General features: G+C 44.0%; 1 protein-coding gene across 1 annotated transcript; it reads left to right on the top strand.

Annotated features, from left to right (window-relative positions):
* Window positions 1–8335: 8335 nt before the first annotated feature.
* On the top strand, window positions 8336–47631 carry LOC119651949 (lysoplasmalogenase-like protein TMEM86A). The gene is made up of 5 exons (XM_038055803.1): window positions 8336–9457; window positions 36346–36515; window positions 36600–36790; window positions 46534–46763; window positions 47303–47631. Exons 1-5 carry the CDS (start codon window positions 9437–9439, stop codon window positions 47465–47467), a joined length of 777 nt encoding a protein of 258 aa, XP_037911731.1. The 5' UTR covers window positions 8336–9436; the 3' UTR covers window positions 47468–47631.
* The last annotated feature ends 21275 nt before the right edge of the window (window positions 47632–68906 follow it).

Raw genomic sequence — 68906 nt, 5'->3', positions numbered from 1 at the left:
GGCATTATTATCGCTTTTGTTAGAAGTACGCGTTAGAGACTCCCCTTCGGATACCACCTTGTCGTGAAGGGGGAATTTGTGGTTGTGGCCGAGGCACAAATTTTGGAGGTCTCACCTAATTCATGTTCCCCCACGGAGAAATCTGTGGAAGACAGGCTCTGCACTTCAGTGGGAAACCTAGACCCGGTATCTCCAGCGCGGTCAGCCAAAAAGGATAGTACAACAACTCCCTTAATGAGAGGAACTGGAAATCTGACTAGGGCCGGCCGGTCGGTGACTCTTGTTGCCTAACTATTCTCAAATACGGGTGAGGGAGGCTCGACAAAAGGAAACTTTAGCCGCAAAGGAGAAGGTACTACAGGTTTGCCTGTCAGAATCTTCTCCTTCGCCTGTACCCGGAAAAATGGAAGAAGCGGAAGCTGATAATATGGACGCAACTGGTCCAACGCCGGTATATCAGAACAGATCCATGCAGCTAGGATTCCGTGAACCTGGAAGGGCTTCTAGCTGACGACAAAGGAAGGCACTGCGAAAGAAGGTGAAATTCTTTGGGAATGAGAACATGGAGGTTGCTACACCAACAAGTGTGGCGATATCCAGAGAATTCGGACGCAAGAAAGCGGAACTTTCGGCGGACAAGCTGGTGACCCCCGGTGAGAACCACACTGAACGCAGGAGACTTTTCAGTTAACGGCGGTTTTCACATGAGACTGCACGTATGCAGCATGCCAAAGCTTCTTCTTATTTACTGGCGACAAATCTAGCAAAGTTGCAGGACTGTCCTTATGTATTTCTGGTCAACTTGCCATAGAAAGCAGAAACGTCACAGTTGCCTACTTACCCTTTTTCTTACCCTCGCCGCCGCTAAAGAACTTCAGGCAAATCAACCTAACATCATTTTCGCTGAAATGTCTGGGGAGGCTGGTTGAGCGTCACGTTCGCGAGAACGCGCTAAAGTCGCACATCCTAAATGAAAACCAACATGCTTACCAGCGTGGAAAGTCTGCTCTTTATTCTTTGGTTTCAAAGGTAGAGGATGCAACTCTAAAGGGTGAGTATGCGATGGGGATATTCGTGGACATTGACCGGGCTTTTGACTGTGCGCCCTCCCAAAAGCTCTGTGATGCCGTCAGAGGGCATGGTGTTGACGAAACTCTAATAAAGTGGATCTACGCTATGCTAACGCAGAGATTGGTGTGTGCTGAAATGCGTGTTGATTGCTACTTAGCAACGGAAGCGATGAAAGGATGCCCTCAAGGAGGTGGAGTATCCTGATCAATTCACTACTATGCGAACTGCAAAAGCTGTCAATACACGTTCAAGCTTATGCGGATGACGTGGCTGTGCTGACTGTTGGTCCAGATCTCGGAATGGTATGTAGAAATACACAACGCGCCGTTGAGTTGATTGACAGTTGGTGTCTCAGGCATGGACTTTCAGTAAATCCAAATAAAACCACAATGGTATTATTTACAAAAAGGAGAAAACTGAATGGCCTTCGCCTTCCAGGGATGAAGGGTACAACCCTTCAACTCTCCGAAGAAGTGAAATTTCTGGGAGTTATTCTAGACAAGAAGAACAAACATGTAGAGGTAAAGATGAAACGAGCTCTCACAGTTTATGGGCCGTATAGGCGGACCTTTGCCTCGACATGGGGACTTAGGCCTCAGGTAGTAATGTGGATATATGTTGCTATCATTAGGCCGATGTGCCGATGTGTGTATCCGTAGTGTGGTGGGCTAAGGTTAAACAGAAGAGTTTTCGCTGTAAATTAGCCACAGCAAACTGTGTGTCTGGGTATCACCGGGATCTAGTTTTCTCAACTCCTTCCGATTCTCAGATCCCCATACATCTGCTTGGTAGAAGATATGATGATAATATCTTGAAACGGAGAGAAAACTGGAACGAACCAGAAGAATGCGTGTCAGGATATACTGATGTCCTCTACACCGATGGCTGAAAGACAGAAAATAGGCCTGGAGCCGGAGTCTACTTACTTAAAAACGAGAAGTGGGCTTTTTCTTTGGGTTTAAAATCACCGAAAATTTCAAAAATTGATATTCACAATAAAAGTAAGAAAAGGAACTTTCAGGAAGCTCGGATGGGAAGTACCTTACATCATGGAACCTCGAAGCTCCGTATTACTAAAGATTTCTGGAAGGGAATCGCTTGCGGAACCTAAGCAACAAGGCAAACACAAGAATAACTTCTGTTTAGCGTACTATGAAGTAAGAGTTACATGTTGCGGCTCTAACTTTAGAACCAATTTGCTATTAACATGACCCGATTTCAGCTATCCGGTCTAGGCCTGCCTTAATAAGGAACTTCAGACATACCGGCTTTGCGCCGAGGTCCATCAATTCAATATACTTAAAAGCTGTCTGGCGTCTTGGCCTACACCATCGTTCCATATCAGACAGGGTCTGCCTCGTCTTCTTTTTCTACCGTAGATATTGCCCATATAGACTTTCTGGCTGGATCATCCTCATCCATACGGATTAAGTGACCCGCCCACCGCAACCTGTTGAATAAGTTGCAGATTAACTTTTAGTCGAAATGTACTCCTAAATATTTGACTGTTTGTGCCAGCTGGATTTCCGCCCCTATTAAGGTGGACAGCATATGGCTGCCCCACCTGACGTTTCTAGTGAACATACTAGTCCAGTCTTCCTTGCGTTCACCGTGAGTCCATTGTGGAGACACCAACTGTGGATTTCATGCAGAGTTGCATTCAAGCGGCCACATGCTGTGTTCGCAAACTTGCCGGTAATTATTACGGCTAGGTCGTCCGCAAATGACTTTTTTGTCCGCCAGGAGTCACAGCAGAGTATTCATTACCAAGAGCCATAACAGCGGAGAGAGAACCCAACCCAACTCGCCCACGAACAGAGTAGTCCGCGCACTGAATAGCAGAAGTAAGTTGCTTCTCAAATATATGCAGCCCGCTATCAAGTGGATGGTGGGCTCAGGATAATTCATCCCAAACAAAAATTTTCATTTTACTATTTCTACGTTTCAGATGAAGATGCCGAGGACTGAACGTCCCCGTCACTGGTTTTAGGAGCCGACACTTGTAACCTGACGGTCCCTAGCCCGTAGTAGAGCCGGCAGCCCGATTTTTCTCGAACCTTTTTAACATCGGATTCGGGAACGCCTAGATTGAGAAAAGTTCCCGGCCTATCGGCTCATTTTCCTGTTTTGCTGCCTAGCAGCATCCAGGTGGAAGTGTTGAGGTTATTTTGCACACCAAGTTGTTCCAGATTCCCAACATCATTCCGCTCTTCTTCTGGAAGCCAGAGTAAGCACTTTTTTAAGGAATGCAGCCCAGGGACTAATTTCAGGGTTAGTCGTGCACCCTCCCACACATCTTTGAGGGAGCAGCGGTATTGCCTGAGCCACTCGTTCGCGTTTTCGTCGGCAAAGTTAGTTGCATTCTACCGTATGTACCTACTGACTCAAAGCAAAGCTTAATGCCTTGCGATGATGCAGTCCTTACAGCTAGGAAGAGTTTCTTCCTAAGTTGTTCGCACTGCGCAGTATCATTATCGGATGGATTAGAGTCGTTATACAAGACCTATCCAACGGCTTCGATAACCTTGGCTACAAATGAAGGCTTAGCCGTTGTCGGCCGAGCCTTCTTTGTGGTCTTTTGTGTCAAAGAGTTCGGATCGCCCGAGGACCGCTGCCGCTATGGTTTTCCCTTAACCGCAAGTGTTCCGAACGATCCTTTCCCCTCAAACTGCTGCTTTGGCTCGTCCGTTAAGAACTGGGTCCCAATTAGATTGGTTCCCACCTGAGTAAGTGGAGAATCTGAGTCTAGACTCAAGTTTTCCAGCAATGAGTTTAGGGTTGCCCCTTCATTCAGAGTTGGATCGTCACGGTCCAGGTTTAATTGTATTTGTTTAAAAGGTTTTTGTTTTTGTTTTTTTTCTTCTCATAATTGGCTGCCATGGCCTCAGTTTTATCGGGGAAAGTAGGTCGATCTCAGCAGAGCCCCTTTTTGCCGAGACAAGGCTAGTTGAAACTGGGCGTCGCCTGGTATCCAGAGTTCACCGTTTACCTTTGATTATGGCTTGGCTTCAGGTGTCACCTCCCGTTTCCTGGAGGATCTTCCTTACTGAGCTCCATCACCACGACAAAGTAGGTAATCGTCGAGGGAGTGTTACTATTGCAGTATATATTCAAAGTAGTATCTTTGGGCTGCAAACCCATTTTTTTCTTGCTGCTACTACTGAGGCGACCATGTATTAGTGAAATCCCGCTCGAATGTAGTTAACCCTAATTCCAAACCCTAGAAAGGAGCAAATGTGGCGAAGTATGAAGTTAACGAAAATTGAAGAACTCACGTGCACAACAAAGGGCTTTTCCAAGAATTCCGAACGAGAAATTATTATTATTCTGTTAAGAGAAAGTCGCACCGCGTCCTTGAAGAACTATTGTGCCCCTTTTACTGGTTATAGTGTACCTGTTGATCATAGTATCTCAAGCAGGCCTGTAACCGTTAGGAACTTTAGTATGTTCCCTACTTCCAGATCTTTCAGCTTTGCATCTGGTATTAAGTGTTCTCCCAGATGTATCGACCTACTTTGCACAAGTGCCGGACACTGTCCCAGGACGTGTATAGAGGTTTCGTCCTCCTCCTCACAGAACCTGCAGGCAGTGTCCGTAGATATCCCTAGCTTCCCTAGGTGATAGTTCAGCCGACAATGACCAGTGAGAATTCCCACTATGATTCGGAGATTCTTTTTGGTGAGGTTCAAGCAATCCTTTATACGCATGGGTTCGTATCCCCCAATAAGCACCCAGCACCGCTCCATCCCTGGTAGGCCCGCCCAATATAGTTCCCTCAACCGTTTCTCTTCGTTTCTTAGATTCATAGCCATGAAATCGTTTCCGATTCCACAGAAGGGTTCTGGCCTGTGTAAAGGCATCCCTGCGCCCTTCTTGGCTAGTTCATCCGCTGCCTCATTGCCTTCCAACCCAGCATGGCCTGGGACCCAAAGTATCCAGACCTTGTTGGACGAGCCGAGTGTATTCAGTCTCTCAAGACATTCCCATACCAGTTTAGAGTTCACCTGGTTGGACCTAAGTGTCTTGATCGCTGCTTGGCTATCGGTGAGAATAGCTATGTTCTGCCCCCTGTAGTTCCTTTGCAGATTAAAGGAGGCACATTTGTCTATGGCGTAGATTTCCGCCTGAAATATGCTAGTGTACCTACCCATTGGCTCAAAGTACATTTTCCTTGGACCAATGACACCGGCACCCGCTCCCTGTGCTGTGAGGGATCCGTCAGTGTACCAAGTAATTAGTTGCTGGTTTAAGCCGTATGTCGCAGCCACGCTCTCCCAGTTTGCCTTGTTACTCCAACGCGTTTCAAACTTCTTATCGAAGTGAAACCTCGTTGTCATATTGTCCCTTGGTATCAGTAATTCGGGATACCGCCTAGAAAGGATATCAATCTTCCTTCGATTTAGGCAGCTCCCCGCCTCACTCATACTACCGGCCATCCTGAATATTGATCTCCTTGCCTGCATCTGTATGTGCAGATGGAGAGGGGTTAATCCCAGAAGGACCTCCAGGGATGCCGTTGGGCATGTCCTCATTGTCCCACTGATACACATGCAAGCCAGCCTTTGGAGCTTATGTAATTCCCTGGGTTGTGTGCTGAGTTGGGTTCTTTCTGCCCAGATTACCGCTCCATAGGTCATCATTGGCCTCACTATTGCAGTATATATCCAAAGTAGTATCTTCGGGCTGCAACCCCATTTTTTTGCTGCTATGGATCTGCAAGTCATCAGAGCCCTCGTGGCTTTCCGACAAGTGTTTCCGACGTGTGTCTTCCAGAGTAATTTTTGGTCTAGCGTGATTCTCAAATATTTAACCTCTGTTTCTCGTTTCACCTCCATATCATGTAATGTTATGGCTTTCAGGTGATCCAGCTTACGCCTCCTAGTGAATGGTACTATGGTGGTTTTGGTTGGGTTGATCCGCAGTCCTACCTTCCTGCACCAGGCACTAGTAACCCCTAATCCAGTTTGGATTCAATCACATAGGGTATCTTCATATTTGCCCCTACAGATTAGAACAATGTCGTCCGCGTAGTCCTGGACTTGTATTCCAGTATTAGTTAACACGTCCAGGAATTCATCCACTACTATACTCCACATCAGCGGCGATAGTACTCCACCCTGTGGACAGCCTTGAGTGGTGTTCATGATAATAGAATTTGTACCTGTTTGTACCTCTATTTGTCTGCTTTCTAGCATTTTGCCCATCCAGAGTGCCAGGGTGTTACCCACTTCTTGCGGCTCAGGGCATCCTGTATCTCTGTGTGCGATGTGTTGTCGAATGCTCCTTCGATATCCTAAAACGCGCACAGTGCAATTTCTTTTGTTTCTATGTCGTCCCGTAGTACCCCTGTCAGCTGATACAGAGCAGTTTCAGTTGACCGTCCCGCCCGGTAAGCGTGTTGACAGTGATGTAGGGGATTACGTTAGTTCTAATATAGTTGTCTATGACCTTCTCCACCGTTTTGAGTACGAACGATGTTAGGCAGATTGGTCTGAAAGATTTAGGGTGAAAAGGATCCTTTTTACCCGCTTTCGGAATAAAGACCACTTTTGCCCGTCTCCATGCCCTTGGTATGTAACCCAGTGCTATGCTCCCCCTTACCACCCTGTACAGAAGAGACTCTAAGATAATTCCTAGGCCTCTCTGGATAAGTGCTGGGAAAATGCCATCTACTCCGGGAGATTTCATTGGTTTGAAAGTTCCCACTGCCCATCTTAGCCTAGCTTCTGGGCGTACTTCTTTTGCTAGTTTCCAGCTCTCTTTCCTTCCCCTTTTATTCGTTGTTGGGGTGTCAGGCAGATTGTTGTCGCCTGCCGCTGAGGAGTAGGACCCCGGGAAATGAGTTCTGAGAAGCAGGTGTACCCTGTCGTCCTCATTCTCGGTGAATGTCCCATCTTCCTTTTTCAAGCAGACAGAGGATATTCCCCCGTCTTTGGCTACAGCTTTGTACAACCTGGTTGCTTCTGTGATCTGTTCAATCCCTTCACAGAATTCCCTAAAGCTGTTCCGTTTCGCTTCCCTGATCGCGTTGCTATACGCAGTCAGTGCATTTTTATACCTCTGCCAGTCCCCGGTTTGTTAAGCCCGGTTAAAGAGTTTTCGTACCTCTGTTCTCATTCTGGCTACGTTCTTGTTCCGCCATGGTACATCCCTTGATGACTTGACTGTCTTGGCCGGACAGCTGGCCTCATATGCTTCAATGACGATTGTGTTGAGGTTTTCCACCACCGTTTCTAATTCCAGTTCGCTCCTGATGTCACCGCCCCCTTGAATGTAGGCAATGTTGTTGCTCAGGTGCGTTGTGTAGGATTCCCAATCCGTTCTCTTGGGATTCCTTATTATTCTTTTTATTTCGGAGTTACCCTCAATGTCGAATCTGATTATCCCGTGATCAGACATTGAGGGTTCATTCGACACCCTCCAATTCCTGACCATCCCGTTCATTAGGGTATTTCCTAGAGTTATATCTAGTACCTCTTGTCAAGAAATACTTTTTCTTATAAAGCTGCTCGCTTGTGGAAGTTAAGTTTCAGGACAACTATAAAAATACCAGCCCCTAATGGTATCCTAAGGAGATTGAGGCAGGAAACTCTACTTTTCAAGGTGTGATCACAATGAGCCAACAAAAAAAAACACTTACTTAATGTGGAAAAAGCAGAGAAGAAGCTTGAGATATAGATGGTAGATAGAGATATAGATGTCAACTTTACCCGGTAAACTAAAAAAGAAAGTTTGAAGCCGGAATGGCTACTTTCAAGATTTAACAAATACAGCATCCCACGTTGGGCGCCGTTTGTAATAACTTAGTTGGGGATGTTTTTATTAATTAAATTTGGTACTTTTCCTCATTTTGAACATCCCAAATCAACTGAGATATTCCATTTTACATTAAATAAGTCTATTTTTTAGTAAAAGATACATTTAAAAGCTATAACATTACGAGCTTGCGATTTTAGCACCACAAAACGGCTGATGCTGTATTGGGGTTCGTTTTGGTTTTTTAGTAGGAGGATCATGACAACCGAAATATTTTTATCAAAAAGAATAAAATGTATCTATGTATCTATGATCCGAAAGATGAGGCAATCTAAACGTAACGAAAAATAACGAACATTTAGTGCTGAAACAAAAGCTCGCACCAAGCACTATCTTCTAATTCACTGAACTCTATCTGCAAACTAAGCGCATGCTTGCTATTTAGATAAGAAAATCTTTTCTAAAACTTATGAATTCGCTAGTGTCCGCGGCTTGCTTAGAGTAGTATTGGCTAGAATCGCTAGCGAATTGCCCCAAGCTGAATCCGCTGTTCTGTTCGCTTCTCCAGCATGTAAAGCAGCAAAATTCAGATGCGATATCGCGAGCCGCTGTCGGTATCGCGAAAAATTTCGCTGTGTCTGCCGTAAGCAAGCGGGAAAAGTGTTGACTGGGAAGCGCTTCATCGCTGCTCGTTAGCATTTGATTTATCGGTTCCATCGACAGTGACTCTTGTTCCTTCCATTGTTGATACCATGTAGTCGCCTTTTCACGCCGAACTGCGCATTTCTCATGGTTCTTACGTCCATCGGCATTTCCAATAAGCTCCAACTCGTTCTCGCTTTGTTTACCAACAAAATCGCTGACTCGCGAGGCGAGAACAATGACGACGACCTCGACCGGGTGTAAGGCCGCGGCCCTGGCCGGGGGAGTGGGTGCCTAGCGAGAACGTGCGGAACACGGGAACGTGGGTCGGACTCATATGAGTACGTCGTGCTCCACAGCGTCTCCAACGTGCAAAAAGCTTCCTTGCTCTCGTCGCTGTCGACACTTTGTCCAAAGATCAATCACCTCGTCTTGGCCTGGGGGGCCTGTGGAGCATTTCGCGCTGGCTCGTGGTCTGCTGTTTGTGCTTCGTTGATTTGGACTTGTTCTGTGCCCGCGTGATCTTCCCAGCCGCCTCTTAGGACTTATCGTGTCCCCAAGTTCTGGTACTTGGGCTCTGGGGGTGGTTGAGGTGGTTGGCGCTGTAACCCATTGGAGCAGGGACGTTTGCGAACTGGCTGAAGAGTTCGGAGCACTCTTGCCGTCCTCACTAATCTTCGCAGATTGCGAGGTAAGACTCGTGGAGTGGAGACGGGGTGGTCGGCGTATTGACCAAGTGAAGATATCGTGCAGCACTGCTGCTGCTTTCGTTATCAGGTGAAGTCGTGGCGGACGGTGCGCGGTCCATTCTTAATTCTGATCTGCACGCGAATCGCAAGCGATGAGTGAGTATGAGCTCGGGCCTGGACTGGAGCAGTTCCGATATTAATAGCAATTAAACGGTTGCCTAGTGAGTGAAAAGTTTTCTCAATTGTCGCTAATCGAATCCCCCACAAGGTCGAGAAGAATGGGGAGCTTTATCGTGCTGGTGAGTAGAGGGACGAAGATTTTAGTGGTGGCATTAGGCGACTCATTTCACTTATTTTCTCTCCACTTTCCTCCTGAACTCGTTACTAATGAAAACAAAGATGACCTTGACATTAATTCAGCATCTCCAGGACAAGAGTGAGGATAGTTGTGAATGAGTGTGTGTCGTGTGCGAATGTGGTGGTTCTTTTTTCTTCCTCCGGTGATTTTCTTCTGCCATATATCCGTTCTGCATGTGCCCCCACAACCCGCCATCACCTGGCGGGCTCTGGTGCGCGTCCATTGTCTTTAGCTCGACAGCAACAAAGGAAGAACCCAAGCTGCATAACTTTGCTCTAGACGTGTTCTGTGTTGCTTGCAAGTCCGGCGGGATACTTCTATCTTTTTGGATTAAAACTCATTAAAACGCGGAAAGGTGAATTTATTAATTGTCTGCTTAATGGAATGCAAAAGAAAAGATTTCTGACTATGAGAGACTTATTCTTAGACTAGACTCAGGAAAACTGAAAATGCAAGTTCAAAGCCTGAAAATTATCTGCGGAAGGGATATATCTTCTGTGTTGAATTTAGATAAAAAATGATGAACTGCCTCAACGTATATGTCGGTGATAACTTCTTTGAATGATTGTGGGAACTGGCTCGTATGTACAAAAGTGGTTATCAACTTGACTCGGCACTTCTCGTTGGCTCTTTACGGAGCCCATTTGTAAACCCTGGAAAATTACTATGCACAACTGCAGCATTGTTTCTTGGTTAGCTAAGTATTTACGAGTGCTCTAGTTTCAAGTTGAATCGATATCGGTTTTCCTCTATTAGCATCTGTCCACGTACATGCAGTGCTCTAGATAGTATTATATGTAATAATCTCATTAGTTGCAAAGGTGAACTTATATCTGAAACACTTATCGGTAGGGTAATTTGCACTAGTATGAATGTACATATGTATTTTTGTTGTATTCAAATTACTTGCGATTTTCCAGCTAGGTTGAGCTCAGAACAGAGATGGATCTAATTACAAACCCCCAAGAAGGGCAATTTTTGAGTTTTAAAATTATTTGCTTTATTTATTTCAAACGAATGACTGACGGTTTCGTCCAGCGCAGAGACAACTCATCAGACGCTGCCTCACCTCTGTCCTGGGAGCAGCGTGACCGAAATTGGCTACGGGTGGCAATCGGTCCGTTATATACAACCGCAAACACGAACTGAGTGCGAGTTATATCCAAGTGAAATCCGCCCTTATATTCAGACCCAAAGTAGGCTGAAGCGAAATTATTTTGTTTGAAGATTGAGGGAGTCCTAAATCCGCATCCAATTGATATCGGGCCGGACCAAGGAGCGATTGCAACCTGTAGCAACTTTCGGTCACGTTGCTTCCAGGGCAGAGGTGAGGCAGCGTCTGGTGAGTTGCCTCTGATCTGGACGAAACTGTTTGTCATTCTTGCGAAAATTTGGCCATTTGGCTCAAAAAGAGATGTCCGGGGATAACAATTGCGGAAGAACGTTTCTTCCCAATTGGTCTAGTCTGACATAAACTGGATGCGGACTTAGGACTCCCTCAATACTCAGACAAAATAATTTCACTTCTTTGTTTGTTTTTTTTTTCAATTTTTGGTTTGCTTAAGTTAGGAGGGTAGATTGTTACTCTCCCTAATCTATAGGCAGGGTATATTTCATACTTCTTTAGCCTTTTACCCGTTAGCGCGGAATTGACTCATCCAATTCGAAGATAGATTTTTTCTCGGTCATAGAATTGTCCGACTAGAGTCGGGAAACTATCAAATGAATATCTAGCTATTTTCAATGGACTTCGATGTCCAGAACAGATAGTCAGTTCTCCCAATTTTTCCACGATTTCTGCAGCTATTCATATCGATCGCGGGTGTCTGCATTTTGTATATGATTATAGTGTGTTGCGAGACTGGTTCAACGCATCATCATCGTCTCCATTACTACGAGGCGGTGTTCGTTGTCTTCGGTAGTTGGCGAGTATTCAGAACTATAGAGGATGCTGAAGATTCTGGATCTGAGGCATCCGTTGATGCGTGGATCATAAAGAGCACCATCACTTTATCCAAGATGCGCTGATGCATGAAGCAATTTGGTGTCGGCTTTCTGCTACTCGATATATTGAGATCGAGATCGCACTCCCCATGCCGTATGTCCAGTCCAGACGCTCGAATAATAGTTATAGCTTTCTTTGCTTTCAGTCTTTTATCGACGAGAAACTTACGGTAGAGGCGTTTCTTCTCAGAAATCTTCATCAGTTGATGAATTACTTACTATACCTGCTTGATAACCTCAAGGGTTGCGTAGGCTGCTTTGTACGCCGTGTTTTAGTTGATTTTGCGTTTCTTGGTAGTCGCGTAAGTGAGATGGTCTATCCTTTTCTCTCAAAAATGCCATTATTTAATTCGACTTGCACACACGTTCTTTTAATGGTGGCTTGATTTCCGGAACAGTAGACAACGGCCGATGATGAGGTATGATGAACAGCTTTGTTGTCAGTGAGGATTAAATAATGGCGTTTTCGTTTTCGAGAATATTTCGTATTTATGATTTATTGTTTTCACAATAACATATAGGAACATGAGATAACCGTTCAATAAACCATGTATTGACTAGTACAAGTTCGTGAACGTCGACTGCTCCCAGCTAATTGCGTGTTCCGGAGCTTCATTACGATATCAGTATAGTGAATGGCAGCTACGTTACAGGTCTTTGTGTCAAGCAGTTGCCAGAAAGCATCTTTTTGGGCATCTGGTTGACCTGTCTATGGTGCATAAGTGATAAAAAAATGCACCAATTAACTGTGTTTTGGAGGGGGGGGGGGGGGGGGTCAGGGAAGTTAAATGTACAAAGTGCCCGACTCCACTCTCAGACAGACTATCGTGGATTCAGGGAGCCTCAGCTACCCTGCATCTCTTCTATCCATCTCCCTTTTTTTCACCTTAAGAATGCCTTGATTGTTAATTGCAACTCGGCTCCACGTGTCTTCACTCTGCTGAATGGCCTCAGTTATGGTGTTCGGGATCCTAAGAGATCCTTCCATCAAAATGTGATTCCGATGGCGCTCGCACTTTCTGCAAAAGAAAAAGGTGTGGCAGGCAAAATCCGTTACATCTTGCAATAAATGAAGTTAGGCTACCTTGATTTATTAAGCGTCTCAAATCGTAGGCTATCGTATAAGGCGTCCAAAGGCCTGGACCAAGGATAGACCCCTGAGTCGCTCCAGATGTTACGTTTATTGTGCGCTGTATTTCTAGGGTCTCGTAGAGTAGGGGGCACGGTCCTTTAAATAGTCCTTCAGCATGGGCAGTAGGTAGCCTGGAGTATGGAAATGGAATATTTGGTATTCGGTCTAGACCGGCCTTAATAAGGAACACCAGACACCCCTGTTTTGCCCCGAGATCCACCAATTCGATATCCCCAAAAGCTGCCTGGCGTCCTGACTTACGCCATTGCTCCATCTCAGGCGGGGTCTACCTCGTCTTCTTTTTCTATCATAGATATTGCCCTTATATACTTTCCGGGTTGAATCATCTTCATCCATACGGATTAAGTGACCTGCCCACCGCGACCTGTTGGGGAAGGTTTTATCCACAACCAGATGGTCTGGTATCGCTCATGTAGTGGGCCAAAAATTCTTCAGATGATTCTTCTCTCGAACGCGCCCAAGAGTTCGCAGTTTTTTGCTAAGAACCTAGGTTTTCGAGGAATACATGAGGAATGCTAAAATGATTGTGTTGTTCAGTAAGAGCTTGGACCCTATGGTGCGACGTTTCGAGCAGAACAGTCTTTGTAAGCTGAAATAGGCTCTGTTGGCTGCCAACAACGGTGCGCGGATTTCATCGTCATAGCTGTTATCGGTTGTAATTTTCTACCCTAGATAGGAGAAATTTCCAACTGTCTCAAAGCTGTAGTCTCCTATCTTTATTGTTTTCGTTTGAATAGTGCGATTCGATGTTGTTCGTTCTTTTTGTTTTGGTGCTGACGTTGCCACCATATACTTCGTCTTGCCTTCATTAATGCGCAGCCAAAGATCTCGCACCGCCTGCTCGATCTAGATGAAGGTAGACTGTACATCTCAGGTTGTTCTTCCCATGATGTCGATATCGTCAGCATAGGCCAGTATTTGGGTGGACTTGAAAAGGATGGTGCCTCTCGCATTTACATCGGCATCACGAATCGCTTTCTCCAAGGCCAGGTTAAAGAGGACGCATAATAAGGCATCTCCTTGTTTTAGACCATTGTTGAACTAAACTGTGTGAGAGTCCCAGGATATCAAGGGACGCCGTGAGGGATTTAGGTACAATACCTGTAGTTGACAATATTATGGGAACTACAACCACCCCCTCAAGAGCTAGTGGCTCATACTTTACTCTCTTCTACACGTATTTCCGTTCAATGTTGCTATTATGGGGAATAGCAACATCAAGAATATACGCGGAGCAATCTATCCTGTCAACTAACAAGACGTCAGGCTTGTTGTGTGATATAGGCCGATCAGTTAGAACTTGCCGGTCCCAATACACGCTGCATCAAAATTATCAAGTACCTATCCCGTGATCAGCCCATGCTTCTATACAAGGTTTTGATGTATGCCTGATGGTGTATTGCACAAGCTCCAGTGCAGCCACAAATGAGATGGTCCAATGTCTCTAACGCTCAGCCATTCATTCTGCACTGGCCGTTCTCCACCCGCTCTTTCATGATAAGCTTTTTATAAGCTCGGGTGGCGACCATGCCGTCCTGAATAAATCCCTCCCTCCGAATCCAGTCTGCCTTACAGACAGCCGCATGCAAGGGACTCGTCTGCTCTTTGCTGTAAAAATAAGCGCGCAGTGAGTCGACTTGACGGTGATGTTGTGCTGCCACGCTAACCACTCCCCTACCTCCGATATCATGAGGCATGTTCATTCAATTCATGGCTGAGTTTGGATGATGCATGTGACATAATATTCCGTATCCGCTGCTGGACGCTTTCCAGATCGGTCTTCGTCCACGGCAATATTCCGAATCCATAAGCCAGTGAAGGAATAGCAAATATATTCAATGCGCTTATCTTATTCTTCCCCGAGAAATGCGATTTCAGCACCAGCTTCACAAGTCGCAGCAATCCGGACAACAGAGCATCCTTCAGATCACCAACTTGTAAAAATGTAAAAATCTGTCTCGGTCATAGCTTCGATGTGTCCTCAATACTATGTCTGGCATGCGGCTCGTGATCACCTTTGCGGACGGCTTGGATTCGACACTTGTCTAAACCAAACTCCATCCGAATATCACGGTTGAACATGTCTACTATTCGTAACAGACTTCTAAGGTGGTCGTCAGTATCAGCATACAACTTGATGTCATCTAAGTAGGCGCGTAGGCCATACTTTATTGCAAAACCATGCCCTCTAGCATCATTCAGTAGCCATGAAAGGGGATTCAGTGCCATGAAAAACCAAGGGGGCCTTAAAGAATCCCCGTGGAAGATGCCTTTCCGTATATGGATAGCTTTTGAGGTATTAGCATCCTCAGATGAAGGCACAGATATGGTGGTGTGAAGCCTTCCATGACTGTCGCCAAAAATTTCATTTGTTGCGTATCAATGCGATACAGACATTGGCCATCGATTAGCCAGGTATGGGGTCTAAAGCCTTGACATAATCGATATAGCAACTAAAGAGCTTTCTTTGGCCTCTAGTTGCTTGTTCTACAACTACCGAGTCAATATTGCGTTGCTCTTTGTGACCGGTTGAACCGACTTGGCAGCCCTTTTGTTCCTCGGAATGTTGTTAGCCCCGTTGTGCGTATTAACTCTCCCACTAATGATGGACGTTATAAATTTGTAGAGGGTTGGTAAGCAAGTAATCAGTCTTGTGGCTGCGAGTCTTGCACCGTGTCCTTTTTATGGATAAGGTAGGTAATTGCCGCAATGAGGGAGGGTGGAAATTCCTCCGGCCGACTCTTAACTAGATTTACGCAACCGAAAATGTATACTGGAGAGCTTTTTGTGCCGGAAGTTTTGCAGCCGATTCAGATCTGGACCCCTCCAGTTCTTCGAGTTGTTTATAGCTCGTCGAAGTTCCTCTTCGATAAGATCCGCAAAATTCATGCCAAGTGTATTGGCATGGCGGGTGCCTTTGGCGAAGATTCACTCAGCATGGTCAGCATGCTGGGCGGGTAACCCCCAAAGTCCACTCCAATACTGTTTCGCTTTCGTAACCGAAAACTGTACTGTCTGGACGCTCTGTTGGGATTCGTTGAGAGATCTGAAAAAGCTCCACTGGTTCCTCACGTATGTTGCATTCTGGACACGACTGGAATAACTTTCGCCATACCGTCGACAGATATGACAGAAACTATCTGGTTTAGTGTGGGCGGACCATGACGGTCAATTTTGTCATCTTTTTAGGTTCGTGGCATAGTTCTCCCCTCTTGGTCGCCTCCAGCCACTCAACATGCTCTTTTGACCATCGATAATCTCATTATGTCAGTTTTACCAGTTACCGCGTGATTTCCCTAATAGACATGTTAGGAAAGATGCTAGAATGGGTCATTTATAATAGACTTTTCGCAATCAAAAAATACAGAGATTGCCTATCGGAGCGAGATTTTCCTTTTCGTGATTAGATAGACGTGATTTAAAAACTGGCATGCAATGTCCTCTAGTAAACGCGGCAACGTGGTGACGTTGGACATGAGAAATTCGCTTAATTCAAGCGGAATGGATTAAAGTTTCATTGGTTAAAACGAGTGACCTGTGCTACTATTCCTCCAAAAGGATACTTTGGTACCACACGCATGTGGGATTTAAGCAGGAGTACAACAGGGTCCCACTTTGAGTCTTCTCTTGGAGGACGTGATGTACAATGGGTTCCTTATTCTACCCGTGTCGAAGGAGGCTACCCTAATCAGTTTTGCCGATGATATAGCTGTGGTTGTTCTGGCAAAACAGCCCGAAGATCTTAAAGTGTATGTATATGAAAACATTGCCATAAGCAATGGCTGGAGATGATTTTGGTTGATCTAGCGGAACCAAAGACGGAGGCGCTATTCACCATCAACCGTAAAAAACAGGAATACGATTAGTGTTCGGGTTAGTGGCTACATTATCATTCCAAAACCGATTACCAAATACCTGGGGATGATGATCGACGCGAAAATCACTTTCAAGAGACATCTGGACTATACTTGTGAGAAAGCGGTAAATATCAGCGTATCAATGGCACGGATCGTGCCTAATAATGGAAAACCGAAATGGAGTGTTGAGAATGGATCGTCTATTATACGTCGTACCGGCCTGGGAGGAAGCACTTACGTGTGAGGATGATCAGAGGGAGTACACCTAATATACAGCTTAGTGACACTAAGGTGTACAGCGCCTTCTGGACAATATCAGGTAAGGCAGTGGGTGTTATTGCGGAAATATTCCCGATGGCATTATGGCGAGTGATGTACAAAGAAAACGAAAATGAATCTATGTTAAAAGGATGCAGAATACCGAAAAGCACCAAGGTGGCAGTCACTTAAGTAACAGTTACACAATTCGCAGAGGAGTCACTGGACCTACATCCCGATTTCACATATTGCGGAGTGAATTCAAGGCGAAATTAACTACCATCTGATGTAAATTCTGTCACAGTCATGGTTAGAGGAAGTACCTGTGACGCTTCGGACTGGATTATTTTCTCTTTTGCTTTGAATGTGGTTGTACACCTTAAGTTTCACAGCGTACCGTGAAGGAGCTTTTAAGACTCCCTTAAACCAGCTTAGCCCTGCAGAACATCGTCAAAGAAATGTTGAAGTCGAAAATATTTTGTTTGTGAATTGTGGGGTCCTAAGTCCGTATCAACTTAATGCTGGACCGGACCAAATGGGGAGCAACTTACTCCCTCTTTTTTTGGTTCACGGACCCCTTGTTTAAGGCTTAGCACCCAAACTTTACAAAAATTCGACAGATGACAGAGGCAAATCGTCAGACGCTGCCTGGGCAGAGGTGAGGCAGCGTCTGACGATTTGCCTCTGCTCTGGTAAAAAACCGTAAAGCCGTCATCGCCTGACATTTTTGTTGAAGTCGAAGCTGCGGTGAATTCCGTAATAACGAGGATTGAGGCGAAACTTGACAAAGCGGAGCACGTAAGGAAGGCATGAAGAGTGGAAGGTCACTTAAAGGGCAGCATTTCTCGTGAAGTGATGCTTGCGGCTGTTCTTCCTAAAAGGACAGATAGATTGTAAGTGCTTAGGAGGGGACAGATATTGGGTTTTCCCCAGTCAAAAAACAATCAAACTGCAAACTATAGACAGAGGGGTAATGGACCATAGACAGAGGGATAATGTTTAGCACAAAACCTCAGGAACAGTCTGCTTTGTTTCCTGTTCTTATGGCGTGTTTCAAATTTTGAAGATAATATCAACGATTTTAGTATATGTTCTGCCGAAGCAAGAAATCGGTAATTACCCAAGATAGAATTGGCTGGGCTTCTCCGCATACAAGTCTCCAGGCCCAGATGGCATAATGCCAGTGATGCTACAGAAGCAGCAGGAAAGGGTTGTGCCGTGGCTTGTTGAGATTTACCGGAGCTGCATCACTTTAGGATACGTACCGCAGTCCTGGAGGCGCGCACGAGTGGTTTTCATACCGAAAGCGGGCAGGCGCGGTCATGAGTCCGCGAAAGACTTTCGACCAATCAGCCTGACCTCTTTCGTGCTGAAGATCCTAGAACGCGTCCTGGACATTCACTTAAGGACGATTATGGAGAGAACGCCTTTCTCTAAGTCCCAGCATGCCTATCTCAAAGGAAAATCCACAGAAACCGCCCTCCACGAGGTAATTGGCACGGTTGAGTGGTCACTGCAGTCCAAGCAGTATACCCTTGCTGCCTTCTTGGATATAGAGGGAGCTTTTAACAACGTCAGTACCAATGCCATCAAGGAAGCCTTGACCGGTATTGGATTGGAGGGGTATCTCACGCATTGGATTATATCCATGTTGAGTACCAGGAAAATCCAGTCGGATCTGGGAGGCAGCCACTTGACCAGAGCTGTGAACAGAGGCACGCCCCAGGGTGGCGCCATCTCACCGGTACTCTGGTTAATAGTAATGACAAAATTTCACGAACATTGGACAGCAACGGGGTGAAGGTGGTGGCGTATGCCGAACACTTGGTGATATTAGTATCAGGGATATTTCTGTCCATTATGAGCGACATCATGGAAGGAGCGCTGCGAAAGGTGTGCCTGCAGGCCGCAAGATGCGGACTCAGCATAAACCCAACCAAAACGCAACTGATGCTGTTCAACACCAAGACAAGGATACCTGAATTCCATCTACCACGGCTGAATGAACAAAGACTGGTTCTTTCCTCTAATGTAAAGTATTTGGGTGTAATCCTGGATTCTAAGCTAAATTGGAGGTTGAACATAGAACTGAGGGTTAAGAAGGCCTAAGAAATACAATAGAACGAAGCTTAATAGGATTCAAAGAACTGCGTGTGCAGGTGCTACGGGGCTCTGCAGTCCTGCCCGGCAGATGCTCTAAATGTACTCCTGCATCTCCTCCCCCTAGACCTCCACATTAAATATGATGCAGCGTGCAGTGCCGTCAGACTACGGGAGTCGGGATGCTGGACAGCGAAGTCCTACGGCCACAGCAGCATCCTAGATGAAATACCTGGAGAAATCTGGGCATCCCCCACGGACTATGCCACACGCAAGCTGAACTTCACGAGAAACTTTGCTGTGGACCTTCCAACCAGGGCAAAGTGGAAGACCGGCGGCGTGTTGCAAGACTATGACACAATATTCTTTACTGACGGATCAAAGATGGCCTATAGAGTCGGCGTGGGGGTTTTCTCGAATACACACGGTGTATCCAAGTCGTACGGTCTCCCAGTTTTTGCCAGTGTATTCCAGGCGGAAGTACGTGATTCGAGCCCCAAGCGTAACATAGCCATGCTGACCGATAGCCAAGCGGCCATCAAGGCCTTGTACTCAACAACGACATCTTCCCGGCTGGTGGGGCAATGCAGAGACTCGCTCAACCATCTGGGCGGCACGCTCTAGGTCACTCTCCTCTGAGTTCCCGGGCATATGTAGGAACATAGAGGTGAATGAACGGGCTGACGGATTGGCCAGGCAAGGCTCTGCTTTTGGCAGTCCCTCGGCGAATACAGTCGGTGTTCCGCTGGCGGCTGCCAGGGGCGGAGTCTACTCGCACTACCTAGCAGCCGCGGGCCTGAGATGGCGAAGTCTTATAAGCTGTGCCAAGTCAAGGAGAATTTGGCACGCTTATAACATAGCCCGATCACGAGAGCTCCTGTGCCAGACGCGTGCAAATGCATTCAAGATTACGGCGGTCTGCACGGGGCACTGGACCATAGGGGACCATGCCGCTAGGCTCGGCATACCCTACAACTCGCATTGCCGAAGCTGCGGAGAAGGAAGGGAAACCCTCAAGCACTTTCTCTGCGACTGCCCAGCTCTGGCTAGAGTCAGGCTGCGGACTCTGGGTAAACCATTCTTTTGGGGATCTCAGAGAGATTTCTAGCTGCAGGGTCGGAGAGCTGCTTTCCTTCGTGAATGCTACGGGCTGGCTCTGAAGATCCGAGCCGACTCTGCCTCCCTGCTCCAATAACAACAGTCACGGTCTTAGGAGTCTGTGGCATCAAAACGGCGCACCAAAGCGCTAATTGGGCTCCTCGGAGCGGCCACTGATACCTACCTACCTACCCCATATCAACGATTTAAAGTAACACCGCAAACAGTCGTGGTGATGTGTCAAAGTACCATCTCAAACAATGATCCATTAAATATTTTCACAAAGCAAAACACAGAAAAAATGTGGTCTCTAGAGTGCTGATTATTACAGATTAAGAAGTTTTCTAGGCGAGTTTTTGAGATAAGGGTCGTATGTTTCTTATTACCTTTCTTCTGAGAAAAATGCAGTGACTAGGTCGGAATGTAATGTGCTGCATTCAAATGCAAAAATGAACAACAACGCCAACAAAAGCATACTGAATCCTTGCAAGATCGTGGAACACCTTCCGAGGGGGATGAACATAGAATTTTCGAAAATTCTTGATATTGCGGAAACCACGAATTTACAACCTATACTGGTTCTAAACTTCTCAACTACTCGCAGGTTCGGACTGCAGACATACCACTTTGCATGTTCAGAGTTCACGGGGGTGTGTTAATTTTCAGATACATCTCATAAATATTTGTCATGTTTTGCAAAGTACTTTCCACCATTTGCTTTGCAAAGATTGTTTTAATTTTAGAGCAATCTAGAAAAGGTTTCTGATCTGGCCATCTTCTGCATTCTATCTTGTAGTGCTGGTCATGAAAGTCCTTAGACAATTAAGTCATTTAACTAAGGACTAATAGAAACTATACGAGGCTTTTCCCAATTTTCCTGACCAAACTCCCCACTAAACCGACCGGATGATGCTGCACACCAATTAAGATTTGCATGCTATTGTGCACTATTATTTAGCAAAAAGTGCATCCGAACGGATTGATTATGATCAAAGCCAGGTGATTACGGTCCAACGGTTGATTATTGCATTCATACATGATTACGCGCCGTACATGGTTGCGCGCTTGTAGTTATCCAATTGAGCTGCTTATCGTCCATAACACGTTAATAATAGCATTTCAATGGCGAAGTGGTCTAATTCCATTTTATAACAATAGCCATAATGTGCAGTCCTCGAAGCTTCGCGTTTAGATAACATGTGAGCGACAATTATGGCGCTGGAAACGTGCATGGATATTGTGGGCAGTGCCCAACGAGAATGACTGGCAGCCCAAGCCGATTATCACGGAAAATGAATAAAATTTCAGTTCGTCCGTTTTGTGACGGTGGCATTTCGGTGCGTGGATTATGGAAATGGTAGCAATTAAATTTGCAATCAGACGCTTCGATGAATTCGTAGATAAGATTGAAAAAAATTTGATTGCAGGGGGGACTTAGTAGTGTGATTTGGGTTGATTTAGCACTAGATAAATTGGATTTCATGTCTGGTACTAGGAAAATTGTCTGGTATTCTATGGCATGGCCAAATCCGTTCCAATTCAGGGATTATTGTCTGAATCTAACCATTTGCCTGTAAAGTCTGTTTACAAACAAATCTAAAGGATTAGAAAGCAATGCTAGTTGCTTAGCATTAGGGGGGGGGGATTCAAGCCTCCGTATAGGGGCTTGCACTGGCGAAGGGAATATGTAATAAACCCTTCCTGTTATAACCTAGAGCTCGATACTAGTTCTTGGAATCGGTTTGTGCAGGATGGACACCACGAACCAGGGAAAGCGTTAGATCGGAAACAGAAGAAATCTTTCCGTGAAGAGATAAGGCTCTGTGGAGGAGGACACTGGCCGAGAGGTAGAAATTGGCATTCGGGTAGTCGCACGCCGGGACCCTCATTGGTCTCGACGATTTGTTGGTATCATTGGAAATACGGAGTTCAGGCAACTAAATATACCACCGAATGCACGTTTAGCGCAACTAAAGACTAGGCTCACTGAGGCACCCAGGTGACGGCTACTCGAAGCGCAGCGCGCACCGTCGCCTTACAATCTTCAATCCCCTAAGCAGACATTGCTTCTTGGTCGACACGGGCGCTGATGTGTCGGTTCTCCCTGTACCCCGTTCGAACCCGTTGGGGAGTTCCGTCCCCACGTACTCGAGGAGGGCGATCAGACCCGAGTCTGCAAGGGACTCATCTGAAGTGGCTCTGTCACGAAGCCTCACCGGAGGTTATCTGGTACCATGGGAACCGCGATGGCCCTCTGAGAGCATATGCTCCAGGAGAATTTCTGGAGGATGTGTTCTCGGTCCGGTTATTTGCGGTTGGCCCCCTAGTGGGAGTTTCATGGTGGTTGTGGTTATATCTACATCGCGTGCAGAGCTCCTCGGAGCTCGAGCGTGGAGTTGCGCTGTATAACTCGGGTGCCGTACCCCTTAGTTGCGGCAGAGGTGTTAGATAGGCCTCGCATCCACTGGTATGAATACTGAGCCTGCACTCAGTATAAATCAGGACCGCTGTGCTTGCATGGCGTGGCTCTGATTGTAATTCCAAACTCAATGCGTGTCCGAAGAGGAACGTGGGATTATGCCTTCACGGCAGGTACTCATGTTAAACCCCCAGGACTTTCATGTACCCCGTTAGAAAACCCTATTTCCGCAAAATTTACGACTGGCGGCTGCGTGCTCTTCTCCCATCCACACCTATGGCTGTGGGTAGGTGGGCGTGAGTCTCGGACTGCGCCGAACGTTTTTGTCTCGTTTCATTCTGGCGGACATTAACATTCCCATATTAGGCGAACACTTTTTGTGTCACTGTAGGCTGCTTGTGAACCTGCAGAACAAGGCTTTGATAGATCCCGCACCCTCATTACATACGTCAGGGAAAATTTCTACCTGCCAAGATGATACTCTTTTGATAATTTTCGAGGATTTTGCCGACCACATCAATACTACCGGCTCCCTAATCTGTGGACGCACTTTAACTTCAGAAGCTTGGTGCTGTGAAGAAAGAGTCTGAAGACTTGATGGAAAAGGGTATCTGCAGACCGTTCAATAGCTGTTGGCCCTCTCCACTTCATTTGGCTCTAAGCCAAGGGGTGAATGACGACCATGTAGAGATTATAGGTCTTTGAATGCTGAGACAGTTCCAGATCGATATCTCATTTCACTCATCCATGATTTTGTGCACTCACTTACGAACTGCCGTGTTTTTACGACCGTCCAAGGCGTATCACCTAATCCCTGTCGCTCCAGCAGACATTCCGAAGACGGCTATCTCTACACCTTTCGGAATTTTCCAGTTCACTAGGATGACTTTCGGCGTGTGCAACGCTGCGGAGACTTTTCAAAGGCTCATCCACTCTATCTTACGAAACTTGAACTTTTGTTTCGTCTACAAGCATTATGTTTTGGTCACTTTCTCTTCAGAATCTGAGCGTTTAGAACATCTCGAGTGCATTTTTCAACGTTTTCTTGAGGCCGGACTTGTCCTAAACGTTGAGAGAGGCAGGTAAAATTTCTCGGCCACTTAGTAACCTCTGACGGTATTCAATCTAACCCAGCCAAGGTTGAGGTGATAAAGAGCTTTCCACTACCAACTACGGTGAAGGATCGCGAAGGTTCTTGGACAGGTTAAACTTCTGTTGTCGTTTCTTACCCAAGGCCGCTCATCACCAAGCGATCCTGAACAACTACTTGCCTGGCCGCAAAACTTATGACTCTCGCGAGGTTGCGTGGTCTGCTGAGGCCGTCCATGTGTTTGAGTCGGCTAAACAACAGCTTGTTGATGCTTCCCCTTATTTTCGCGCTTAGACAAAATCCCGACAAAGCATCCCCCCGTCAACTTCGGCACTTGTCTGGGAAAGACAATGTTATTGCGGACGCTTTGTCACAATCCCTGCTGCGGTCGATTATACGGCAATGGCCGAAGCACAATAAGAGGTCGCAAAGCTTCAGAGCCTGAAGGTAAACTCCAAATACAAATTCAAGGAATTTTTTATTTTCTACTCAAACTCTTATTTACTCTGCGAGACCTCAGATAAGGGACCCAGGCCATTTATTATAGCTGATTTTCACAAGGAAGTATTTCACGCAATACACGATCTTGCGCACCCAGGCATCAGCACGTTGAACCGGTTAGTCACTGATAAATATTTCTGGCCGTCCATAAACAAGGACGTGAACTTTTGGGCCAGACAGTGCAACGCGTGAAGGACATGCAAGGACAATAAGTACGTTCGAAAGGAAGTAGGTGTATTCCCTAGATCATCCAAGCGCTTCCACATCATACATCTCGAAATCATTGGTCCTTTGCGAGACACGCACGGATTTAAGTACTGCCTTACAATCATCGACAGATTTAAGCGCCTGAGGCGTCTGTCTGACATTACGGTGCAATCCGAGGCCGAGGCCCTCTGTCGAGAGTGGATTCTTTCTTTGGTGTTCCAGCCGTAATCATCACGGACTGGGGAGTGCAATTCGAATCTACGCTTTTTGCGGCTTTAAACGGCATAGAACTACTGCATACCATCCGCAGTCCAATAGTATGGTGGAATGTTGCACCGGACGCTGAAGGTCGCCCTAATGGTATGCAACAATCCGTCGTGGTCGTGGTCCGTGTCCTCCTCGGCCTTGGTGACTCGGGAATGCTGCGTCTGTTCAGGGACACAGTTTCGAGGATGGGCCCAACTCCATCGTCCCGACACTCAACGTCGGAGGTCAACATCCCCAGGGATCTTGAAACGTGTAAACAGGTCTTCATTAGGGTGGACGCCCCTCCTTGTGGAGGCTAGGGGCCTTCGACGAGTCGGCGGTCGTTTCGAAAAAAAACCCGCGAAGCATCAAATTCGCCTGGTGACCCCTATTGGCGGCGGTAAGTGAACGGGTTGCTTCGCTGAAACCGCCCGGTTTCAGCTAGGGGCGGAGTAATGTGGCGACGAATCGGAGGCTGGAACCTGGGCGCATTTACGGATTCGCCTTCGCCGCGGCATTCAATGGCCGCAGAGAACAGCTGACGACCTGACATAAGACTGGGGGACAAATGTCACGAAGACATTTTTGTTCACAGTCTCAGGACATTCTAGTCTCGTCCGCCGGCCAGAGGAGACAAACTAAAAAATTACCTTTTAAATTTAATGTAAAAATTCAACTTTGAAATTGGCCTACTAGATGAGAGTGTTAAGAGTAGTGATAAAGGATTGTGATAACCTGAATCGAGTGCAATAAAAGATTAAATTAAGAGAAACGTGTTGGGAAGGAGAGAATTATCGGTTACTGGAAACCTTTCAACTATGTGAGCCTTGGGTGCAGATGAAAAAGAAGGAGCTGCTATACTATCCTTTAAGGGTTTCAAAGAGTTTGACAATCTATCCAGCGGTGCTAAAGGAGGGTGTAGAGAACCTGAGACTTCCAGAAAATATTTCTCTAGCATGTCTTGCTCTGAGCTACCTCTTGGCAGAAGATTAGGGAAGTGTTCACACCAACGTCTTAGAAATGCAAAGAACTTTGGACAACCTGCTTAACTCGCGTTGAAATGTCTGACGAAACTAACTGAGCGACACATTCGCGAGAAAGCACCAAAGCTGAAAGAAGCCGATCGGCCTTTGCTTCGATATTGGGATTTATGCCTCAGGTAGTAATGTGGATACATGTTCATTAGGAAGATATTCATCCATACGTAGTATGGTGGATTAAGGTGAGGCAAAAGATTCTATACTATTTTGTAACGAGCGAGCGGAATCCACAGAAAACTTCCAATGAGGGTTCTGTCTATTGGCGCATTAGACATCAAGTTTTCGATGCTGATAACTCTAGTTGAAGCGGGCAGCTTCTCACCCAATAACAGAAATCCTGGGAGATATGTATTTGTAGACAAATCGGGATATTTCGTTAGACGAGGACGTTGAGTACAATGAAGCAATAGTTTTACTGCTGAGAGACTGTTCATCAACCCCACCTCATACACATACTGATCAATGTTATCATCATCATCAACGGTGCAACAACCGGTATCCGGTCTAGGCCTGTCTTAATAAGGAACTCCAGACACCCCGGTTCTGCACCGAGGTTTACCCATTCGATATCCCTAAAAATTATCAGGCGTCCTGACCTATGCCATCGCTTCATCTCAGGCAGGGTCTGCCTCGTCTTTTTTTTCTACCAGGGATATTGACCTTATTGACTTTCCGGACTGAATCATTCTCATCCATACGGATTAAGTGACCCACCCATCGCAACCTGTGAGCCGGATTTTGTCCACAACCAGACGGTCATGGTATCGCTCATAGATTTCGTCGTTATGAAGGCTACGGAATCGTCCATCTTCATGTAGGGGGCTAAAAATTCTTCGGAGGATTCTTCTCTCGAAAGCGGCCAAGAGTTCGCAATTCTTCTTGCTAAGAACCCAAGTCTCCGAGGAATACAGGTCTTGTATAGTAAGAGCTTTGATCCTATGGTGAGACGTTTCGAGCGGAACAGTTTTTGTAAGCTGAGATAGGCTATGTTTGCTGCGAACAACCGTGCGCGGATTTCATCGTCATGGCTGCTATCGGTTGTGATTTTCGACCCTAGATAGGAGAAATTATCAACTGTCTCAAAGTTAGTGGTCTCCTAACTTTATTCTTCTCGTTTGATTAGTGCGGTTTGATGAAGTTGGTTGATTGGTTTTCGGTGCTGACGTTGCCACCATATATTTTGTCTTGCCTGGTGGCAGTGGAATTTGTATCGTGGTTTGACGTCGGATACCAGTCGACTCAGGTGTGAATGAGTACCTGAGTCAAATCAGGGTAATAATCTCGGGCGAGCGCAATGCTGACCACATTGTCTCGGTCTTGAATGAAGTGCTCTAACACACTTCAAGGCCCTGATCCAACATGGATTGTTGCGCCAACGATTATTATTATTATTTATTGATGTGCGGCCCAAGATCTCGCATTAATCGCCGCCTGCTCGATCTGGATGAAGGCAGTCTGTACGTCTTGGGTCGTTCTTCCCATAATGTGGATATCGTTAGCATAGGCCAGTAGTTGGGTGGACTTAAACAGGATCGTACCTCTTGAATTTACCTCAGCATCACGGATGACTTTCTCGAGGTTAAAGAGGACGCATGGTAGGGCATCTCTTTGTCGTAGACCGTTGTTGGCCGAATTGCTGTTTGATCAATGTGTCTTTGGGAACTACACTATTGGATGGGAGTAGGGGAGCCTGAAGTTTAGTTCTGATTGCCTGGTTGATGTGTTTCCAGTTGGCGCGCTGGAAGTCGGGAACTGAAGGTGGGGTGGACCGAACGACTCTGTCTGGTAGTTTGATGCGGAGGATTATGGCATCATGTTCGCTGATGCCGAGGACTGCTTCGAGGAAGGGAAAGGTGCTTGGGTTGGGAAAACAGTTAGGTTACTGCTAATCAGGAAGTAGTCTAGGTAGGAATGGTAGTGTGTTCTGTTGAAGGTTGGAAGGGCCTGGCTGAATTGGGCTAGGTTGATGATGGGATGTGAAGTTGTGAGGAAACGGTGGAGTTGGCGTTGAGGTCTCCACCGATAATCAGGGACCATTGTTTTCCGGGAGGGCGGTGGGTTGATTGGGATTCGAAGGAGATTAGGAGGGGTTTAATTGATTTGAAGGTGTTGGGAGGCGGGTGAGTTTATGTAACTAGGAATTTGTCGGAGATAAGGACGTTCCACCGCAGGTGCTGCGGCCTTGAGGGTTGGCCTGTGGTCGGTCAGTCCGGAAGAGGTTGAAAGAAAGGATTGTATCTGTAGGTCCACTTAGTTTCACATAGGAGAGGAAGTGTAGATTGGAATTCGCGGTCGTGGGTTGCTTCCAGCGGATGAGTGTATGGGGAGAGGGTCCGCTTCGTGCGGCGTTTGCGAAGGACACTGACGGATGGGTGAAGGCTTGATTTATGATTGGGCGACCAGCGGGGCGGGAGGCAGCTGTGAGGAACTGCGAGGTGGCAGTTGGTTGCCGCTTTCCCGATGTGCTGGCAATTTTTATATTGCAGTACTTGCTTGTTTCTGATCTGCTCAAAGCGGACGATGATGTGCTGTATTCCTTTTACGTCATGCAACTGCTCCACACTGAAAGTCGCGTCAAACATGAGCAACCACAAGTTGAGGTTGATGTTATTGGTTTTTGGCCAGGTTGTGGCAAAGGGTTTAGCAGTCAGGGTGGTGGAGACTCCCTGAGCCTTCAATTCGTTGACGTGGGGAGAAGGGGAGAACGTCACATCTAGACCTCGGAGAATGAGGTTGGTCGTCTTCTCAGAGGCGAGAGTATATGTGAAGAACTTGTTATGGTTCACCACAAGGATTTGTTTGGCGGTAGAGTAATCTTCCGGCGTTTCCGTAAGAATCTGGTGTAAACTACCCGATTTCTTGATCAAGTACTCGAAGCGCTCGCAGATGTTATGATAAATGCTCTCTTTTATAATTCGCAAAACACGAAAATGGTGCGAATTATATTCAACGTTAATCCGCCAATAGTTCGGACCAAAGCTTGGCCGGAGCTAGACACTTTTTTAAGAATTGGGGAGTCCTAAGTGCGCGTCCACTTGATGCCGAACCGGACCCCCCAATTCTTAAGAAAAGCATAATCTAATGTCCTGAAAAAAATTATTCGCTGGAAGGATAATAATGAGATTTCACGCGAACTTTTCTAGTAGCTTTTGGTGTGGAATGCAATATTTATTTTCACCTTGCGCTGCTTCACTCACATGTTTACCGCATAATAAATAATAGTGTCAATATTGATTAATAATTTCTCGAAATAAACAGCGTCCTTATTATGTTTGTTGTTTTCCTGGATAATTTTTTTACGTTCTAGCTGCTCTGAAAATTCTCCCCACAGGCGCCGCGATTCCGTGGGCTTTTATTGGGATCAAAAAATATTCCAGATCAGATAGCTTCAATAATAAAGAAGGAATCTGAATAATATTTTTATATAAATTTTCATTAGCCATTAATTGCAAACTGAGAAAAATACAGAATTCCTAGCTCTTTCAAGATGCTTGTTGACATGGTTGTCACTCAAGGCTTTTATTCCTATAGTCATTGAGCTCATTGAGGTCATGCCACAGTACCAACTGATACGACCAATCTTAATCTTGTTAATACGGCGAAAATCTTTAACGATTTATGGTAACAATGCATTGAAAAGGGAATCATTGTTTATTAAAAAATTGTTAAAAACATTCAAAGTTCACTTACAAAATGAACTTTCCTTGGCACGATGGCTTCACTTTGCTGAGATCCAATCTTCATGTTTGTTCAGAAGATTTTTGTTTATATTATCGTGGATAGGAACCCACAATGTACAATTATTGAATACGTAAATGAAATGTCGAATCTACGTCAATATCTATTTTAAAGTAAACAAATCTTGTAGGAAAATGTTGAAAGCAACAAATAGTGTGGAGTGTGTTGATTTTTAAATTAAACTTTCAGTTGCTGGTCCAGATGTTGTTTGGTCTATTTTAAGGTTCACCTGAGAAATTGAGCCGGTTGAAGTTTTTAGATTTTTTCTCGAGCTAGATCAGCTCTTTTTCTCAGGTTATCTTTTAATATTTGGTATGCTTGTCCAAAATGTTGGTGACTAAGGTCTCTTTAAATGTTGGTCTGTTGTTTAGGACACTGGACATATTGATATTTATAATACATAGCATTAGATAGGGCCGTAGGGATAAAAAGAAAATCGGGCCCCTTTGTTATTCACGTTTTCAAATAAAATATCTATTTCCAGCTGTCAACAAAATTTTGGATCTCCTTTCCACTTTTTGTCAAGTCTGCTTGATCTTCTGTTTGGAAGACTAACAAAAGCAGTCCTCGTCATAAGTTGAGCATTTTGCAATATATATGGTAGAAAAAGAAGACGTAGTAGACCTTACCTGAGATGGAGCGATGGTGTAGGCCAGGAACACAGACACCTTTTAGGGATATTTACTTGGTGGAACTCGGCGCAATACCGGGATATCTGGAGTTTCTTACTAAGGCAGGTTTAGACCGGATACCGGTTGTTGTACCATTCATTTTGATCATGATGAATAAAATAAGGTCGAGCATCCAGTATAGTTTTCATCCAGGACCTGGATTTTCCACGAACCATTTAACATGGTATAGAAATGCTTGGAAAAATGGTTTCTTCTGGTTTGTGGGGTAGGCTTTGGATTCTGGCAAATGAAGTTCGAAATACAGCAGAGCTGGTCCTTGTTGGAAGAATTTTATAAATCAGAGCCCTTAAACGTGTCACGACTCAGTAGTTTTCGTAGAAGGCAAGTATGTACGCGAATTGGTTGTGATCAAACCTTCCGTCAGAGTTGCTAGTAAAAATTTCCACTGGTCTAACAAGTACAGTGTACCTTAAACAATGGAAAGGTCAATGTATTCGAAGTTTTTCCTTAGATTCATGCTGTGATAAAATGCAATATATTTCACAATCTTCTATTCAACGACGAACTGGCAGCTACTGGCAGGCTCAACGAGTGAGCGTAGCGGGAGAAGGAAGGACATAGATGCTTCAATAAAATTAGATTGATTTTGCAATTCGGGAGGGATCATATAATTTTTAGAAGGGGTCCGGATTTTTTCTCTACCAATTTGATGTAATCCTGTAGTCCACCATTGTGCTCTTGAATGAAGTGCTTTAACACACTTCCAGGTTTTGGTACAATTAGATTGTTGTGCCAACGATTATTAAAGTGATAGTATAAAAGTTCTCGCCTTTTCATTGGTAACAACCGCTCTCACAATGTGCCAATTCCCCTTTCAACAACTTCGTGTTGAACGGTTTGCTGAAACTGCCAATTCTTTTCTTAGCACTTCTGAAACCTGCTCTCCCGGGTGGTGTACTTCCAAGAGAATCTGTATAGATTCAACTCTGGAGTTCGTGAAAGTATCATCCGGTTTTCTAAGAGGGACCAACTTGGCCGACCCATCCTTATTAGAGACTCTGCACAGCCTGGAAGTCTCCCTTTACCTTCCAGTTCCTCACAGGATGCTCTAAAGGATTTTCGTTTCGAACGTTTTACGAGCCTCTTATATTCAAGCTATGAGTTCCGGAAGTTTAACCAGTCTTCATCCTTATTGCTTTTGCAAGCACGATTTAGAAGTCGTCTGGTTGATTTCCTGAGTCTTTTCAGTTCTCTGTTCCACCATAGAACCGTTTTGCGTCGTTGGCCTCGAGAAATAGTTTAAACATCTTCAAAGCACTCTAGAAGTGTGGGATTCATTGGTTCCACTTGGTCTTCTATCGCCAAAGGAGTCCTTAGTCGCCTAGGGAGCTCCACTTTTTCGCCAAAAAGTTCATTGAATTATATCCAATTCGTTTCGTTTTCCTAGGATTCCGTCTTTGTATTGCAAGCTGTTCGCCTGCAATAGTCAGACTAAATTCTAAGTAACGATGATTTGACAATGAGACTTCATCTAGCACTCGCTAGTCTCTAATCAACTCTAACAACAAGTGCAAATTGTTAGGCTATTCACTTCTTCTTGGCCCCACAAATATAGGGGCGCATCTTACGTCTGTGGTTATCAGACTACCTGAAGTGATAAGATCAGCTTCTCTCCTCTAGGGTTGCATTTGCTACTGCCCTAACAAATATGTGCGTCAGAACCTATAAAGAGTTTAAGGCTACTTGAATCTGCATACACTACCAGATCCCTTAATTCTTGCATCGACGGAGGACACAAATATGACGTGTCTCCTTATTTTAAGTCGACCGCAAAAAGGTCCTGGGAACAGAGTTGTCTCAGCATGGTTGCGTCTAACAATTTTGACATCAGAAGGCAGGTTCTCGGTATCAAGGATCTCTCATCGAAAAAGATCCTTGTCTCCTTTACTAATCCAATACCACAGACTTTGTCAAAATGAGCCCATGGGTCTTGAACCAGAAATGTATAACGACAGTCCTGCAACTTTGCCAGCCTTGCCAGCAGTAGGTAGGAAGAAACTTTGCCATGCTGCAGGTTAATTTGAGTAATTCTTATGTTTGTATACATAAGTGTAGTTTAATATGAAAACCACAGCTAACTGAAAAGTCTGCTGCGTTCAGTGTGAATCTCACCGGGGTTACCAGCTTGTCCTCGCCTTTTGTCTAAAGTTCCACTTTCTTGGATTCGATTTCTCTGGATATCGCCACACTTTGTCCTGTAGTAACACTCATGTCCTCATTCACAAGAAACTTCACCTTCTTTCGTATTGCCTTCCGTTGTCCTCGGATGGGAACCCTCCCAGATGTCAAGGTGGCCGGCCTGCATGGATCTGGTTCTACATACCGGATTTAGACCAGCTGCGTCCACATCAACAGCTTCCCTTTCTTCCGTTTTTCCTGGAAGAGGCGGAGAAGAAAGTTCTGACAGGGAAGCTTGTAGTCCCGTCTTCTTTGTAACTTAGGTAACAGTGCCTTCGACAGGTCGGCCGTAGTCAGGTTTCTGGTTTCTCTCATTAAGGAAGTTAAGGGAGGCCAACAATTGCTACCCTGCTTAAGAATTACCAGTTTCTGCGCGAATACATCGGTCGGACCCATCTTGGAAAGCAATAGAAAGGGTGTTTGGCGTATTGTAGATGACCTAAGGAAGGTTGTAGGACTAATGAGGGATCTGTTATGCAGATCAGTTAGGAAATCAACGCAAGAGGCTAAGGGAGCAGCTCATAGAGCACCTGTTAAATTCAATCACTTACTGACGGAGTTAATGCTCGGTGACCGGGTGCTAAGCCATCGAAATGAAGCAGTTGAGTGGTGACAAAATACGCACCGAGCTGCCGAGATTTCGGTAGAGAATTCGAACCGCAGACGAATCCATGCGCGACTTGTTGCTCGCTAGGTGTATCGTGATACGTTAACCTAGATGGTTCAACTGCAGTAGACAGGGGCAACGCCAACAGCGACCGCTTCTAAATTGACAGCGGCAGTCGATGCTTTGCGTTCGGGAAATTAGACTAAATCACCGTTTACATCCGCCTCCCGAAAAGAGTGATCGGGTGCTAGTAAGCAAGTACTGGGGTATGCTAGTGACGTTGGTTCTCGAAAAGCCACGAAATATAAAAACCCTCATATTTTCTTGGCAAAAAGCTAGACTTGCCGGAAGCTTTGATGACGGGCACCCGGTCGTCCTACAATTACGATCCTTTGAGTCGGTGCTACTGTTGTTGAAGTCTTGGTTCTTCTGGTATCCCGGGGTCATAATCTAAAACTATTGTCATTAGACTTGCGACAGCAAATTTCTCGTCGATCTGCATGGCTCCGGCTTGCGTTTTCTTGACGCTTCATTATCGCGGATATCAGCACTCTTATCTTAGGAGTAGATTTCCTAGCTGACCTGCATAATATATCCCTCATTGGACCTACAACCCTCCTTAGGTCATCTGCAGCACCCCCAATACTCTTTCTATTATTTTTGAAGACGTTTCCGACCCACGTATTCGTGCAGAAATTCGTAGATCTTAAGCAGAGTATTTGCAGACCTTCAAACAGTTGTTGGCCTTCGCAACTTCGGATCCTAAACCCTACTGGAGATCTTGTGGCAATTACAGACTTCTTAAAAGCCCAGGCGATTCCAGATCGGTACTCCATTCCACCCATTCAAGATTTTATGCACTCTGTTCAAAACTGCCTTATTTTCTCGACTTTGGATTTTGTGAAGACAGATCATCAAATCTCTATAGCTCCCGAAGACATTTTGGAAACGGCAACGGGAATTTCCACCTGTCAAGTTAACTAGAATGACTTTTGGACTATGCAATGCAGCGCAAATCTTTCATTGATTTATCCACTCTGTACTACGAAACCTCCACTTTTGTTTCGTATATTTGGCTGACATTTTAGTCGCGTCCTCCTCTGATTCGTTTCCTTCAGGCCGGTTTAGTACTCATTGTTGATAAAAGGAAATTCTTACAACTGCAAGTGATATTCCTCGACAATTTGACAATTTCTGCAGGTATCGAACCGCATCCAGTCTAGATGCAAGCGAGTTCGAGCTTCCCGCTTCCGAAAGCACTTAAGAATCTAAGAAGATTCTTGGGCATGTTAAACTTCTACCGTCGTTTCTTGCGTAAGGTGTAGTATCAGCCGAATCTTAACGCCTACTTGTTTGGAAAACTCTTGGCTGGTTGCATGATCCCCAGAGACTGTCCAGACGTTTGAGACCACCAGGCAATAGCTGGTGGAAGCCACACTTCTGGCATTTCCTCAGTAAAATGCACACTTAGTCGTATTCATCATTCATTCATTGCCTTAGGCATCGTCGCAGGTGCTGTCTTTCACCATTCAGGGAGTTTCCTATTTTTGATTCACAGTCTCACAGTACATATTGCGAGACTTCAAGCAAAGGGTCAGAGCCAGAAATTCCGCCCGATTTCCATAAGGAAATATTTTACGCCATTCATGATCTGGCGCGCCCAGGCATTCGGACAACGAATCGGTTAATAACCGCAAAGTATTTCAGGCCGTTCATGAACAAGGGCATTAATGCTTAGACCAGACAGTTTATCGCATGCCAGAAGTGCCAATTACTAAACATCTGAGGAGAGAGGTAGGCGTGTTCTCTCGGTCCATCAAGCGCTTCCAGACAATCCGTCTCGATTCGATTGGTTCTTTACGATACTTGCACGGGTTTAGGCATTGCCTTACAATCATTGATAGGCTCACGTGGTGAATTGAAGGGAAGATATTTCTGCACAATCATATATTTAGGTCGTCCATGGAAAGCGGATTTCACACTTTGATGTGTCGGCAGCTACAATTGCCGACTATAGAGAAGAGTCCAATTCCTCCCGTTTCTTGGAGTCAAGATCCTCGGCTTTAAATATGATCAATCGCGTGCCACCCGCAGTCTAATGGGATAGGTAAAAAATGGTACATGACGCTGAAGGCCGTTATAATGATCCAAGACGATCAGCCGCAAGTCCTGCCACTCATTTTCCTCCGAACAGCCAATCGCGAGGAATTTGCTGCTCGTTCCGCTGAGCTGGTATTGGAGAAGAATATGACACTCCCAGCAACCCTGTACCTGATATTAGGTCGAGCCTTAACACTACTGGATTGTTGTATAGTGTACGCTGTGTGGAAGCTGAAGCCGCCACCAACCAGGGATCTCAGCTCCTTCATGTTCTTAGTTTACCAATAATCTTATCAATGTTATAGAAATAGCCCCTTTTCGAGGCGCGATACCCTTTTCACGGATGATGACCGCCATAATTCTGTGACGATGTTAGGAAGGGAAACCTTATTCTTCCTTCTACGTACCCTCTTTATCTCCTCTTTCAGTGGAGTGGCGCGGAAAAATCAAACTTTACCATGATGATGTTAAAATACCCTCGATTTGAAGCGCCATTACTATTTAAGGAGAGGTGTCTTCTGTAATTTATCAACGGGTTCCGAAAGAGAAGATTTCCCTCTTTTCCATTCATACTCACTTCCGCCTGGGGGATGGAGTTCAAAGGTAAACCCTGCCATTTCGACATGAGAATAGCCTCAATTTGGGGTGACATAATTTTTTAAGGGGGGTTAGAGAGTAAACCTTTTCTTCTTCTTGCATACCGATTGAACATTAAAACATTACCATGAAGTCGGGTCACTGTCTGCCTGTCTTTCACAGGCACTTTTCGCAGAAATGGTTAAATCGACTAACACAATTTGGTGAGAAGGTAAGAACGGTGAACGCCCACATATTTAGTAAGTTACATCTTTCTTCGTTAAGTTTAAGGAGGGGGGGGGATCCTCATATATGCCAAAAGGAGGTCTAAACATTTTTTTCACCGAATATATACTCATGTTGGGTATCAAAAGAGAGCTCTCGATAATACTTCTCGAAGCCAGTATTCATTTTGACATTTGTCAGAAAGGCGAGGAGTGTGGGGTAAAAGTGATGGTTTCTTTAACCGCCCCATTCTCAGAAACTATCCAATCGAAAAATCTGAAAACAAATCATGAAGCTGCTTCTGTACTCAGGCCTCAAAATACTCCCCATATCGATATCTACTCAAACTAAGTTGATAACAGTATATTATTATCTTTTGGGAAATTGAGTAGAAACCCCCCTTAAATTTACTCTACTATAGTACGAAGCATGATATCCCCAAGTTTGATCAAAATCGTACCATTTCTTGTAATTTCCACTATCACCCCAAGGTATTTATAAACACTAAGTCGGCCTTCCACCCTGACCAGCCGATTCAAGCTGATAATTCCACCACCACAAAATAATTATAATTTTAGCCGCACTAATCACCAATTTCATGGCACTTTGTACTCTCTCGTACTGGCCGGGATGGAGGCAAAAATTAAATCTCATTATTTTCACTTTAGTTCCCATAAAGCCTTACCACCAACGGTTTGTCTAAGATGAAACGTAAAAATCGATTTTCTGATTACCAACAGGTGAAACAGAGCTGGCATCGTCTGATTCCATTTGCGGCATCCATCGTGGTATACTCCGTTCTGGTGCAGTTCACGAAATCAGGACTATGGTGGACTGCAGTGTGCAAATGCGCCCCAATTGTGTCGTTGCAGTTGTACGTCTTGTTTTTTGGCTTCCAGCATATCAAACTGTAAGTGAAGTGCATCTGAAGATATTATAAGGCCACTTAGGAGTTCATGCTGAAGATATTTTTTGCTTGGTTTCCTCCTTTCAGAAACACATATCCTCGTAAGATACTCTTAGGGTTGTTTTTCTCCTGCATTGGGGATGCACTTCTCGATTTTGATTTATTCGAATTCGGAGTTGGAGGATTTCTTCTCGCACAACTTTGCTATATTTGGGCCTTTGGATGGCAGCCGTTCATGTGGTGGATCGGAGTCTTGCTATATGTTTGCGCGGCGGCACGTGAGTATTTATTAAAATAGTTTTATGATTAGACATTTTCAGATACGTTATCAGCTTTCCATCAATTCAGTAGAGTCCACTAGGGGCCTTATTAACGTGATTTCGATCCAAGTCCGTTTGGCTTATCAATAGTGTTATATGTTGTTTTCGATTCGGTTCTGGTGCTCTCAGTTTTAAAATTCAAATTCCAGTAGGTAGGCAGCTTTTATGCATCATAAAATGGCAAAATACTATAATCTGAGGAATTTTATTCCACGAGGTTACCAAAATGTTAAGAAAATGTAGTTCGTTTATTAGCTGTTTGCAGACTGTCGAAAGTTTTATCTAATCATAGCAAAACGATCGAACGTCTATGGTTCGACTAATTATAAATTTTAATTCAATTATTTTTTATAATCAACAAAATTGATTAATGATCCAGGGGTTTTTTGAGTTTCTAATTTATTGATCGTTTGAAAGCAGATCGTATTGCGCCTATTTTAGAATTGGAGGCAAGTCCAATGGTATTTTCTTTTGTGAGGAATATTGCCGACTTTCGATGTCTATATTCGAAACATAGCTCACTTCTGCTGTGAAGAGTGCGGAGTGTGAAATTGAGCCTTTTCTACTTTGGGTTAAACCAGAGGCCAACATTAAAATGGGTATATGTAGCTCTCCTTTAATCAGGATGTGTTTTGTTACCCTTTGTAAGAAAGTGGACACCAAAATCGTTTGATAAGGGTCACTGGATCATCGTCATCAACGGCGCAACAATTGGTATCCGGTCTAGGCCTGCCTTAATAAAGGACTCCAGACATCCCGATTTCACGCTGAGGTTCACCAATTCGACATCCCTAAAAGTTGTCACCGGATGCTGGGGTAAAGTACTTCGCCCATATTACGCAGTTTTCTTTCATATCACGCAGTTCAAAGGCGACCGCTTCGTCGGCTTCTTGAGATAGTGCAGCGCAGTGGACATCTAGCAATACAACTGTTGCCCCTTCTCAATGTTAGCGTCCTCTTCTGCCACTTGAGTCTTTTAATTTGAGCGTGAGAAGTAGGTCGTAATAGGTCTCAGAAGCTTGGAACATGGTGGAAAGGTTCTACGGCTTTTTTGCTTGTCATTAATAACTTGAAATAAAAGAAAAAGTACTGACGGTTTCGTCGAGGACAGATGCAACTCATTAGACGCTGCCTCACCTCTTTCTCTGGTAATCGCTTCATTTATATAAAATCGCCAACACGTAATGGTATCAAGTGAAATCCGTCATAAGTTCAAACCTAAATCAAGCCGAAGTGAATTTTCCGTTGAGGATGATGGGAGTCCTGAGTCCGCATCCACTTGGTGACGGACCGGACCACCATCTGTCATTATTTTTGGTCACACTGCTCCCAGGGCAGAGATGAGGCAGCGTCTGATGAGTTGCCTCTGCCCTGGACGAAACCGTCAGTCAACTATTTCTTTTTTTGGAAATCTTGGCCGTTTAACCCAAAAAAGAGGAGTCCGTCCACTACAAAGAAGGAAGTAAGTTGCTTCCCAAGTAGTGGGTACTTAAAATAAATTAATAAATTGCGGGATGGTCAAATGACTACCTGAGTTTGGCAAAGTTAACTAAGAACATTTCAGCCCCTCTGATGTCATTCACATAACGGCAAGGAGAGACAATTCCAAAAAGTTTGGACGGCACAATTTTTCAGCCTCCAGCTGTCAAGACCCGTGGTGGTATAGGGTGGAATAAAAATGAGATTTAGGCTATACTTGTTCCAGCAGAAGACGCATGTAACCCAAAATTCGAAAAAAGGTCGAATACACGTGGAGCCTTGCCGGGAGCACAATTGAGAAACCAACACACCAATACGAAGTTGGGAACTGGAATGGACTAGCTTCCACATCATCATCATCAACGACGCAAGAACCGGTATCCGGTCTAGGCCTGCCTTAATAAGGAACTCCAGACATCCCGGTTTTGCGCCGAGGTCCATCAATTCAATATCCCAAAAAGCTGTCTGTCGTCCTGACCTCCGCCATCGCTCCATCTCAGATATGGTCTGCCTGATCTTCTTTTCCTACCATAGATATTGCCCTTATAGACTTTCCGGGTGGGATCATCCTCATGCATACGGATTAAGTGACCCGCCCACCGTAACTTATTGAGCCGGATTTTATCCACAACCTGACGGTCATGGTATCGCTCATAGATTTCGCCGTTATGTAGGCTACGGAATCGTCCATTCTCATGTAGGGTGTCAAAAATTCTTCAGAGGATTCTTGTTTTGAACGCGGCCAAGAGTTCACAATTCTTCTTGCTAAGTCCCCAAGTCTCCGAGGAATACATGAGGACTGGCAAGATCATTGTCTTGTAGAGTGAGGGCTTTGACCCTATGGTGAGACGTTTCGAGCGGAACAGTTTTTGTAAGCTGAAATAGGCTCTGTTCGCTGACAACAACCGTGTGCGGATTTCATCATAGTAGCTGTTATTGGTTGTGATTTTGGAACCTAGATAGGAGAAATTATCAACGGTCTCAAAGTTGTATTCTCCTATCCTTATTCTTCCTGTTTGACCAGTGCAGTTTGATGTTGTTGGTTGGTTCGTTTTCGGTGCTAACGTTGCCACCATATACTTTGTCTTGCTTCCATTGATGTGCAGCCCAAGATTTCGTGCGAATTACCGCCCGCTCGATCTGGATGAAGGCAGTTTGTACGTCTCGGGTGGTTCTTCCCATGATGTCGATATCGTCAGCATAGGCCAGTAGTTGTGTGGACTTAAAGAGGATCGTACCTCTTGCAATTACCTCAGCATCACGGATGACTTTCTTGAGGGCCAGGTTAAAGAGAACGCATGATGGGGCAATTGTCGTAGACCATTGTTGATGTCGAATGGTCTTGAGAGTGATCCTGTTGCTTTCATCTGGCCTCGCACATTGGTGAGGGTCAGTTTAGTCAGTCTTATTAGTTTCGTCGAGAGACCGAATTCTCTCATGGCCGTGTACAGTTTTACCCGGGCTATGCTATCATAGACGACTTTAAAGTAGATGAATAGATGGTGCAACTGGAGCAACAACAGTTTTTCCATCGCTTGCCGCAGAGACAAAATCTGATCTGTTGCTGATTTGCCTGGAGTGAAGCCTCTTTGGAATAGGCGAATGATGTTCTGGGCGTATGGGGCTATCCGGCCTAGCAAAATAGCGGAGAATATCTTATAGATGGTACTCAGCAACGTGATTCTTCTATAATTGCTGCACTGTGTGATATCTCCCTTTTTATGTATGAGACAGATAATGCCTCGTTGCCAATCGTCAGACATTGCTTCGCCGTCCCATACCTTGAGCACAAGTTTATGAACCACTTGGTGTAACTGGTCGCCTCCATATTTAACCAATTCGGCTATAATTCCATCGGCTCCTGGCGACTTATGATTTTTTAGCCGATGAATTGCACGGACTGTTTCTCCTAAACTTGGTGGTGGCGGTATTTGTCCGTCGTCTTCAGTTGGCAGGACTTCCAACTCGCCGATGTTCTGGTTGTTCAGTAGCTCATCAAAGTACTCAATCCATCGCCCCAATATGCAATTCTGTCGGAAATCAGATTTGCCTCTTTGTTTCGGCAGGATGAGCATCGAGGTGTATAAGACTTCATCCTGCTGACTTTTTGGTAAAACTTATTTATTTATTTATTTATTTGATGAGGACAATACACAGAAAGCAAATTTCTTATTACATATTGTTCTCAGAGGGAGGAGCAAGTAAATGGCATATTTTGCGCTTAAAGCTAGAGAGGGACATAGAGTCAAAAGAACCAAGCTGTAGGGCATTGTAGGGCCGGCAAAACCTCGGGATCGGAGAGTGAAAGTAAATCTCGAGCTCGGCGAAGGGTACATAAAATATGTCCGCATTACGTGTGTTATGAGACGAGACGATATGGAAAGTAATATCCGAGTTGGCGGAGCAGTCCATCAGACCATTGCAGAGTTTGAAAAGAGTACACATATCAAGGAAGATACGGCGTTGCTGTAGGGAGGGGAGATTGAGGGTGCGGAGTCGTGACGGATAATCAACCCGTGGAAGGTTCTTTTTATAAAAGAGGGGACCGGGTGAATTTGCGTTGTACAGCTTCAAGAGCGCGGCCGTCACGGATGCGGTAGGGGGAATTGCGGAAGGGAATAGCGCATCCAGTGGCATTTGTTGACATTCAGTGTTAGCTTGTTGACTGAACACCAGCGGACTAAATTATCAAGGTTGGATTGTAAGAGAGCACAGTCCAATGGAGACGAAACAGAGGCAAACAATTTAAGGTCGTCTGCGTAAAGCAAATACGGATAGGTGAGAATGGAGGCGAGGTCATTGATAAAAAACAGGAAGAGTATGGGGCCAAGTGTAGACCCTTGGGAAACACCAGAGGAAGGAGAGAAGGAACCAGATGAGTGACCATGAAAAGAAACTTTGCAGGAACGGTATGAGAGATAGGAGGAAAGCCAGGAGATGATTGAGGGAGGGAAGTCTAGCGAAGAAAGTTTAGCGAGGAGAATGTTATGGTCGACGGTGTCAAAGGCTTTGGAGAAGTCAGTATAAACAGCATGTACCTCACCATGTACGTGAATTCTAGCGTTTAGCAACAAAGTTGGTAAAGACCAGAAGATTTGAAGCCGTTGATCTATGTTTCACGACACCATGCTGCTCTTTGACAATGATGTGACCGAAGTGCGCGGTCAACCAGTCGTTGACGTATCTTTCTAGGATTTTGGAGCAAGAGGAGAGAAGAGAAATGAGGCGGTAGTTCACAGCAAGGGAAGGGTCTCCGCTCTTGAGGATAGGAATGCTGAGGGCCTCTTTCCAGAGACGGGGAAAGTAGCATTCGTCTAGACTTTAGATTATACACAGGGGGAGGGAAATGTTTTTTCTACAGTTAGGAAGCCCATCGGGGCCAGGTCCGACATTGGGGTCAAGGTTACCAATGAGGAACTCAACCAAGGAAGGCGTAAGGAGAGGAATGGCTAGTGATTCGGAGGAGTCTGTGGTTATGAAAGGTGTAGAGGGTGAAGGGCTCGAGGGAGAAAACACTGAAGAGAAGTAGGTGCAGAGAAGGTCGCAGGATTGTTGTGGGGAGTTGGCAGTGGAGTCAGCGAAGCTGATAGAAGAAGAGGCAGATTGAGTTCGATTACGAGAGTTGCAAGCGTGAGACCAAAAGGGTTTTAAGTTACCGCGGGCAAGGGCGGCTTCGACGCTCAATAGGTACCTTTTACGCGCTTTTCTGACCATTGACTTCACAGTAGAACGTATAGCCTTAAAGTGAACAAGGACGGCGTCATTTTTAGAAGCCCGAAACTTCTTCCGCAGTGTATATTTCAAGCGAATGTTAATATGAAGTTCCGTTGTGAACCAAGTTGGGTACGAACGTAGGCAGGGAGGGGAAGAAGGGACATAACAGGAGAGGAGATCAGAGAGGATATTGTCGAAGGTGTTAAGAGCTTGGTCACACGATGAATTACTTAATATATGTATCCAGTTGAAAGACGCTAAGGCTGAGCTCAGACCGTCAAAATTGGCTTTGTGGAAGTTGAACTTAGTGGGTTTACGCTTGGTTTTGGGTTTTGAACGAGGGAGCTCCGCTTCAAATTCAACCGCGGGATGGTGAGCGTTGGTTTTTACATACGGGGATGTGCCAGGAAATAAAGAGAGCTGGCGCTCGGGGAGGTTGGAAAGGAAGAGATCGAGAGTGCGGCCCAAGGAGTTTTTGGTGGTATTGAAATTCAGGGCAGAGCAAGTATACATAAAGGAAGAAAGTGGGAGGGAAGAATGGGAGAGGTTGTTGGAAGGAATTGGAAGGCTAGGTCCCTGTCACAGCGGAAAGTGGAGTACCCTTCGGGGAGCTCGGAGTATAATATGGCATCGTCTAGCCAGGTTTCGGAGATACAGATGGCATGGTTTTGCTGAAACAACGTGGTGCGGTTACTCCCTGTACTTTTCTAGTTCACAGACTTGTCGGTTCTCCCAGGCTTCCTTTTTCCGTCTGTGAAGTCGCTTCTTCGCTCGACGGAGTTCGTGATAGGTCTCTGCGCGTGCTCGCGTTCTTTGAGAATGCAACATTACTCGGTATGCAGCATTCTTCCGTTCCGTTGCTGGCTTACATTCATCGTCAAACCAGCCGTTCCGAATCCTTTTGCGGCTGGGGCCAAGTATGTTTGTGGCCGGATCAATGATAACGTTCTTCAGGTGATTGTGAAGATCATTTGTTGATGATTCATCTCCAGAAACTCTGTTGACTGCAGTTATTGTGGCATCCATTTCCCTCTTATAGGTGTCGCGGAGGGTTGCGTTGGGGATGGCTTCATTGTTAACTCTCACCTGATTGTCAGAGGGGATTCTGGGTGGTGTTGTTATTCGAGCTTGGAGCACCATGCCTACAAGATAGTGATCCCAGTCTATATTGGCCCCCCTATATGTTCTGACATTCATCAAGGCTGAGAGGTGGCGGCGTTCGATCAACACGTGGTCGATTTGGTTGAAATTGGTCCCATTTGGAGGGGCCCATGTATGTTTGTGGACCGCTTTCTGCGCAAACCAGGTGCTTTCAACAACCATTTCGTGTGACACTGGTGCAGGGTAATCCGTTATCATTTGTATTTTGGTGTAAGCTATGGGAGCTAGCGTATCGCCTGAATACGGGCTCCTTCCCTACTTGGCTATTAAGATCCCCAAGTATGATTTTGATATCATATCTGTAACAGGCTTCGAGGGTTCGTTCTACTGTCTCGTGGAAGGTATCCTTCTCCATTTCCACTACTCTATTTTAAACGAAAAATGTTTGTGTCTTTTCTATGATATTTATCCAAGATAGAACATCAACTATCAGACCGTGTCTCATGTCACGAATTACCCCGAAACCGGTGCAAATCATGACAGAGGTCGGGGTAATTCGTGACACTGTATTTAATTAATTGTTATACCCAAATCTAGCATGTTGCAATGACTTTATAAATTTTATTAGAATTTTACAATGGTAATGAAATCAAAATGGAAAGAAAAAAATGATTGAGAAGTAGGTGCTTCAGTCATCATGACTGACAGTTACAAACGTTTTTTTTTTAACAAAAAATGTTTTAGTCAATATCAGATATGTTGCAGACAACTTTTTTTGGGCGTCCACGTTGTTTGCGAACCGGCTGATTTGCGAAAGGCTCCTTCCTTACATTCTTCTTGGTTTTCTTGGACTTTTTTGCTTCCTCTTCCACCGGTGCATTCATTTCGGTGAAATCAGTCAGAATTGCGGTCTTTCTGCATTTTTTATGACCTTTCTTTCACCCCCTTTTGGAAACGATCGAATGGATCGGAGAACCTGGGAGAGAGGAATGTCATCGTTGATCAGGTTCGACTCCGAGGTAAAACCTTTGCGGTTTATAATTCTATAGGGAGTCTGTATGGTGGTAAGACCAGTTTCGTCCATATTGTAGATGGATCGTGAAGGATAGATTTGGGAAAAATTCAATGACGGTCACTCTATTAAAAGCGGAGGCTTGGGAAAGATTCATAGCTTGGATTTTATGTATGGAAAAATTATGGTGCCGGTTAAAAAAATTGGAAAACCAATCTTCTCCGGCAATTTCTTGCTCTGTCCAAGAATTTGGTAAGTCCAAATTCAGTTGTCTCGGATACTTGGAGGCTAATTTTCGAATTTCCTTTGGTGATAGTCCGAAATAAATATCAGATGCATGCAAAATGTAATCAACCAACGCTCGTTCCTGATCTTGAATTGAATATCTGAAATATATTAAAAATTATTTTCTTTTTACAAATTTTGAAATTGTTTAATTTCTTTAAAATCGTTATATTTCATTATTTCAAAAATCACCGACGTCAATGCTGATGAAACGATTGTTACATTTCCAGGATCAGCAGCGTCACAGTGACGGCTTAATGACATTCAGCCAACGCCAAACTCCTTCGTGGCATTTCTTACAGAGACCCCATCATTCACTACTGCGCGAATGGCATTTTTTAATTTGTTTACATCCACAGCAGCGGTCTTCTGGACATAATTTCGCACCATTAGAATCTAGACATGATTAATTTTGGATTTATTTTAGAATTGACGAAAGACAGGACAGGATTTTTTCTAGATGTTTAGTTGGGGGTTTCTGTGGCGCTTTTTTAAAATCCCATTGCTTAGACATAACGTCACGGCCTTGTTAAAACACGGATTAACTGTGTAATCAGAGCCCCGCTGTGACAAGGACAACGATACCAATCAATACTGAGAGCATGGGTCAGCATTCATACTGGTGGATGCGAGGCCTACTTAAATCTCTACCGAACTAAGGAGTACGGCACCCGAGTTGAAAAGCAACTCCATGTTTGAGACCCGAAGGCCTCTTGTCCGCTTGGACGTAACTAGGGGTACCGCTAACAGTCGGGCTGAAAGTACAGGAAACAGAAATTCTCCTGAGACATTCACTTTCAGAGATCGAAGCCATTTCAGATGAGTCTCCGAGTAGAGTCGGGTTTGACGACTAAATATAAAATATATCTTGCATCACGATCAGCAAGTCAGAACTGACTATGCATTCCCTAGAGCCAGCACATGGAGGTTTTTCTCGATCATTTGATTTTGGTTCGGCCGATTGGGTTGCTGCAACGCGGGGTTAAAATTGGAAAATTAAAAAAAAAATGGTTCATCGCGCATGGACTCGAGAATCCCAGAAAATGGATCAGATCCTCAATCGTTGTTTCTTCTGCCTCAGATGCGTGGGCTTTGGGGGGAATCCTTTTTGTAAAGTTGTATCTCTTCACTAAAGAAGGATTCCTTTGGGATAGTTTGCGTTGACGGATAGTACTGTGGGCATGTAGTATTATAGGGGTGATCTCATTTTATTGTTGTGGTCTCAAGTTTCGAAACGTTCATTTTTGGTTTTCAGCAGCTTCGAAATCTTAACTAATTTTTTTCAAGGGGTGTCTGCCAACAAAGGCAGGCGCAACGAGGTGCTATCAGAAAATTAAAAAAAAGAAAGTGTAAGATGTTGATTACGAACCTCGTCTCTTTTTCTTGACGGCGCCGGAATTTCCGAGCTGTCGACGGTTAAAATTTTTCATATGATTTACAACTGCACACCGAAATTGAGTAAAGTCAAAATGAGGATTTTGATACATCTTATAATCGATCACTGTCCTCGACAGAAATATCTGAAAACAATGGGGTTCTATAAAGGATTTCAGTAAGACGTACAATAAGCTAACAGCCTGTATTTGACAAAAATTACACTCACCTAACTATTTAGGTTTAAGCTAGTCGTCTCTCTTGATGCCGGCATGGTGCTGGAAGTTTTTTTGCATGCGCAGCTACACAGTTCAGAGATGAGTCGGTCAGGCAGTTGCTGAACTTAGTAATAACAAACCCTCGCCAATTGCACATTCGGTACAATAATTACCCTGAATTTGGGCCCATAGTGTCCTTATTCCTGACAGTCCGTTGTCCTGATAAGAGGGTATTTGCGTCGCTAACTAACCTACCCTTGAATGTGAAATCTTTGGAAAAATTTCGACTCTGCTTCAAAAGTTCATGGAGATTTGCTTTCCAAATAGCACAGCCATCTCGCTACCAGACTTTCTACTGTATTACAAGATTCGTAAAACAGGTTCTGTCTTCGAGCGATAACGCAGACTTATCAACTTATTTTATTTATAAATTCCCCGTACTTTGTGATCATACGGCTCTTGCCTGTATCGATGTTTCTATATTTTAATCATTAATTAATTATTCTCTTTCTTTGCAGTGACTGGAGTTCTTCTCAAACATCTGGACCAAATTTCACTGTATGGTCTTCCCATCTATGCACTAGCACTGTCGACGATGTCATGGAGGGCATTAGCTCGAATTAGAAAAATAGACGAACGCTCACTATTATTAACTAGGATTCTTTGCGGCATTGGTAGTGTTCTATTCGTTATATCAGACAGCATAATTGCGTTCAATAAATTTTATGTGACCATTCCAAATTCAGGTGTAAGTATCTTTTTGTCAATATTTTTTTATTTGTGAAGTAACTTAAGTAACTTCAGATTTCATCTTTTGCTGCTGATCAAAATGTTTCCAGAATTTATTAAAAAAATATAGAATACAAGATTATTCATCAAATTCGATATTGTCCCTTCAAAGTTCTCTCCCTTCGCCTATAACGCATTTACACCAGTGCACGCTCCAATCCTTTCATCATTTTTTTAAAGTTTTGTGAAAAACATGCATTGAAGTACTTTACATAAGGAACACATGAAGCCATGTCTTGTTCTTCTTCCAAGAATAAGACTGAAATCCTTGTAGTCTTCTTGGCAGGCTGCCTAGATTGCGTGTCCTGTGCAATATGCATATTTCCAACTCGAATTTTTTTTAGTAAAGTAAAAAGGAAAAGATTCAAATTTTTAGGTTTGATTATTTATTTTAATAATATTGTGCATATACACATACATATATATATGCTATTTGCCGTTTAAACTGGTTTGGCATCAAATCTTCTAATCACCTTAATTTTTTCTTTCTAATTACAGTATTATATTATGATAACGTACTATATAGCTCAGCTTGGTATTACTCTAAGTACGCTGCCATCACCCGGTCAAGATGCTAAAATGCTAATTTGTGATGCTCAACCACCAGAAAACACTGAGTCTGATGGTCGATTCGTAGCCAAAAGTTCTAGACTTACCGATTAAACATAGAAAGTAGAAAATGAGTCTTAAGAATTAACGAAAAAAAGTTAGGCCAAATAATATTCTCAGTGTAAAGTACTTCCAGAACAGAAAACTGCATTATAATATAACGTGTTCAAATAGATGTTAAGAATGAATAAAGAAAATTTTAGGAACGTTTTAATTGATTTGTTTGTTTTATTTAATCAATCGATGGAAATGATTTCATTTACATCATTTTGTGATCTGTACGAAGACTTATGAGCATTGCTTTAAGTATGGTGTGTTTTAAGCCTGGAAAACTCAACTCTTTGGTTGGTGTCTTCGATGCTATAAAGCTTGATAATTTTTTTCATGGTTGCCGCATAAGGTAAAAATCACAAGTCATTCGATGTGTTAAATGGTGCATTGCTGGAGGTGTCAAATTATTATCTCTGGAAGAAAGTATAACGAAGTTTTTTTTTTATCTAAGCTTTAATATGGATTATTGCAATGGTACTTTAAACTTACAAACCTGTAAAGTTGATAGAAGTTGCTCCAGTATGTTAGATTTCAAATAACATGTAAAAATGATGAGCTTAATTACGGAAAATTTATGAATATTACGCATTAAATGGGAGAAAACGTAGTCAGGATATGGAGTTAATTTACTTAGATACGGTAATTTTAAATGGAAAACTTAATGCGCCAAAACACTAGAACTCCCAGATTTAAGTAACTTTGCTCCATATTAAGACCACGTTTTCTTGCAGTTAATGCGTAAGATTCCTAAATTTTCCGTAATTAAGCTCATCACGTGGCAACTTTGATCGACTTTACAGGTTTGTAAGTTCAAAATACCGTTGCAATAATCGGTATTGAAGTTTGGGTGAAAAATGGATTTTGAAATTTTTTAAAAATTTAAACAGTTATATCTTGGAAGTTATCCATCCATTTAAGAGACATTTTATTTAGTTTCCGAAAATGATATCAGATCTGGGTTTAAATGATTGAGGGAGTGGAATTTGTAATTTTGTTGGGAGGCTCATTTTTTTTGGAAAATATTCACGAAATACGCTATAACTCTGTAACGATAAAAGATAGAGTACCCATTCATACATAAAAAGAATTACAGAATAAATTAAGATGCATGATGACTAACCTAAAGATACCAAATGAAGAGTCTTAGAAATGAATCTTAAAGTCAAAGAATTGTTCCTTAAGCCAGCAATAACCGTTCCCGAGGGCATGGCAGTTATGCGTGAACAGTCCACAGTCCAACCGAGCAATCATTTGAATTCTGGCTGTGTAAAGCTTTGGACATAAAATTCACATGGTGACTAGCCGCTTAAACAATCGGAATTGGCAGGTCAGGCAGACTTCACACACGTTCCGGCTAATTGTTACCTGTGGACTATATGTATAACTTTAGGCTGTGGCATGGATTATAGAACACATGCATCAGTTAAACTGGGGAGGCAGTCGTGCCATCGGTCTAGCTCCTAGGATACGATACCCAGATATCACGGGAATTAGTCGTTAGGCAGGTGAAGTGCTGCAAGAGACGCGCTACCACTTCTCTTCGGGTTTGCTTCCAATGCCAATAATGAGAAGTCTGTAACTCGCGAAGCTACATCGTGTGCAAATTAATTGGACGGCCGTAAAAATAGGAAAGATTTCAATTTGGATTAATAAAAAAGTTATTTTTATTAAAGCTCAGGTAAAAGTGGACGGAATTGAAACTGAGAACAATGGTGGAAAACCTCAACAGAATGGTCACATTATCGAGGCCAAGATGGTCACATTATCAAGGGATGTATCCTGATGGAACTCTAGCCACAACGAGAACAAAGGTCCGAAAACTCTTCGACCAATCGAAATAAACCCCCAACCACCACCAACCAGTTTGCCGCAAACTTGTTTGCACTGATGAAGGGAACAAGTGGTTCCCGAAATATCGGTATTTGCAAGAATAAATACCCACACCAACGAAAAAGAAACAACAAGTTTTTATTATTTCAATTTCTTTGAAGCAGTTGTTTTTGCTCCTCCGAATGGCTTCTTTTAGGCAGTCACACAGTTGCTTGTGTGCCTCCTCTCGACCGTCGCCAGCAGGTTTTCCCCTGAGCCTCTGGCAAAGCCGTCTTGTCCGAAAATATGCGGCTCCCAAACTTGCCATTTCGTTGTTCCACCAGTAGTTGGATTGCCTACTGGGGAACAATCGCCTTCTGAATATCGTATGCCCATCGGGTGATTTCGGTGGCTTTCTGTCTAGCCGTACCATTCGGGGATATGTCAGGGTTTGAGCGCCGCGGAAAACGTGTCCCGTACAAAACCTTTCGCTGTCCAGCCGAGCATACCACCCGACATTCGGGGAGAACTCTTTTTCGAACTCAATTCGCTATTGATTTCCATGCAGATTGCCTAAAGGTCGCTGTGAGTATAACCTTCGCTGACATGCCAAACGACTCTACTGGCTAAAGTGGCACTCACATACGATAGACCCCAGGTTCCTTCCCCGGAAAGTATACGAGGCCCCAACATTCGCCAGTACCACGTCTAGTTCCGCGAAGCTCACTAATTGTGGCCACATCGATGTTTTTCTCGCGGATGGCTTGCGAGAGTAGATCCTGCGCGCCTCGCAGTGGTTGAGGTTGATTTGTATCAACCTCATCTGCGACTTGCGTTAAGGGCTTTCCTGTATTCTGGGCATCTGCTGCTACCTGTAATGTGCCGATGGTCCACCCCTCCTTTCCTTTGCACAGCAGGCAATTTGGGTCTGTTCCACAGTCCTTGCTGATATGGCACTCCCCTCCGCATCTCCGGCATAGCGTCGACCTGTCATCGGCACTGGAACATGCCTTCGCAATATCATTGAAGTCAAGACATCTAAAGCACCGCTTCAGCAATATCTGCTCACTAAGGCGACACGTAATGCAGGATATTTGAACTTTCCCTGCTGCCAACAGTTTGAGTGCTACCTCCACTGGTAGACTGATGATTGCGGTTTGTGTCCCACCGTAGGCTTTTGGTAGCGTCTTTACCGCTGATTCTTGAAGTTCAATGAGGTCTCCGGTCTCCGCTCTGCTAGCCCTGATTTTCCTGGCTTCCTGTCCCAAAGACTTTCTAATTTATCTCAGGAATTTATTCGCCGTTATATCTTTGGCCCTCTTGAACTCTAGCATATTGATCTCCTTCCTCTCCTCCTCCTCCTCGTTTAATGCGGCCAACATTATTTCCCAAAGTAGTAAGCTCGAGGTCTGCCTTCACAGTCTTGAGAATGTCAGCGGATGATCCTTCGTCACGCTTGAAGATGATGATACCCTCTCGTCGTATCTTCCTCAAATCTTTTTTTTTTGAGAAGCCACCTTTCTCCAGACTTCCACATCTTTCTCTCTTTAGGGGGGTGGGGGGATTCACACCCTCTCCCCGAAGTCGCGGCTACATGAGATCCCCCCAGCTTGAGCAGTCCTTCTTACTTGCTGCACTTTTTTAGAAGTTGAACCCTTTTTTCTCTTAGGGGATTAGCCAGTTGACCGTTCAACCGCTCCCCGGTTTCTCCACTCCCGAGTTTTTGTGGGCGTCACTTGTGTTGCCTGGTTTACTTTTACAATCGATGCCTTCACTCCTCTTTCATCCTGGGCCTTGCCGTACGCGAATCTAATGCCTTGAATCATATCCATTCTACTATGATGGATATTTCCGATTTTTTCACTATACCTTATTTCGCTCAAGTAGTTATCAGGCATTGTTTCCTCCTTCCCGTACCTAGCCACACTCTCCTCTTTGGGAGTAGTATATTCATTAGCGGGGGTCTGTGCCTGTAAAATTGAGGATCTACGAAGAAACGAACTTCTATGGGTCCGTCAATGGAACCAGTTCCACTCCTCCGTGCAGGTACATACCCATAACATATCCGCTGAGCGTTCCCTTATCCGTACGAAGGGACGCGCCTGATAGAAGATTTTGCAACTCCATACAGGGTGTGCCTCTAGGATTTCTTTTCTAGGATATGTGGTCAGTTCTATTCCCTTCCAGCCTAGCAATTTAAGGACTGTGAAATTAAGATAAGATGTTCCACCGTCTCCTCCGTCGTGCAATCTACAAGTATAAGACCTGGTCGAAAGCGTGTGCTGGTGCACACGACTTCGGCAAGGGTGCTTCTCACGAGTGAGCATTTGTTCCGAATGATTTCAGCATTATAGTCAGTTAGATGTCCTTCACCACATACCCACATAGCTAATGGTGGGCTTCCGGTGTCCTTCACTCTTGACTTTCTGTGATTTGTCTTCTCAGATTTGGGTTTAGGCTCGGAAAGGTTCTTTGAATTGAACGCCCTTTTCTGGGTCTATGAGAGCGATACCATAAAAAGATTTCTAAGAAACATTTAATTGATGTTTTCAGGTGTATCTTTGAGTGTAGTTCATTGGAACAATTGAGGATATCACCAATGATGAAGAGATTTCAGATTAACTGTCTTTCATGTGATCATTTCCCAGGAAAAATTTCCATTGATTCAAAGAGCAAATCACAACTGAATTCACTCCTTGTTTTGTAATACGTTTTTCCATTGGAAAGCGAAGGATAATTCAGACAATTGGGTAAACATCCAGACTAAAATTAGAATTCCGTATTCGATCATGTTTTCTACGAAATCCTCTGACCTTTTTCTAATCCAATTTGTGCAGCAAATTGCATTGTTATTCCGATTCCCACAAGTCCTGAATTTCCGAATTTCCACGCCGAAATAATGATTTTATTATCGTTAAATGAACTATGCATGCACTTACTTTAATGGAGTTCATCACCAGAGCCGTGTGTAAACGGAGATTAAGTTGATTAGATAATCGATTACTTCCACAAATGCTGAATTCCATCTCTAGTAAGCCGGGCAGCATCTAAACGTGTCAGAGTTGCTGCTATATGTATCCGGCTAAGTACGTAGGCCACAGAGAGTCCTTGCCTGGTGAAATAGAAGCATTGGCTCAGCACATAATTGAACTACAAACAGCTTTTTGCAATTGGACTTTCAGTGAGTAATTAAAGCGCACTGGACGACATACTGCCACTGGAAAGCATCCTTAATCCTTCTCCCTCCACAACCCACTACCAATCCCACATTCCTCAGCGGGAGAAAGGACGCTGGCCTGCACAAATGGCTCCCTTGGAAGCATATAGAAACAGGATTTAAATATTATTCGCGTTTTTTACTGAAGGAACGTTTTATTTGACCCGAAGACGTGAATTGGAATAATTCTGGACGCTAAGTGAAGCCATGATCAAGTGAGATATTGTTTATGCAAATTACCGGCGAAAATGGAGGATATAAAATTCAATTCAATGCTTCCATTTGGGGGTGCGAAGGGGAGAAGGTAGGGGGGGGGGGGGGGATGAAGGAGAAAATAACTTAATTGAAGTAATTCGACTTCATTATGGAAGATTGGAGGGTGGAGATTTGGAAAATTTGCAAGTAATAATGAAGTTTTGTGAGAAATTACAAAGAAATTGTTCATTTTGGTTTCTAATTTGATGTTCAACATTGAATTATCTTACATTCCAGGTATACTTCAGTGACTAGGACTCTCGAGTTAGGTAGTTCATAATTCACACAGTTGGGAGAAGTTTGTGAATTCCGCAGAAGGAAATTAATATCTATCTTGCTCCAAATTTGAATCATGATCTTGATTGATTTAGTGTTAATCCTGTTATTCGAAGGATACCTGGAAGGAAAATTCTTAATTCCCCCATATTACGTGCATTAGACGGAATTATGCATTGCAGAAGTTTACTGGAATTATTAGGAAACAAGTCGGAATACCGGAAGCTCGCGCTTCGGGTATAAAGGTTTTGTGTTCATCTTATATAAGAGACGCACATTTCTCTGTCCGTATATAGCTACAAATCCAACATAATCCTTCATATTTTTCCAAACTACGAGACATACGTACATAGAGCCATAGATATCACGCTCACCCTAAACAAACAAACTGCCTATTACCTGTTGTACACATATATGCACGTATCTAAATTTATCGTACCCATATTTTCGATTTACGTCTTATATCTATCTGAATTAGGCACTAGCCGTAAAGTTCATTAGCACGCATATATTATATACCTACATATATACATGTCTGGTTGACAAATAACTAAAAAACTAAAACAAAATAATTGTCTGCGACCCAATTCATAAGAATTCATTTCGTTGTGGTATTGACGAATTGATATGTGATGATGACGTCATGCGGGTTTTAGAGTGCACGAAATTCACAAAAAATTGTAAAGTTTCACCCCCAATAACTTTGTTAATAATAGTTGGATTTTCTTCAAACTTGACCAAACTGTGCATTATATTCTTCGTTATACTCATGCCAAATTTTGTATTTCTGGGATGAACATAAGGGGGGGTGCTGGGTAAATTTCTAAAATGTGGAAATATACTATTATTAACTTTATTTGTTCAGATATCGGAACCGGATATATTTTGAGGCCTAGATTTCGTAGAAATGCACTACTGTGATTTTTTCCAGATTTTTCGGTTGGATAGGTTCTGAGAACGAGACCTGTTACACTTTTTGTGGGTCATATTTTCAACCCTTACTCCCCTATGTTTCATCTAATATCAAATATTGAACCAGATTCGGAAAGTACTAATTGAGACCTTTCATTTGATACCCTACTTGGCTACATTCTGTGAAAAAAAAATTTGCACCCTCCATTCGCATGTACGGAGAGCCCCCCCTTAAACTTAACGCAAGATGGCGCCACTTACTGCATGTAAAGGGATCACCAGATTACATACTCTCACCAATTTTCGTGACAATCGGTCTAGCCGTTTCCGAATAAATCGGGTGTGACAGACAGACAGACAGACAGACAGACAGACAGACAGACAGACAGACAGACAGACAGACAGACAGACGGACAGACGGACAGACAGACACCGTCACCATTCTAATAAGGTTTTGTTTCACACAAAACCTTAAAAATGAGCTACAAGTTGGAAAAGTAGAACAGTTTTATTAAAGGGAACTAGTAGATAAAGTAGATATGATAACGGGGCCAGGGCCATATGAAAATAGGGGAAAGTTTCCTACTTCGGTACCGCCACAAGGCCGCTATTTGTTTAGATAGGATTAAACCATTGGGACCTAGGCAGTGCACTGATTAGCCTTGAATATGCTACATGTAGGCCATTGGAAAATTGGGAAGTATATACCTTTGAAATCTGGGAACAAAAAATAGGAAAGTGTGCCATACATCATAGGCAAAAACTATCTTATTCAGCTGCGAATAGGGCCGCAGCTAGAGTTTCGGCCTGGAGTTGGCTAATGGGAAATGTTGGAGATCCAATATTTACCACGAGACGTCTTCTTATGAGAGCAGCACAGTCCGTTCAGCTCTACGGAGCGGAGGTGTGGACTGATGCCCTTGGCAAGGAGGTGTATCGTAAGCGCCTCGCCTAAGGGAAGAGACAGATAGTTCTGCAAGTAGCGTCTGGTTATCGCATAGTCTCAGAACCATAATTCTGATCTCGAGAGTGCTCTCAGTTGCCCTACTTGCTGCGAAACGAAAGGTATCTACAGCCGCAAAAACGATGGTTTAAGAGGGATGGTTGCCCGCGAAGAACGTCAGTGCACACTTACCGAGTGGCAACTATCTTGATAAACATAAGTAAGATGGACTGCACGACTCATCGGCAATTCAAATCAGTGGCTGAATCGAAAACATGGTGAGGTTGAATATTTCTATACCCAACTTCTAAGTGGGCATGGAGGTTGCCAGTCTTCCCTGCATAAGATTGGAAAGTCTCGATCTCTTCATTGTGTGCTCTGCAATGGAGTGGTAGAAGACGGTGAATACATCTTTTTCTCCTTTGAAAGGTGGGATAGGTTTCGTCAGCAACTTTATGCAGATACAGGGAAGCTCGCTCCAGACAACGTTGTCGGAGAGATGCTGAGAAGCGCTGGCAGATGGAGTCGTGTTTTACGTTACTTCCAGTTTTTCTTGTTGCGAAGAAGATTGAGCTCCACCGGTGGAGGAACTGCATGGCAAGAAGTTCCTTAAACTTCCTTCCTGAAAATTCTAATCCTCCTTTTTCTTCCTATTGGTGAAAGGAATTCTCTGACTTGAAGGGTCCCTAAGCCGGTAGAGCATGAGATCCACCGAAGTAATGAGTTAGACTGTTCTACGCTAGTTGTCTGATGATGGGGAGGTGTTTAGTTGGTAATCCGAGTGCGTACCATGGTTGGAGTCCAGTACTCTGCACCTAAACGCACATCACCCATCCTACTACAAAAAAAATGGTGGAACTTCTAATATTGATATCGAGGGAATAGTTTAGGCAGAGAATCATATATTGATGTGATTCTTGTGGTACCAAGCAAAACTTCTTCTTCGATAGTGCTGCAGCCTAAATTGAGCCTTGATTTTGAAGATACTTCGTCTCCAATTATCTCGAACCAAAGACCGTGTCTTCCAGGTAGAACATTCTAGAATGGATCTGTAATCTGCGTCCACTTAGTCCTCCAAACGTCTCCTTCGTTTCTTTTTTGGTCGGCAACCATCGGCTCTGCCTTTCAGCACTTGTTTGCGAATACTTCCTTCGTGCCTTCGTTCTATGTGGCCAGCATTTGCAATTTCCGAATTTTGACTACGGTCGATGGAAGGACTTCTGAGTCAAGGTCCACGTTTTGCATCGATACAACAACACGAGACGAATTAATATCTTGTAGATGCGTAGCTTGTAGATTCGTAGCTTGTAGATTCGTAGCTTGTAGCGTATATGTACTTTCCTTGATCTCATTATTTATTTATTTATTTACTTATTTAATGAGGACAATACAAAGAAAACAAATTCCTTATTACATATTGTCCTCAGAGGGAGGAGCAAGTGAATGGCATATTTTACACTTAAAGCTAGAGAGGGAAATCGAGTGAAAGGACCCAAGCTGTAAGACATTGTAGGACCGTCAAAGCCTCGGGATCGGGGAGTGGAATTAAATCTCGAGCTCCGCGAAGGGTACATTAAAAATGTCCGCACTACGTGTGTTATGAGACGAGGCAATACGGAAAGTAATATCGGAGTTGGCGCAGCAGTCCATCAGAAAATTGCAGAGTTTGAAAAAAGTACACATACTAAGGAAGATACGGCGTTGATGCAGGGTGGGGAGATTGAGGGTGCGGAGTCGTGACGGATAATCAATCCGTGGAAGGTTTTTTTTATAAAAGAGGGTCCGGATGAATTTGCGTTGTACAACTCCAAGAGCACGGGAAACAATTTGTTACGAAGTCAGCCTCGGACTGGACGGATTACACAACGACGAACCCGGCAACCACAACGGAATAACGATTTGCGCATTTTTTCATGGAACGTACGCTCCCTGTACAGAGATGAAGCTGCTGAGTAGCTAGCTGATACCCTCTCCCAATTTAGGGCTGATGTAACAGCGTTACAGGAGATGCGTTGGACAGGAACCGGTTTCCTGGAGAAGAGCCGCTACACCATATATTATAGTGGCCATCCAGTAAACCATGTGCTCGGAGTAGGTTTCTTAGTCAGCCAAAAAATGAAACCTGCTGTTATCGGCTTTGAAAACATAAACGAACGGCCGCCCGAGAGAAAAAGTCTTAGGAGTGGGAAGAAGAGAATTGGCGGTTTCTACAAACCCTTCAACACGAAGGTGTTGCAATGCTAATTGGGACACTGCGATCGGTTGTTATCAATGAAATGGCGAGAGGTTCTGCACTATCATTTGAACACTTCAAAACACCTGGCATAGATGGCATCTACCCAGTCATGCTAAAGGAGGGTATAGAGCACTTTGAACAATTTCTGTTTCTCAGAATTTTTCGAGGATGTCTTCCTCTGGGTTACGCGCCTTCCATTTGGCAGAAGGTGGAGGTAGTCTTCATACCTAAGCCTGGAAAGATGACTATTCATATCCAAAGAACTTCAGGCAAATCAGCTTAACTTCATTTTCGCTGAAATGTCTGAAGAGACTGGTTGAGCGTGACATTCGCTAGAAAGCGTAAAGGTTGCACCTACTAAATGAAAACCAACATAGAAAGTCCTGCGAGCCTGCTCTTCATTCTTTGGTTTCAAAGAAGGGTAAGTACGCGATGGGGGTGTCCGTGGACATTGAAGGGGCTTTTGACTGTGCGCCTTTCCAAAAGCTCTATGACGCCACCAGAGAGCATGGTGTTGACGGTATAATAAAGTGGATCTACACTTTACTAACGTAGAGATTGTTGTGTACTGAAGTGGGTGGTGATCGCTGCCTAACAGTGGAAACGACGAAAGGCTGCCCTCAAGGAGGTGTGCTACCGTTACTTCTGTGGAGTATGCTGATCAACTCACTACTATACGAACTGCAAAATCTGCCAATGTATGTTCAAGCTTATGCAGATGAAAAAAGAGGAAAATTAAACCTCGGATGCTTTAGTAAAACGGGCTTCAATTTCCTCATGCCCGGACCGGAACCAGCAGTTGAGGTGTCAATAGCATTGGCTGATGCCTCTATCAAAAACTAGGAACAAGCTTCTCATAATGACAGGTGGCTGAGTCTTAATATTGCTAAACACACTAAACTCTTCTTATCAGAATGAAACAAGCATACTGCGAAGTTTAGTCTGTCAAAAAGCAGGAAGACTTGTTGGGGTATTGTGGACATTCTGACAGGTTATAATTCACTAGCTGGGCATATGTTCAGAATAGGAATTATCTAAGATGATATGTGTCTCCCCTGTAATGTGTGGACATATATGACATCAGAGCTTTGCTTCGGATGTTCTCCAGTTGCAACGGATAGCATCACATCCACTAACGGAAGGCCTGCGATACATAAACGATTCCGGGATATCTGATAGGTCTGAGGGCTCAGATGCTTTTAATCGGTTGTTGGAGTGTTGATTCCTCCGTCTCCTCTTTTGAAACTTCCCTTTTTGCGGTCTTCCTGTTTTTTTGTTTGTCTCTGTGATCCTATAAGTATGATCGGAAGAGAGCACCAGTTGAAACCGAAATCGTCCCAATTATTAGGAGTTCAAATGCAGGCAACCGCCGCGTTGACTCCGTAGTGTTAGAGGCATGTTGCTTCAAGCTTGGTACTGGATTCGAATTCGCATCTTTCGCGGTGTGAGACGGGACAAACCTCGAACTTCTGTTTCGACTGGGCGAGGGAAATTAGTCTATCAATTTTAGTCGGTATATATTTTGTGTTAGTGTTTCCCGGGTGTTACTATGAGAAGGATTCACGCCTGGGCGATGGTCTAATTAACTGACGACGCTGTTAGGCTCATGATGTCTTTGAATCAAATCACCACTACCTTCATGTGACGAGATAGAGTCCTTAGTCCTTAGTAATTCGCTTTATTTCTCTCTTAAGGGATTTTTGGTGCGGTCCTTTCATTTCCACTTTTACGTGACTCTTCGGCGGGGGCTTCCCGTTTTGACATGAGGGATAATTCCAACTTTCTGTTATATTTACAACTTCCCTCTTTGGACTTGACATCCCTCTGGGTACTTAAGGTAAAAATACATTGATCTTTGATTGAAAAAATCAAAGTTTTATGTCAAAGGTAAGCTAGTGAGACAATTTGGAGTTAACAGGTTCTAGTGGTGTTTCAGACACCTTTATTTTCCTAAAAGTTTAGTACTGAACTTTCTGTAAAAGGCATTTATTTATTTATTTATTTAATGAGGACAATACAAAGAAAACAAATTCCTTATTACATATTGTCCTCAGAGGGAGGAGCAAGTGAATGGCTTATTTTACGCTTAAAACTATGAAAAGAAATAGAGTCGAAGGACCTAAACTGTCGGGCGTTGTAGGACCGACATAACCTCGGGATCGGAGAGTGGAAGTAAATCTCGAGCTCCGCGAAGGGTACATCAAAAATGTCCGCACTACGTGTGTTATGAGACGAGGTGATACGGAAAATAATATACGAGTTGGCGGAGCAATCCATCAGACAATGGCAGAGTTTGAAAACAGTACACATATCAAGGAAGATACGGCGTTGCTGTAGGGAGGGGAGATGTTTCTGACAAAGGAATTGAAGAGTGTTAACGAGGGCTGGATTGAGGTAAAGTCGGATAAAACCAAACATTTTGGAAGCTCTATTGATGATGTCAACGAAGTGGGAATTGAAACGAAGTTTGTAGTCGAATATTATACCCAGGTCTTTGAAGGAGGTCAGTAGTGAAACGGGTTGTCCAGTGAGAGAATAGGAAAAGGGTGTTGGGGAGGGTTTAAAGGAATAGCGCATCCAGTGGCATTTGTTGATATTCAGTGTTAGCTTGTTGACCGAACACCAACGGACTAAATTATCAAGGTTGGACTGTAAGAGAGGACAGTCCAACAGAGACGAAACAGAAGCAACAATTTAAGGTCATCTGCGTAAAGCAAATACGGGCAGGTGAGGATGGAGGCGAGGTCTTTGATAAAAAGCAGGAAGAGTAGCGGGTTAAGTATATAGCCTTGGGGAACACAAGAGAAAGGAGAGAAGGAACGAGATGAATAACCATGAAAAGGAACTTAGCAGGAACGGTATTAGCGATTGGAGGAGAGCCAGGAGATGACTAAGGGAGGGAAGTCTAGTAATGAAAGTTTAGAGAGGAGAATGTTATGGTCAATGGCTTTTGATATCAAAAGCTTTGGAGAAATCGGTATAAATAGCATGTACCTCCTCTCGTGAATTCAAGCATTTAGCAACAAAGTTGGTAAAAAATTATAGGATAAACGGTTTTGTCGAGGGCGGAGGCAACTCGTCAGACGCTGCCTCACCTCTGTCCTGGAAGCAGCGTGGCCGTGAGTGGCATCAGATGGAAAACGCTCCTTTATATATTTGGAAAAACACGCCAAGGCTGCGAATTATATCCAATAGAAACCAATAGTTTGAGCCTGAGCTGGCTAAAGCTAAGAACCCATTCACTTATCCTAAACAATTAAAGTTGGTAAAGGCCAGAAGGTTTGAAGCCGTTGATCTATGTTTCACGAAACCATGCTGCTCTTTGACAATGGGGTGACCGAATTGCACGGTCAACCAGTCGTTGACGTATCTTTCCAGGATTTTGGAGCAAGAGGAGAGACGAGAAATGGGGCGGTAGTCCACAGCAAGGAAAGGGTCTCTCCTCTTGAGGATAGGGATGATAAGGGCCTCTTTCCAGAGACGGGGAAAGTAGCATTCATCTAGACTTTTGTTGCAGATTATACTTATGGGGAGGAAAATTTGTTTTCTACAGTTAAGGAGGAAGAGATTAGGAACCCTATCGGGGCCAGGTCCGACATTGGGGTCAAGATTACCAATGAGGAACTCAACTTCCTTGGTTGAGGTAAGGTGTAAGGAGAGGAATGGCTAGAAATTCAGAAGAGTCTGCAGTTATGAGAGGTGTAGAGGGTGGATGGCTCGAGGGAAAAAACACTGAAGAGGAGTAGGTGCAGAGAAGGTCGCAGGATTGTTGTGGGGAGTTGGCAGTGGAGTCAGCGAAGCTGATAGAAGAAGGAATTTGGAGTTGATAGATTCTAGTGGTGTTTCAGGTACCTTTATTTTCCTAAAGGTATAGTAGTAAAAATTCTGCAAAAGGCATGTAGTATGATGCCCAGTTTGTTTTCTTTAAACAATTTCACGATCCAGACGGATGGCTTCCCTTTGTCACAGGATAGCAATGTAGACTGCTTCCATCCATGCTTAATACGATCATCAGTATTCATAGGAAAAATCCCTATGACAAAAAGTTGGCAATTTTCGCATTCACATCCACATAAATAAATGGATAAAACTGCGAATGCATTCCTATATCTTTCTCAGCTCTTTACCATTCTGTCAGTTTCGCAATCGTCTTCGCTGTTAATTTAATGCGAATGCTTTCCACAAGGGTGCTTTCAACATCAGGATACATTCAGATCCACTGAAAACTTTATATTCATATCTCCATCCCGTCTTCATATGCATAAGTTGGATCCTCTTGCTGAAATTTACGGTATCATTTCCACAATATTTCGCTGGAAATAAAAAGACGCCTTTTATCCTTGAAGGCACTTAATCACCATCAACGGAAGGCGGGGAGACGGAGGGAGTTTCCTATGGAATAAGTGTTTAAAACATAAAATTAAAACCACCCTTGTGTCAAGGAAAATTTATAATGCCCAAATGTGATGTTTCCGTATTTCTCTCGGAATTGTGCTACGACAGGTAGCAGGCGGCACGTATTCACCACAGCTATTCGTTCCTACATGTAAAACAGGACGAAGCCGATACATGCTCCATGAAAGTTGGGTTGGGAAACCCTAGAAACCCCAGAGGCGGTATATCCTGTAACTGTGATAAAATATTTTCACGCGATTAAAATTCCGTTAGGGTATTAATTAAAATACCACCATTGATAAGTGAACCTTGAAATGAACGTTGAGATTACGATGACGTCGAAAAATGGAAGGAAGGAAGGACATGGATGGATGAGGTGCGTATTTTTGCAATTCTGTATGGGGAAAAATTATATCTTATCTGAGTGGTGTAATCCTGGGTTTCGTCTGAACTGTATGGTTGCTAATAAGCGAAAAAACGTTGGCGAAAATTATTTATAAAAGGTACTCAGGGGAGGTATGTGCATATGTACGTACACATGATGGGGGTTGTTTGGTGTAATCCGGTGGTGCTGTAAATCTTGCGTGGTTGTGTGCTCATATTGCGCCTATTGTTCTACGAATAATACGAAAGGATTACATATTTGACTACACATTTTTGTTTTCCCTTCATAGGATGGGGTCCTTTTATACAAGGACCTAGTCCTCCGTTGCGCTTCGACCCGTGGAAGCTTTTATTAGGCTCCAACTTATAGCCGAGCACGTACTCGTAGTTCATGGAAATAATTAAAGAAATTAAGTTTAATTGAATTTTCCCAAAAGCAGCATTGCTCGTGCCAACATACTCGTTTATGTTCAAGAAGCATCCGAAAACCGTAAACAGAAATTTCCCAACAGCACAGCAACTATATATAGCTGGCGCCCGAACATCCTTTGCAGAAGATTATGGCGATACGAAATATCGTTCGCTTCCCCCGCAAGTGTTCAGTCGCAATCAACGTCAGCATCTCCATGTTCACTAAATTTAGTGAGTGCAGTGACAGTAAAACTCTTGAGTGGATGCGGAATCTCATCCTTTACCAGGGATTAGGCGAAATCGAATTGCGTCTTGGCATACATAAAACGACCCTGTAAGGTTCCGTATAATAACGTAACGTATGGGTTGTAAGAAGGCGTGCATCATACGATATTTGTCTTGTTTGTTGTTCAAGCCACAAGGTGACGGTTATGGAGTAAGGATCCTTCAAACCATTGCAGTGTTCCGGATTGAGAGGAATTCCTGCTTTGGTTGTTTGTTTGATGTGACCACAGCAAATTACTGGGACTTAGTCTGCAATAATTTCCCTGAAACTGGTGTAGGATGCTTTTCGTCAGGATGTCTATAGTTCCTGATGGATATTATACTTATTCCTAGTTCGATGGCAGTTGTTCCGTCGTTGGGAGTCCCAAGTTGGTTGCATATTTGTTAGACCATTTTAACTGCAATTTCAGAAGTTTTCGAAACTTTCATTGACAGTTTGCGAGGAATAATGGGGAGGGGCGACAGCCTTGTGCTCGAATTTACATATTGGATTTGCGCGTATTTGCCTAAAGTCTTAAAGGGTGCTATTGATGATGTTAGCTGCAACGTCCGGCCATCCCCCTCCTTGTCTTTTCGAAGGCTGGTCCCTTGTGTGTCTCATCTATATAATGTTGGTTCCTATAAGCAACTATTAATCTTTGAGTCAAACATGGCTAGTTTACCACTTCTATGAAGACATACCATTATTGGTAGTTTACTAACTAAGGGGTACTTTTATTCTATTCACAACTTCGCCTTCTTTTTCTCCGTCTTCTTGTTTTTTTGCCAAGAAGTTGTTGACTCAAATAAAGTGGAATTAAAATAACTGCATCTGCTATTCAATTATCATCAACGGCCAACAAGTGGTACCCAGTCTAGGCCTGCCTTAGGAAGGAACTTCAGACATCCCGGTTTTGGGCCGAGCTCTACCAATTCGATATCCTTAAAAGTTGTCTAGCGTCCTGGCCTATGCCATCGCTGCATCTCAGACAGAGTCTGCCACATCTTCTTTTTCTACCACAGATACCTTATAGATTTTCCGGGCTGGATGGTTGTCACCTATACCGACTAAGTGACCCGCCCACCAACCAGATTTTATCTCCAACCGAACGATCGTGGTATCGCTCATAGATTTCATCGTTATAGAGGCTGCGGAATCGTCCAAAAAAGATTCTCGCTCAGACCATCATTGACCCATACCAGAAGAGGCTTCACTCCAGGCAAATCAGTAATACACCAAATTTTCTCTCTGCGGCCACGAGAGAATTCGGTATCCGGACGAAATCGATAAGTCTGACTAGGCTGACCCTGACCAATGTGTGAGGCCAGATAAAAGCAGCAGGATCACTCACAAGACCATTCGACATCAACAACGGTCTAAAACAAGGGAATGCACTATCATGCGTCCTCTTTAACCCGGCCCTGGAAAAGTGATTCGCGTTGCAGATGTAAATGTGATACTGGCCTACGCTGACGATATCGACAATATAGGAAGAATGACCCGAGACGTACAAACTGCTGTCATTCAGATCAAGCAGGCGGCGCGAGATCTTGGGCTGCACATTAATGAAGGCAAAACGAAGTACATGGTGGCAACATCAGCACCAAAAACTAACGAACGAACAACATCGAACTTTGAGACCATTTAAAATTTCTCCTATGTAGGGTTGAATATTACAATCGATAACAGCTATGACGATGAAATCCGCGTATGGTTGTTGGCAGCCAACAGAGCTTATTTCAGTTTACAAAAACTTTTTCGCTCGAAACGCCTCACAATAGGATCGCAGCTCTTACTGTACAAGACAATGATCGTGCCAGTCCTTATGTATTCCTCGAAGACTTGGGTTCTTACCAAAAAAACCGTGAATTTTTGATCGCGTTCGAGAGAAAAATCCTCCGAAAAATTTTCGGCCCCTTTCATGAGGATGAACGATTCCGTAGCCTGCATAACGACGAAGTCTATGAGCGATACCACGACCGTCAGGTTGTAGATAAAATCCGACTCAACAGGTTGCGGTGGGTGGGTCACCTAACCTGTATGGATGAGGATGATCTAACCCGGAAAGTCTATAAGGGCAATATCTATGGTAGAAAAACAAGACGAGGCAGACCCTGCCTGAGATGGAACGATGGCGTAGGTTAGCACGCCAGACAGCTTTTTGGGATATCGAATTGGTGGACGACGGTGCAAAATCGGGATGTCTGGAATTCCATATTAAGGAATGCCTAGACCAGATACCGGTACCGGTTGTTGCGCCGTTGATGATGATATTTTTTAATTTGCCTCGCAAACGAAGAGTAGATCGCTTTTAGCTTATGTTTTCAAAGCCAATAATACCAGATTTTATTTTTTGGTTGGCTTAGAAAACCTACTCTCTTTTTCAGGAAACCCTGACCAGCGCATCTTTTATGTCGCTGTTGCATCAGTCTAGTTGCTGGCTGCTGAGCAGCAATTGATCTATACAGAGAGCACACGTTCCATGAAAAAACTAGCAAGTCCTTAATCCGTTTTCATGTTCGAGTTGGTTGCTGTAAAATTCGTCCAATCTGAGTCTCCCTTCGTGACTTTGTAACTTTGGTTTTCCATGCAGGCTTTTCAGCCCTAGTCAACCCCCAACCTAGAGAACCCGGTGGTAAAATATGTCCCATTTTTAGGCGCGGGAGTCGCTCCGTCATGCTTCTCTGTCTGCATTTATTAAGAAAGAACTTCCAGCGATCACCACATGGAGGGAGACATAGGATTTGCTAATAAAGCTGTTGGTGTTGGTTCAGCAGGCATTCTCAAGGTTTTATGCTCCATCGTGGGTAACAATCAACATTTCGTCCTGGGACCTAAACCACCCTTTGACCGCCTTTAATTATATTCCAAAAATCAAAGTCTTCGCTGTTGGGAAATGAGAAAAATAACCATAGAATACGACAGAGGTACTACTATTTTGATAAAGTAAATACGAGCTAAACCCATGGTAAACTTACAAGAAGTGCATGATGCGGAAGATGAAAAATTTCTTATTCTTCTTCAGTCTTTTTCTCGATTAGAAGCGGGGTCGGCTCTTTTTTATAGGTTGCGCCATTTTGCTCGAACTTAGGTCTGATCTGTCCGAATAGCTCAGTGGTTAGAGCACTAGGTTGTCAAACGGAAGGCCGCGGTTCAAATCTCGCTGGTGGCAGTGGTATTTGTATTGTAACTTGACGTCGGATACCACTCGACTCACCTATGAATGAGTACCTGAGTCAAATCAGGGTAATAATCTCGGGCGTGCGCAATACTGACCACATTGCCTCTTACATACAGTGTACTGTAGTGCTCTAACACACTTCAAGGCCCTGATCCAATATTGTTGCGCCAACGATTATTATTATTAGGTCTGATCTGAATGGAATTCACAAGCCTCCAAATCACCATCGAGCGCATTAAAACCAATGTAGTTTCGCCCGCCTTTTTGTCGTTCCCCATCGATTTGAATGTTTAGGCAAATGAGTTCTCATCAGTATGAATTACAGGTCCAAATCATCGAAGACCTTTCGCAATATTTTCACGATCGGTTCAACCTTTGGATGCAATTACGGCATGTTAAGTCACGGGTCCAACGCAATATATTTGCTTCTATTATCGCTAGGCGCCGTTCATTGTCTAGAGAGCAACAGAGTGAACAACAAAATTTTGAATTTGAAACGTTCGTTGACACCTCCATTATGAAGAACGTCAGTTTTGGAATGTCACTTCATCCGAGTTGCATGGATGGGTGAATCAATGTCAATGTCATAACGCAGTTCACTATTGGCTGATAGCACTGGTCCGAGGTATTTGAATGTTTTTCTTCCGAAGGGCTTTTGCGAGTTCCTCCGCCTTCTCAGTGAAGGTACCAATATTTAGCGTGCAAACAAGGATATGTTTGGCTCGGACTAATTTGTCTATTTGTTCATTTCGTGGGTGGGCCGGGCCCGTCCTGTCGCGTCGACTGAAGTGAGAGTGTTAGTAGTTCCCCCAGGCGAACGCGACCATTTTTTTAACGACACTGAAAAATAGTCTACCTGCCGCGACACCTGCCACCAAGAAAGATCAGGTAGGATTTGTCATACTTATTTAACTCTTTCGCTAATCTCAACATTTAATTTTTACATTTATTACTGAGGACAGTAGAAGGCATATTTCTTTAAGCCCTCCTCCTCTAGCTATAGGATCAGCAAGCTTTGTCAATAACATGACAAAATTCAGCGTTATTTGCTGTTGAAGGTTAGATATGTCTTGACCTTCCACAATAGTGAGCACAGAACAGGTTCCTGTGGTGTACCCACGGAGACAATACAGCCGCTGAGACTGCGCTGCGTCCCTGCAAAATTTGACTGAAGGCAACAAGATAACGCTGAAGATCACTTGGTTCCAATAGCAAGATCACTTTATGAAAATCAGACTGTCAATCTGAAAATTTTTCGGGCTGCTCAGGACAGTTGATACCTGCTTCAGTACTTTCCACATAATGCTAAAAAGATATATGGGACAAAGAAAGATTAGGTCGTCTGAAGGCTTTTCAGCTTTAGGTAAGAACACGAACTTTTCTTTCTTCGTTCCCTACAGTGCTACAGTTCAATGTCGGTCCTTAGCCTTCTGTGGTTCCGCCTACATTGTTCGGAGTCGACCGGTCGCGTCCTCCAATTTTGGAAATCGAGTAACGTGTAACTGACGTTTTAGACTTCTCTTTTGACCATTACTTATGTACTTTGTCGTGAAGGGGCAGTTTAGTAAGGAAGATCCTCTAGGAAACCAGGCTAGGCAGTAACCAAAAAAGAAGTTAAGCAATGACCAAAACCCCAAGCGAAGAAATGATTGCTGTGCCAATGGTTCAACGATTATAGGGGTTGAAATGTGGCTGTGAACTCTGGGTACCAGACGCCCCCCCCCCCCCCCCCCCCCCCCTTTCAACTAGTCTTGTATTGGAGAAAAAAGGCTCTGTCGAGATCGATTTACTTTGCACGGCAAAATTAAGACCATGGCAGCCAATTATGAAAAATCGCAAAACAAAAAGGCTAAGTGCAAGCTGAAACGGCACCATTCCTTGGATGATTCTAACTACCATATTCTAAATAAAAGGTAGCAAAGAGTTCTCAGCCAGCAATGGTTAAGCTTTCATCTGCAGTCAAGGCCATTGTATGGGATAGGTCTTCTATGGTAACACCAATCCATCTGGTTACCATGCTAAGCCGTGCAGACAGCTTAGGTGGAAAGTTCTCCTAGCTGTAAGGGCATTAAGCTTTGCTTTAAGTTGGTAGGTGTACACCATAAACTGTTATGGCCAAACTTTGCAGACGAAAACCCCACTCATTCAGGTGATGACCTCCAGGCTAACTTGATTAATAACCTTCGTGACGGCGATACCCCAAGGCCCAAAATAACCAAAAAAAGTCAACAGGGAAATAGGAAGATTCTATAGTGCTTATTCTTCCTATTCTCCTACGTAGACGAAGTTTCAAGTGGATCATTTACCAGAGTTATCCAATATGCTAAAAGTACATGGGGGTAATAGAGGGATGTGATGTTACCCCACCATATATGCTGAGGAAGTTCCAACTTCAACTGAAGAGGATCGAGACTATTAGAGTATCTGGTAGAACCGGTATGCAGATCTTCAATTTGGGTAATGGACAGACCTTCTTCAACGCAATCAGGTGAGAGCTCGTCGACATCACGGTGGTATCCCCTGTCATTGCGATTCGCGTCAGATGGTATCAAACCGTCTTACACTCTCGCTGCTGGCTGGAATCAGTACAAAGAGGTTCAGCAAGTTCCGAAGGAGAGCATAAGATTGGCTAAATGATCATCATGCTTTTGCTCCTTGTCAAAGAACGTCGCCAGAAGCAGGATTATCTACGTTTACACAGCGAGAGTGCTGGCCACAGAACCGGAAGATGCCGCAGAACTCAATGATTTCAGAAGTATATACTGCATCACGAAAGAACCTGCGTGTGGTTACAAACCTTTCAATGGCCCTGTGAAGGACGTTGACGATCGGGTTCTCATTCAGGTTGAGGAGTAGTTGAAGAGGTGGGAGGATCGTAATCGTGTTCTATACGGTGAAGTTCCGGCTCTTCTGGATGGAACGGCTAGTCCTCCAAACAGAAGAGAATTCATCTCGGCTATCAATTCCCTCAAACGGAGTAAAATAACTGGGATCGATGGTCTCCCCGCGGAGTTATTTATCGGTACACCATGGGAATCATGGGAATTCGAGACCCTTTTGGAAGAGTAAAGGAAGAAGGCGATCGGTAAAATTCCAAAGAAGGGGACTCGTTTTGAGTGTGATAATTGGAGGGGTATCTGCATGCTCTCTGCCGTCGC

Source organism: Hermetia illucens, chromosome 3 (genome assembly GCF_905115235.1).
Source record: "Hermetia illucens chromosome 3, iHerIll2.2.curated.20191125, whole genome shotgun sequence".
Classification (NCBI taxonomy): domain Eukaryota; kingdom Metazoa; phylum Arthropoda; class Insecta; order Diptera; family Stratiomyidae; genus Hermetia; species Hermetia illucens.
This window is presented reverse-complemented; position numbering and strand designations above follow the sequence as displayed.

Coding starts and splice junctions, on each gene's coding strand:
- LOC119651949 (XM_038055803.1), top strand. CDS start 9,437: ATGGGGAGCTTTATCGTGCTG. Junction 9,458..36,345: donor TGGGGAGCTTTATCGTGCTG/GTGAGTAGAGGG, acceptor GATTACCAACAG/GTGAAACAGAGCTGGCATCG. Junction 46,764..47,302: donor TGACCATTCCAAATTCAGGT/GTAAGTATCTTT, acceptor TTCTAATTACAG/TATTATATTATGATAACGTA.